The 72,089-nt window shown below is 39.2% G+C and overlaps 4 protein-coding genes across 5 annotated transcripts; 2 read left to right on the forward strand and 2 right to left on the reverse strand.

Annotated features, from left to right (window-relative positions):
- Window positions 1–22,658: 22,658 nt before the first annotated feature.
- Window positions 22,659–23,255, reverse strand: LOC138901645 (uncharacterized). The gene has a single exon (XM_070189424.1). It carries the CDS (start codon window positions 23,253–23,255, stop codon window positions 22,659–22,661), a length of 597 nt encoding a protein of 198 aa, XP_070045525.1.
- Window positions 23,256–28,857: 5,602 nt separating this feature from the next.
- On the forward strand, window positions 28,858–32,211 carry LOC104097236 (transcription factor bHLH84-like). 2 transcript variants are annotated; one of them, XM_033656417.2, is made up of 6 exons: window positions 28,862–29,315; window positions 30,164–30,378; window positions 30,451–30,636; window positions 30,960–31,025; window positions 31,113–31,178; window positions 31,833–32,211. In XM_033656417.2, the coding sequence occupies exons 2-6, from the start codon at window positions 30,223–30,225 to the stop codon at window positions 31,923–31,925; spliced, it is 567 nt and encodes a 188-aa protein (XP_033512308.1). In that variant the 5' UTR covers window positions 28,862–29,315; window positions 30,164–30,222; the 3' UTR covers window positions 31,926–32,211. The 2 variants fall into 2 exon arrangements, with proteins under 2 accessions (XP_009602075.1, XP_033512308.1); XM_009603780.3 differs by having other exon boundaries at window positions 28,858–30,378.
- Window positions 32,212–34,523: 2,312 nt separating this feature from the next.
- On the forward strand, window positions 34,524–38,574 carry LOC104097235 (transcription factor bHLH139-like). Its single transcript, XM_009603778.4, has 5 exons — window positions 34,524–36,780; window positions 36,908–37,111; window positions 37,472–37,537; window positions 37,628–37,693; window positions 38,200–38,574. Exons 1-5 carry the CDS (start codon window positions 36,214–36,216, stop codon window positions 38,290–38,292), a joined length of 996 nt encoding a protein of 331 aa, XP_009602073.1. The 5' UTR covers window positions 34,524–36,213; the 3' UTR covers window positions 38,293–38,574.
- A 15,403-nt stretch (window positions 38,575–53,977) lies between these two features.
- On the reverse strand, window positions 53,978–54,808 carry LOC138901646 (uncharacterized). Its single transcript, XM_070189425.1, has one exon. The coding sequence runs from the start codon at window positions 54,806–54,808 to the stop codon at window positions 53,978–53,980; it is 831 nt and encodes a 276-aa protein (XP_070045526.1).
- Window positions 54,809–72,089: the final 17,281 nt, after the last annotated feature.

Raw genomic sequence — 72,089 nt, forward strand, 5'->3', positions numbered from 1 at the left:
GCATCATTGACGTTGATGCGGAAATTGCTAAGGCCCGAGAGCTTGAGTTGGTTGCAAAAAATGGACTCCCGGTGCAGTCTGATGCTCCAGGTTCTTCTGATTCCGGTTCTGAGTTTTCGGAAACTGAAGAGGGATCAGAAGGTGATGATGCCGAAGACCAAACTGGGGAAAACGTTGAGCCATCGGTGGAACCACCTACCTTTACCGGGGATGCAGATACTTCTCTTCCTCCTGATTCCGGAGGCGTTGCAGTTTAGCTTTTTCTTTCTTTTCCCATTTTGTAATTTATCGTTTTGGTACGTTCTTGTAAATAAAGACATATTGTTTTCTCAAGTATCGTTTGAGTCTTACTTTCTTTTGAATATCCATGCAAATCTTTAACTTTTCCACTTGCTCAAGCATTCTGCGCATGTTGTTCTATTCGTGCTTTACTATGTGTAGTCTCGGATGCCTTTTTTTAGAAGCATTTTGGTTCTGAGTATTATCCCTTTTACGTGAGGGTTTCTATGAGTATTTGCGCAAGTTTTCTTTTTGCGTCCTTTTCATATGCGGCTTCGGGTGTATTTTTCCTCGATGGCATTTTAGATCCCGGGCATTGATTCTTCCGAAACCAACCCTCTAACGTGAGGGTTTTTATAAGAGATGGCCTCCTTATCTTTATGGTGCTCTTGAAGAGGACATATCATGTTCATTACGGCACTAACATTTGAAGTACTTGTTTAGCTTTCAAATGACAAAGTTAGCTCATCGTTCAGACAAGAAACACGATAAAAAGCAAAAGGATTTCATTTTATTCCTTCTGTTTTCAAAAAATACATAAGCATTTTGCTATGCAGAAAAGAAATTGCCAATACTTGTGGCTATCTTGTACAACTTGTTTCTATGGGGCTGGTTGTGCAGTCCCTGGTCCTGATGATGCGGTTAGTTTATGAATATTTTTTCCCTCGTTGATGTGGCATTCATTGTTGTCGTATCCTCATATCATCCCCCCCCCCAGTGTTCGAATGCGAAGAGTGCGAATTAGAACACTGAAAGTCTTGTATCTTCAAAGATTCCACTAATGAATTGCTAGGTAATCCTTCACTCGTCAACATACCTTATTTCCTATTAGGAATCCATGCTATCGAGCGAAAGAATACCTAATAGTCCTCTAGTAGTTTGTGCTCGTGAACGGTCGGGTAACCTCCATTCAATAGCAAACGTAACTCCCTAGTGGGAATTTGCTATCGAACCAAAGGTTATCTAATCGTCCCCAAGTGGAAGCTTGTTAGTTTGCCTTCCTATTAACGGTCTTATTACTGTTGTCTTCGTAGTATACTTTTTGTCGCTGCTTCATTAAAAACCCTACCAGAAAAACCCAATTGGGACAAAACCTGAACGAAGGGAAAAAGAGTGCAGCACATACTTTTCGCTCGAATAATGTTCATCAACAATGCACCGGAAAGTAAAGAAAAATTTTTGGCGAAAAAGTGCATTTTTGCGGTCCATTATGCGACCGCAGAATCACTCTGCGGACTGCATAATGACCGCAGAGTGAGGCAGTTAATTGGGTTAGTTGGAAGCAATTATGCGGTCGACTATGCGACCGCATAACTATTATGCGGTGCACTATGCGACCGCAGAACAGTTATGCAGATCGCATAGTAACCGCAGATTCAGGCAGATTTTTGGTCATTTTGGACACCAATTATGCGACCGATATGTGGTCCGCATAACCATTATGCGGTCGCATATGCGACCGCAGAACCTGTTACGGAGCTTCATTTTTGGGTTTTTAAAACCCGAACCTACTTTGTGAAATACACGTTTTGGGCTATTTTTGAGATATAATTTGACATTTTAGAGTGAGAGAGAGTGCCCTAGAGTGAGAAGGTGTTCTTCAATAATTGTTCTTCAATTCTTGCTCAAGTTTTGGAAGATTAAGAAGGCTAGCTCACTAGGTCTTCATCCTAGAGGTAAGACTCTACACCCTAATTCCAAAATCATCTGAAAATAGGTAATTAGCAAGATAATATTTGGGCATGAGAGTTGATTATTTTACATGCATGTGATATCAAAGGGTGTTGGAAGATTGTTGAACTAAGCATGGTAAAGATTGGATTGTGGGATGATGGAATCCGCCATAAAAGGACCTTGAAATCTTGTGCACACCTAGTCTGTGATAAAATGCTCAAATGTGCTAGAACCATGATCATCTTCCTAATTTTGGTTCAATTTGTTATATTTCTAACATAGATTGAAGTTGCTAAGAATTCTGGAACATTTAGAATGTAAGGAAGCTCAAGCGAGGTATGTTGGCTAAACTCTTCTTTAAGAATTGGAATTCCCAATATCCTTGTAAGTTCCGAGATGTTGATTATAAATGGAGTATTCCGATAAGTTTTGTGATGAAAATATATATTCAATTTGTGTTTCAAATGCTTTTATCATATTGCATTATAAATTGAGGATGTGTACCAAACTATGGATTATGTATCCACATGTTATAATTTCTAGTCGTGATTTATATGAAAGTTATTATGCCAAGTTGTGTAGAGATTGTAGAGTTATGGTATTGTATGTACACTTCCACCTGCATACATCGGGTGAGGCGGCAGGGCCGCTTTGTGTGAAGATGGTAATAGAGGATCTCATCTTAAATCCTATAAATGTTATTTATAGCTTTTAATAAGCTTGCTATGGTTTAAGCGGTTACCTATATTATTCTATTACTGCACTGGTTCATCATATTCATCTTGTATTTCTGAATTCTTAAATAAGTGTTTAGTTTTCATACTAGTACTATTCGAGGGTACTAACATCCCTTTTGTCGGGGGCGATGCATCTTTTAAATAGATGCAGGTGGTTCCAAAGCAGGAGATATTGATCAGTGATAGTAGTATACCTTCTTCCCAGCTGACTTGGTGAGCCCCACTTCATCCCGGGGTCATGTATCTTTTGTTCTTTGTGTATTCTGTTTGAGGTATAGTCGGGGCCTTGTTGTCGACATTATCATTGCACTCATCTTTATCTATAGAGGCTCCGTAGACATAGTGTGGGTTGTATAATGGTGCTAGGGAAGTCAAACTCGTGTGTTGTGCTTGAATTACTATTTCCACTTCAGATTATGAAAAATGTGTTTGGAATTGAGACTTTAAAATAAAGTAACTGATGGTAAGAAATTGGTATTGCAACATGATCACTTTATTGGTTTATTAACGAAAAAATATATATTCTCTTTATTCATGAATGAGTTTGGGTAGAAGAAAATCTAATAGGCTTGCTCTGCCGGGTTCACTCGGTTGAGCGCCGGTCACGCTCCTCGGTTTTGGGGCATGACAAACTTTGTATCAGAGCCTAAGGTTTTAAAGTGTCCTAGGATGTCTCAGAGCCGTGTATAGTAGAGTCCTTATTATCGGTGTGTTGTCGACCACATGTATAATTAGGATGCTACATGGGCATTTAGGAATAATACCCTTCTTTTATGTTCTTGATCATGCGGTAAAGTTGGTTATAAGATTATTCATCCTTTAACTCCTGCGTTGCTCTAATTTTCAGTACATGGCACCCAAGAAGAAGGCAAGAACTGGCCAAAGAGCCAATGTCACCCCAGGAGTGACAATTGACCCTATAATTGATGATGCAGGTGAGCACCCGAGGAGTAAGAATATTCCTCCAGTTACTACACTGCCTGACTCTACTACAACTGATCAGACTGTACCTATCCCTAAACTTACAAAAGGTGCAACAGTTCCTCCAACTGATATTCCAGTTCCACCTCCAGCTCCACCTTCCGATTCTGGTGTGTCTGATATTGATATTAGGGGAGCCATACAAATGTTGACACAGATAGTGGCTTCTCAGTCCCAGAGATCAAGTGTTGGGCCTACTTCTTCCAGTCATCCAGGGGAATCTGCTAGTTCCAGGGTGAACAAGTTTTTTCAGTTAGATCCTCCAGTGTTTACGGGTATTGATCCCGAGGAGGACCCCCAGGACTTCATTGATGAGATGCACAAAACTCGTTGGGTTATGCATGCTACAGAGACAGAGGGAGTAGAGTTGGCCTCCTACCGCCTGAAAGGGGTGGCCTATTCTTGGTTTGAGTTGTGGGAGGAATCCCGTGAGGAGGGAAGCCCTCCGGCAAGGTGGGGTGAGTTCACAGATGCCTTTATGGATCATTTCTTGCCTGCCGAAACTAAGGCAACTCGTGCCGCTGAGTTTGAAAGCTTGAAGCAGGGTAGTATGAATGTATGGGAGTACCATATGGAGTTTGCATGCCTGTCTAAGTATGCTATTCATATGTTGCCCACTATGGAGGCTAGAGTACGCCGGTTTGTACAGGGCCTTAGCCCCTTGGTCATCAATGAGGCCTCTACAACTGCCTTGAATTCTGATATAAACTATGGTAAGATGGTGGCATTTGCTCCATCCACAGAGACCCGCAAATTGAAGAATAGAATGAAGCGTTAGAGTAGTAGCAAGGCCCGGTCCACGGGCAACTTTGGTGGTTCTTCCGGTGGTAGTGGTGGTAGGTCGACATTCAGGGGAGCGTCATCAGGACCATCCCAATCATTCGCCCAGTCTTCGATGGGTGCACAATCATCTGGACCCAGTCAGGGCAACAAGGCACCCCACCAGCAGGGTCGGCCCAACAGAAGGTTTCAACAGCTGAGGCTTCCATGCCCTAAGTGTGGGAGGATGCACTTTGGGTCTTGTTTCATGGACCTACCAGTATGCTCTGGGTGTGGTTTGAGGGGTCATATTCAGAGAGATTGCCGTTCGTCCTGCCGAAATATGGGCAGAGGTTCGGCATAACCAGCTAATTCTGCAGCTACTACATCCACAGCACCTCCAGCTCGAGGCACCCCAGCACCCGCAGGGCGTGGTGCAGCTAGAGGTGGTGCACAGAATTCGGGAGGACTCAACAGATTTTATGCTATGCGGAGACGTCGGGAATCAGAGGCTTCTCCAGATGTTGTCACAGGTATATTGACTGTCCAATCTCATGATGTATATGCTCTTATTGATCCCGGTTCCACTTTGTCATATGTCACACCTTATGTTGCTATGGAATTTGGGATTGAACCAGAACAACTTTATGAGCCGTTCTCTATATCTACTCCGGTTGGTGAGTCTATTTTGGCCGCGCAGGTTTATAGGGATTGTGTTGTCACATTGAGTGGTCAATCTTATTGAATTGAGAATGGTCGATTTTGATGTGATAATGTGGATGGATTGCCTTTATTCATGTTTTGCCAAGCTTGATTGCCGAACCAGAACTGTTAGGTTCGAATTTCCAAATGAGCCAGTTATTGAATGGAAGGGTGATGATGTGGTGCCAAAGGGTAGGTTTATTTCCTACCTTAAGGCCACAAAGATGATCAACAAGGGATGTATTGACCATTTGGTCTGGGTTACGGACACCGATGTTGAGGCTCCTACACTTGAGTCCGTGCCTGTTGTGAATGAATTTCCGGGAGTATTTTCGGATGCACTCCTTGGGATCCCACCAGACAGGGAGATTGATTTTGGGATTGATGTGATGCCAGACACGCATCCTATATCGATTCCACCCCTACAGAATGGCACCGGCATAATTGAAGAAGCTAAAGGAACAATTGAGAGATTTGTTAGAAAAGGATTTTATCCGGCCAAGTGTGTCGCCTTGGGGTGCACCGGTCCTTTTTGTAAGAAAGAAAGATGGGTCACTTAGAATGTGTATTGACTATCGACAACATAATAAGGTCACAATCAAGAATAAGTACCCACTGCCAAGGATAGATGATTTGTTTGATCAATTACAAGGTGTCAGGTAATTCTCCAAGATTGATTTAAGATCCGGGTATCACCAATTGAAGATCAGGGAGCGGGATATTCTGAAAACAACTTTTAAAACCCGGTATGGGCATTTTGAATTTCTGGTGATATCTTTTGGGCTAACAAATGCCCCAGCAGCCTTCATGGATCTTATGAATCGCGTTTTCAAGCCATTTCTCGATTCTTTTGTGATAGTGTTTATTGACGATATTCTTGTATATTCACGCAATCGAGAGGACCACGTCGATCATCTCAGGGCAGCATTGCAGACTATGTATCAACACCAGTTATATGCAAAATTTTCGAAATGTAAATTTTGGCTCGAGTCTGTCACATTCTTGGATCATGTTGTCTCTAGTGAGCGGATTAAGGTTGATCCTCAGAAAATTGCGGCTGTGAAGAATTGACCGAGGCCTACAACTCTAATAGAGATTCACAGTTTCTTAGGCTTAGCTAAATATTACAGAAAGTTTGTTGAGGGGTTTTCTACTCTTGCCTCTCCATTGACTAAATTGAAGCAGAAGGCAATTAAGTTCCAATGGTCAGATGCTTGTGAAAAGAGTTTCTAGGAATTGAAAGCAAGATTGACTACGACGCCAGTGTTGACTCTACCAGAGGATTTAGATGGATTTATGGTATATTGTGATGCTTCAAGAATCGGGCTTGGGTGTGTATTAATGCAACATGGGAAGGTGATAGCTTATGCTTCTAGGCGACTAAAGAATCATGAGAAGAACTATTCAACACATGATTTAGAACTTGCGGCAGTGGTATTTGCATTGCAAATTTGGCGTCAGTATTTATATGGGGTCCATGTTGATATATTCATGGACCATAAGAGCCTTCAATATATTTTCAAGCAGAATGAATTGAATCTGAGGCAGAGAAGATGGCATGAGTTACTCAAGGACTACGATATTGATATTCTATATCATCCGGGAAAGGCCAATATTGTGGCTGATGCTCTTAGCCGGAAATTTATGGGTAGTTTGGCTCACTTGGAGGCATATTAGAGGCCATTAGCCAAGGAAGTTCATCGATTGGCTAGTTTGGGACTTCGTCTTGCGACCTCTAGTGAAGGAGGGGTAATTGTGCAAAATAGGGCTGAATCATCGCTTGTTGTGGAAGTCAAAGAGAGGCAATACAACAATCCATTGTTGGTGCAGTTGAAAGAGGGGATTCATAAACATAAGACCATGGCCTTTCCTCTTGGAATGGATGATGGTACACTAAGGTACCAAGGGAGACTCTATGTTCCAAATGCGGATGGTCTCCGAGAAAGAATTATGACTGAAGCACAAACTTCTAGGTATTCTGTGCACCCAGGTTCTATGAAAATGTATCATGATCTTAAGGAAGTCTATCGGTGGAATGATATGAAGAGGAATGTGGCGGATTTTGTGGCAAGATGTCCAAATTGTCAGCAAGTGAAGGCCGAACACCAAAGGCCCGGTGGTTTGGCACAGAACATAGAAATTCCAATGTGGAAGTGGGAAATGATTAATATGGACTTTGTGGTAGGATTACCGAGGACTCCGCGCAAGTTTGACTCAATTTGGGTGATTGTGGATCGACTCATGAAATCAGCACACTTTTTGCCAGTTAAGTCTACCGACACAGTGGAGCAGTATGCTCAGTTGTATATCAAAAAAATAGTCAGGTTGCATGGCACCCCAGTTTCCATCATTTCTGATCTGGGGGAACAATTCACTACTAATTTTTGGAAGAAATTTTAGCAAGGTTTGGGTACTCAGGTGAATCTTAGTACAGTCTTTCACCCGCAGACTGACGGGCAGGCAGAGCGGACTATTCAAATGCTTGAGGATATGTTGCGTGCTTATGTTATAAACTTCAAAGGTAGCTGGGACGATCATTTACCACTCATAGAATTTGCATATAACAATAGCTATCATTCTAGCATTCAAATGGCACCGTTCGAGGCTTTATATGGTAGGAGATGTAGATCTCTCATTGGGTGGTTCAAAATTGGGGAAGCAGATTTGATAGGGCCAGACCTTGTGCATCAGGCTATGGGAAAAGTTAAAATCATTAAAGAGCGGTTGAAGACTGCTCAGAGTCGTCAGAATTCCTATTCGGATGTTCGTCGTAGAGATTTGGATTTTCAAGAAGATGATTGTGTATTCTTGAAAGTTTTCCCCATGAAGGGTGTAATGCGATTTGGTAAGAAAGAAAAATTAAGTCTGAGGTATGTCGGACCATACAAAATCATTCAGAGGATCGGTGAGGTGGCGTGCAAGCTTGAGCTACCACCTGAGATGTCATTAGTACACCCGGTGTTTCATATGTCTATGTTAAAGAAAATAGTTGGAGACCCGACACTCATTGTTCCGGTTGAAACTATTGAGGTAAATAAGAAATTGACTTACGAAGAGATTCCAGTTTCTATTATTGATCGGCAAGTCCGAAAATTGAGAAATAAAAAAATTGCATCCGTAAAAGTGCTATGGCGAAACCAACAGGTTGAAGAGGCTACTTTGGAGGCCGAGGAAGAAATGAAGAAAAAGGAGTTTCTCCTATGCTCGTTTTGGTTGTTGTTCGGTAGGCCCATAGAACTTCGGGCAATTCTTCAGGCCATTTGCCTTTTGCTGCTTGCAACCTTTTCTTGAGGTTTTGAATAATCACTTTGGTCGTTGACTCTGCTTGACCATTTTCACTCGGGTGATAAGGAGAAGATGTGATCTTCTTTATTTTCAAGTCTTCGAGAAACTTTATAACTTTTGCACTGATAAACTGTGGCCCATTGTCTCATTCTATCTCTTTTGGTATTCCGAACCTGCAAATTATATTTCCCCATAGGAAATTGACCACTTTGTGTTCTCCGATCTTCTGATAAGGACCTGTCTCCACCTATTTATAAAAATAGTCAGTCAAAATTAAAAGAAACCTTACCTTTCCAGGAACCGGTGGCAGCGGTCCGACGATGTCCATCCCCTATTTCATGAACGGCCATAGGGACAGAATCGAATGTAAGGGATTTGACGGTTGATATACTAGTGGTGCGTAGCATTGGAACTTATCACATTTTCATACGAAATCTTTGGCGTCTTATTCCATGCAAGGCCAATAATCTCCCGCACGTACCAATTTCAGCACCAAAGACTCTGCGCCTGAGTGATTGCCGCATATCCCTTCGTGGATTTCTCTCATGACATAGTCAGCTTCTGATGCTCCTAAACACCGGGCCAGTAGGCGTTGGAAAGATTTTCTATACAATTGGCCTTTTCTGAAGCTATAACGTACAGCTTTGGCACGTAACGCATGTGATGCTTTGGGATCGTCGGGCAACTTTCTGTGCTCGGGGTAGTTGATTATTTCATTTCTCCAGTCCCAGATTAGACTAGCCGAATTCACCTCAGAGTAACCATCTGTATCCAGGACTACGCTCATCAGTTGTACCACCATTTCGGACTCCGATCCCTTTATTTCCATCGATGATCTTAAGTTTGCTAATGCATCCGCTTCTGTGTTATCCTCCCTCGGGATATGAGTAATTGACCACTCCCGGAATCGTGCCAAAATAGTTAGGACCTTTACCACGTATTGTTGCATACGTTCTTCTTTGGTATCAAAGATCCCATAGACCTGATTTACCACCAGCTGTGAGTCACATTTGATTTCGATAACCTCAGAATCAAGTCCCCGGGCCAATTCAAACCCTGCAATCAAAGCTTCATACTCTGCTTCATTGTTAGTTAAAGGGATTGTTCTGATGTCCTGCCTTAAGGTTTCCCTCGAAGGCGTGATTAAGACTATTTCGAGCCCGAACCCTTTTACGTTCGAAGCTCTATCCGTAAATAAGGTCCAAACCCCCATTGTCGATTCCAACGTCATTACTGCCTCCTTGGTTTCCAGAGGTAGTAGTCCCGGACTAATGGCCACGAAGTTAGCCAAGACTTGTGACTTAATTGTAGTTCTTGGTTTATATTCTATGTCGAATTCACTCATTTCGACGGCCCATTTGGCCAATCTACCCGAGAGATCGGGTTTGTGGAGGATGTTCCGCAAAGGGAAAGTAGTCACCACAGCTATCGGGTGGCATTGGAAGTAGGGCCTCAACTTTCAAGCGGCGACTATGAGAGCTAAGGCCAATTTTTCCAAATATGAGTAGCGAGTTTCTGCTCCCGTTAAAATTTTGCTAACGTAATAAATGAAAAATTACGTACCTTCGTCCTCCTGGACTAAAACCGCACTTACCGCAACTTCTGAAACCGCGAGGTAGACTAGCAATGTTTCACCTTCTTTTGGTTTTGGGAGTAATGAAGGGCTTGATAAGTACTTCTTCAAATCCCTCAAAGCTTGCAGGCACTCCGGTTTCCCTTAAAGCGATGACATTTTTTCGATGACCGGGAAATGAACCTACTCAAAGATGCTAATCTTCCTGTGAGTCTTTGGACTTCCTTTACGTTTGACAATTAATTCGGGATATCGTCTATGGCTTTAATTTTGTTAGGGTTTACCTCAATTCCCCTTTGTGAAACCAGAAACCCTAGGAACTTTCCAGAACTGACCCCAAAAATGCACTTCTCGGGGTTAAGTTTCATGTTATGCTTCCTCAGGGTGTCGAATGTTTCTTGTAAATGCTTAAGGTGGTCACCTGCATTCAAAGACTTAATTAGCATATCATCTATATAAACTTTCATGGTCTTTCCTATTTTCTTTTCAAATATCTTATTTACGAGCCGTTGATAAGTGGCTCCAACATTTTTCAACCAGAAGGGCATTACATTGTAATAATATGTACCGAAATTCGTTATAAATGAATTTTTTTCTTGATCTTCCGGGTTCATCTTAATTTGGTTGTACCTGGAATAAACATCAAGAAAACTCATCAACTCGTTCCCGGCTGTGACATCAATCATTTAATCGATATTTGACAGTGGGAACGAGTCTTTAGGGCATGCCTTGTTAAGATCTTTATAGTCTATGCATATGCGAAATTTATTGTTTTTCTTAGGAACTACTACTACATTGACTAGCCAGTCCTGATATCTTACCTCTCGGACCGAACCGATTTTAAGCAAGTGGGTTACCTCTTCTTTGATGAATTTATTCCTGGCCTCGGCAATAGGGCATTTCTTCTGTCGTACCGGTGGTACGTTGGGATCCAAACTCAGCTTGTGCATGGCTATTTCCATCGGGATACCTGTCATATCCTCGTGCAACCATGCAAAACAATCAGCGTTAAGTTTAAGGAATTCAATAACACCAGACCTGAGCTCGGGGTGCAGTATTGTGCCCAAATAAAATTTTCTTTCTAGGAATTCTGCGAATAAAGCCACTTGCTCTAGTTCCTCCGTCGTGGACTTCGTTGCGTCCGTCTCTTCCGAAACTTGGAAATATCTCGGCACCTGATATTTTTTTGACGACTCTGCTCCTGGGCTAACTCCTTTTAACTCGGGAAAAGGCGCTGGTTCCTGTAATTGCTATGTCGTGCGCTCCTTCCCTTTGCTACTGGAAACTGAGATTGCATTTATCTCCCTTGCTGCCGATTGATCACCTCTTATCTGCTTGATTCCTTCGGACGTTGAAAACTTCAGCAATTGGTGATATGTTGAAGGTACGACTTTCATCTCGTGTAACCATGGCCTCCCCGTGATGATGTTGTATCCCATATCACCATCTACTACTTCGAAGAGAGTTATTTTCATTACCCCTTCAACATTCGTGAGCAACAAGATCTCTCCTCGGGTCGTCACGCTCGCAAGGTTGAATCCAGCGAGAAGCTTTGTTGCCGGAATAATGATTCCGGTGAGTTTAGCTTGTTTCAATACTCTCCATTGTATAATATTAGCCGAACTTCCTGTATCCACTAGAACACGTTTAATCTTAAAATCTAACGCATTTAAAGAGATTGGCAGTGCATTGTTGTGTAGTAACAGCAATCCATCTGCGTCCTCCTCTGCGAAAGTGATATCATCTTCCCGGAGTCTTTTACTGTGAGTTATCAATACTTTCGTCTTCTTTGCTACCGAAAAGATGACCCCGTTAATCTCATTCCCCCCGAAAAGCATATTGATCGTTTGGTGTGGGGGTTCTTCTCCTGCTTTCGGAAGTTCCGCGTTGTCTCTGTTACGACCATAATTCTTCTTAGCTCGGTCACTCAAGAATTCTCTGAGGTGACCATTCTTCAATAATATTGCCACCTCCACTTGGAGGTGTCAGCAGTCCCCTGTCCGGTGATTGTTCGACCCATGGTACTCGCACCATATGTTGGGAACTCTGTGGCTGGAATCGGATCTCATAGGTCTTAGGAATAATGCATCTTTAATGTTTCTCATGGCTGACACCAACTCCATTATACTGACATTGAAGTTATATTCCGATAACTTGGGGTAAGAAGGATCACGAGACCCCGATGTCTCCTTATACTAGAGTGATCTATTATTTCGACCATGATCGATCCCTCTGTCAGCGATGAACTTTGTTGCTGCCCAGAAGTTTCTGCCACGGCTTTCGAAGTCCGTCTATCCGCGTCGTAGTCATCCTTTGATTTTTCTTTTCTTTTCTCCAGTCCTTTGGCCGATGGTGTATAACCGAACTGGTCATCTTCGATCCTTATCTTTGACTCATACCTATTGTGTACATCTACCTAAGTTGTTGCTTGAAACTCAAGAAGTCTCTCCTTCAGCTTCCGGTAAGCGTCTGAACTTCTTGGATTCAATCCTTTGGTGAATGCTTCAGCTGCCCATTCATTCTGAACTTCTTGGATTCGATCCTAAATATGTCGGCCTTCCGGACTTGCAATTTTCTGGCCCCGGCATAAGACTTAATGAAAGAATCTGCCAGTATCTCGAAGCAATCTATGGAATGCTCGGGTAATAATGAATACCATGCTAGAGCTCCCCTCGTGAGAGTTTCTCCAAATTGTTTAGCAATACAGATTCAATTTCGTGAGGAGCTAAATCATTTACTTTGACCGTCATTGGGTAGGTAGTAATATGCTCCTGTGGGTTTGAAGTTCCGTCATTCTTTGGAATTTCAAGCATTTTGAACCGCTTCACGATTAGTTCGGGTGCCGCACTCGGCTTGTACTATAATTGAACATAATTCTTTGAGTTTAGGCCTTTCAATACTACTGGCGCACCCGAGATTTGGTCCATGCGGTCGTTCGCTTCCCTCATGAACCGTAAAATTTCATTCTTGAATGGTTCGTTTTCGTTGTTGAGACCGAATCTTCTCCCGCCAGCACCGTCGGAGCCAACTTCACCCCTGGGAGTGTTGTTATCGACTCTCTGTGTTGTTTGGTCTGCGCGAACAGTGGGAGGAATTAGATCTCGTCCGTTTTCATTATTCGAAGCCACTGATAATGCCTGCTTCAGTTCCGTTATAACATGGTCCTGCCGCGTGAGATGGCCTAGAATGATTGCCTATTGTTCTCGCAGGATCCTCATCGCATCCACGACATGTTCCTCATCAGCATCATCGGGAGTTGTACCCCAAACCTGTCGAGAGTACTGCCTGTCATGCACCGGCGTAGCATAATTCTCCTCATTGCGGGTGTCACTGATTGAATCCTCGAAATGAGGCCGATCCCCTCGAATTTCAGGGTTGTGCGCGTCGTTAACAGTCTTATCTACCATTTTTATAATTTTTCTAAGACAAAATAAGCAAATCGCGTTAGTAAAAAGACAAGGATCAATTTAATTGCACGACTGTCTAGGCCCCACAGTGGGCACCAAATAATTTACCCGTAAAACCGTACAGTTGAATTTATACGTGGTTTCTAGACAAGTGAACTAATTTGATCCTAAAATAATGCAATAATTGAAGAAATATACAATACTTAGCCTTAGAATGTAGATGAAATAGCAAGGATGATGATTCCGGGACAGTGTTTCCGGGCACAACGATGATGAGAACAAAAATCAAGAAAGTAAGATTATATTAAACTTTGTATAGAATATAGTATCAGGTTTGCCAGATAATTCGTATCCTTTACAATGATAACTGAGCTCACTATTTATAGATATGTCTAGAGAAAGAAGTCATAGGATCATGTCCTCCTTTAATGTCAATTATGAGGGTCATTGATGAAGACGTAATGGTGAACATAAATGCCAAATTCTCTCTAACGGACCATCGCTCTTAGTGCTACAGAATATTCCCTAGTAAATGCTACCGGGTATAGAACATTTATTGTACCTTTATGAACGTTATCCTTTCTGATGACAAGTGGAACGGCTACGTCCGGTCTTCGGCCATCCCCATCTTGGGTTCCACGTATCCTCCTTTTAGACAAGCACGTGTCATATCATATTTTATCATATACATTCATAACAGTTTACACCTAAAATTAGCCATATGAATTGCTCCAGAACGTAATCTTGTAGAACTTCATTTTTAACACCTAGTCTCTCATTTAATTTCTATCTTTGTTCGGAGGCTAATAACTCTCAATTGTTTTTCTAATGGATTCACAAATTGCAATGAGTATATTAAAGTTTTCCCTGCTAGTGACGTCAAGTAAATTCCTACTTCTATTTATGTATGTAAAAGAAATAGTAGTAAATTCAGCTTCTTAAGTAATAACCTATACTCAAATTGGAGAAATAAAAATTATACAACAAAACGCATGGACTGCGCAATCATTCTCTTATACCAAAATCTCTGCCCAAATACTATTAAGAGGTGATTTATCCGTATCACTTTAAATTCCTCCCCTTTAGTGTTTTTCGTTTTATTGTGAATTATTAGTGAGTTGACAAGGAAAGCGTTTATCGTAAAATGGTACATTTGAATTTATACGTGATTTTTACATAATTGAATTAATTTGATCCTGAAATAATAGACGAATTATATAAATATGCAATACTTAGTCTTGAAATGGAAACGAAATAGCAGAAATAATAGTTCCGGGAGCATAGCTTTCGGGCACAACATCAACGGAATCAAAAAGCAAGAAGATAAGATTATATTAAGCTTTGAATAGAGTAGAGTATGTTTGCCAGAAAATTCGTGTTCTTTACAATAATAATAAAGCTCAATATTTATAGCTGCACCTAGGGAACAAGGTCCTAGGATCAAGCCCTTCTTTAATGTCAATTATGAGGGCCATTGAAGAATACGTAACGGTGGGCATGAATGCCATATTTTTTGTAATGGGTAGTGTACTAAATGCTGTAGAATATTATTCACTAAATGCTACCGGGTGGCAGGCATTTATTTCGTCTTTATGAGTATCATTCTTTCCGGTAACAGATGGAATAGTTGCCTTCGGTTTCATCTATCCTCTGCCTTCGGCTCCACGTGTCACTTCCTTATGTGATCATTTAATATAACATTATTTTATCCTATACAGATAGTCTCCCTGCTTTCCGGTGGCATAACTTTATGTCATCGGAAAGTTGGTAGAAACATTCTTTTTGGCGAAAAATTTACTAATCCCTCTGAAAAGTTTCTGACGGTTGATTAGATGCACGTCTCTCTGCATTTAATGCCCCGAACACGTATCATCCTACGATTCAGCATAACTTTTGCAGGCTATCGAGGTAATTATGTCCATGAGTTTAGCCACCTAAACCTTTACTTATGCGCATCAACCTCCTTCATTTTCACTTCATAATTCTTCAAACTCGCTTCATTCAACTGGTACTCTTTTCTTCAATCTTTCTTTAATTTTCTTCATAAGAGAAAAGCTTTTCCTTCTTCTCTAATATAAGAATGGCTTCTTCTTCTAAAAACCTTAATTCCTCAAAAAACAAAGGAAAAGCTGATGAGGCTGCTCCTCCTACAGCAAGTACCATCATTCCCAGAAGTCTCGTCACAACTAAAGACTTCGAAGAGAAATTTCCTTCTTATAATCCTCGTACATGGGCCGTTGGTAGATACCCTTCTTCTACCCGTGCTTCTAGTATTCGTGTTGTGAAGAACGATTGCCATTGCTAGGATTTAGACATTATCACTCCTGATCTGACGGAGCAGGTGACCTTACCCAAGAAGGGTTTTACGTATTTCTATACGTATCCCTTCACTTTGGGAGCGTTTTCTCTGAGTGGAGAGCTTGACTCCGTCATCATGGAATTTTGCCTCTGCTACTAGGTATGTTTGGCACAAGTAAGTCCTTCTGTGTGGAGGATGATTGCTTGTTTGCGGTTCTTGTGCTAAGTAACGGGAGAGGAGCTATCCCTAACGTGATGAACTTCTATTCCCCTAATATCTTCCGCGGGGGAACAATAAATTTCAGCAAATATGGCCACCATGCTCTACTATCTAGCATGGATGATGACAATGACCGTAGGTGGATGAAACGGTTCGTTTCAATTGCCACCAATGATATCATTCTGGTAACGTCTTCATCCTTTCCGGAATCATGGAACCACACTCATAAGTTCCTTGTTTAGTCTTTATTTCATTAGCGATCATCTCATATCATTATTGACTCTCCTTCTTTCGCCTATTTCAGCAACTCGATGGATATCACCTAGGGTTGAAGGCTTGGACCAGTGGATCTAGAAAATGTTGGACGTCACTACGCCTGAAACCCGCACGTAGAATGAACTGGCCCTTAAATACGGGTGGAAGACCAAAAATCATGGTAACTTAGACTCGTATCATCTTTGCTTTTTGTATGAGGAAATAAGTTAATCCTTTATCTCTTTGCTAAATTCAGGTCTACCCCAAGGCTCGGTTGTCATCCCTGAGAAGGACTTGGCTTATCCTACTGATGCGGCGAGGTTGCTTCAGGAGGTGTTTACTCGAACAGGCATCTCCGGGCCTGCTTCTGGTGTGAGGGATTCTTCTCGGATTCCCTGGCCGGAGAACAAGCAACCAAAAAGAAGGCATTTCTCCGCGGCCGAGGGAAAGAATAAGAGGGCGAAGAATTCCGCCCCCGAGTCATCTCCGAATGTTGTGGTGACGAGCCCTCCACCCGGGCCAACCATAGATAACGTGATGATTGACGATGATGCAGAAGCCAACAAGGAGGGGGCTTCTCTACACAGAAAACGATGACCTTCCTCAACTCAACAGACTGCTCAATCTATTGAGTCAGTTACACCAACCGAGGATGATGCCTCGACGCTTTAAGGGGAGTTTGAGATGGTGGAAAATTCCAACTCCCGTATTCGAATCCCAGTCGATGTGCGTATTATTGTGGGGCTGAGTAATGGGTCATTACTGTCTTCGGTTGATGAGCAACCAACACCTAGCACTGCGCTTGCCGTAACCACTTCTCATCCTTCTACGCCATCAACTTTATCCCCTTCTTCACCAACTCTTCCACCAGCAACTGCTACATCATCTCCAACGGTCGCATCCGTCCGAGAAGAGGATGTTCCTCTTCCCCAATCCCTAGTTCATTGGAATTTAAGGCAATATTATGCCGCCCCCTTAGAAGATCTGCAAAGAAGGAGGAGAGTTACTCTCTCGGTTTCTACAGGGTGCAATATGATATCCCGACCAGTAGAACTTGCTAACTATCTGAAGCCTTTAGCTTTAGAAAAAGATTGGGAAAAGATAAAAGCTCTCTCGGGAGGGTGCTTGTTGAACAATGCCATGAACAACGCCGCATCGGTATGTCTTTCATTTCCTTTATCATTCTTCTATCTTTGATTTAGTAGTATTTTGAGTTGGTCTTTCTTGTTTCGCAGGCCAATTTTCGTACTTCCGAGGGCCTCCAAAGGTTGATTGGGGACAAGGAGGAACTTATCTCTGAGCGGGACCAAATTGCTGCTCGCCTCTCAGAATTGGAAACCAAAGCTGTTGAGGCTGTTGTGTTAGAGGATCGTTTGCAGCAAAGAGAGCGAGAAATAAAGACCCTTAGCCAAGAGATCGCCCGCTGAGGGTTCAATTTGAAGAGGCTAGGGCCAAATGGGCTGAAGTCCATAGTGTCGTTCTTGCTGCATCCAATCGTGAGGCTGCCTTCACTGAAAGATTAACTAATTTGGAGGCAGACTTGAACTCCAAAACCGAAGAGCTTGCTGCTGCAGGGGCGAAACATGTCCAACTGGAGGAGAAGTATAAGAGGACCATTGAGCATAATATACTTTTCAGCTCTACTGTCCGTGATCCCGATGTTAGCCTCCGGTCCTTTAAATCCGCACAGGAAAATTTTTCTGCCGAGGTTGACCAACTTAAAAAAGAATTCAAGCGCTGAGCGGCTTCCCTCATTGTTGAAAAAATATATGTTATGTACAATATGAGGAGGAAAACCTTGGAAGAGGCTAAAACGGGTGTCATCGACTTTGATGCTGAAATCGATAAAGCACGTAAGTTGGAGTTAGTTGCTAAAAGGGGTCGTCCGGCCAGGCCTGATGCTTTCGGTTCTTTTGGTTCCAATTTTTAATCCTCGAAAACTGAAGAGGAACCGGAAGGCGAAAATGTTGAAGGACAAAATGATGAGGGCCAAGAAATCGAGCCGGCAACAGATCTACCCATTTCCCCTGGGGGCGCGGATGCTTCTCTTGCTCCGGGTTCTTGAGATACAACAACTTAGCTTTTCATTTCTTTTCCCAACTTTTGTACTTGTGCTATTTTTGGCACATTTACCATAAATAAAAATACCTTTTTCTCATGTATTGCATGAGTCTTTCTGCATTCTTTTGTTTGAACATTTATGCAAATTTAATCTTTGCGTTTTGTTTTTGCTTAAGTGTTTTGCGCAAGTTTTACTGTTTGTGTCTGATTATTCAAGGCTTTGGGTGTATTTTCCCCCGAAAGCATTTGGATTTAGGGCACAAGTTCTTCCGAAATCAACCCTTTATCGTGAGGGTTTTCATAAGAAAGGGCCCTCTTATGTTTACAGTGCTCTTGAAGAGAATGTCTCTTATTCATTACGGCACTAGCATTTGAAGTACTTGTTTAACTTTCAAATGAAAAAATCAATTCATCGTTCAGACAAGAAATAAGATAGAAATAAAAGGACTTTACTTTATTCCTTCCATTTTCAAAAAGTACATAAGCATTCGTTATGCTAAAAAGAAATTGCCATTTCTTGTGGCTACTTGTACAACTTGTTTCTACGGGGCTAGCCGCGTAGTCCCCGATCCTGATGATATAACTATGTTTCTGATTTTTGTATTCCAGTCGATGTGGCAATCATCGAATGCGAAGAATACGAATTTGAATACTATAAGTTCTGCACCTTCGAGGATTCCACTAATGAATTGCTAGATAATCTTCAGTTTGGTAACAAACTTCATTTCCCCTTAGGAATTTATGCTATCGAGCCAAAGACTATCTAACAATCCCCTAGTGGTTCGCACTTGTGAACGGTCGAGTAACCTTTGCTCGATAGCAAACTTAACTTCCCGATGGAAATTTGCTACCGAGCAAAAGATTATCTAACCGCTCCGGAGTGGTTCTTCGCTTGTGTGCCTTGCTATTAAAAGGTCTTATTGCTACTGTGGAAACCTTCTTCGTAGTATGCTTTCCGTTGTTGCCTCATTAAAAACCTTGCCAGAAAAATCCAATTGGGATAAAAACTAGACGAAGGGAAAGAGAGTGTAGTACATAGATTCAGTACAGGTGATGTTCATCAGCAATAGTATATCTTGAGGTGTGCCACGTTCCAATTGCTTGGAAAAACTTTTCCATCTTGATTCTCTAACTCGTATGAAGCTTTCCCAGTGATAGTTGAAACCCAGTAAAGTCCTTCCCATGTTGGACCTAGCTTTGTTGCATTGAGTTCCTAGGTGTTTTGAGTTACTTTCCTTAGAACCAAGTCTCCCACTTTGAAATAACGGAGGTCGTCTCTTCGATTATAATATCTTTCAATTCTATGCTTTTGAGCTTCCATCCTTATATGCGCCAAGTCCCTGCGCTCATCGAGTAGCGCCAAATTGACTAACATTGCTTCATTGTTTGCCTCTTCATTTGCCTGGAAATATCTCAAGGTAGGCTCCCCTACTTCCATCGGGATGAAGGCTTCTTCTCCGTACACAAGGTAGAAAGGAGTCTCTCCTGTGCTCGATTTGGCCGTTGTTCAGTATGCCCATAGTACTCCAGGCAGTTCCTCGGGCCATTTACCTTTAGCTGCTTCCAATTTCTTTTTGATGTTTTGTATAATCACTTTATTCGTTGATTCTGCTATGCCATTTATGCTCGGATGATAGGGCGAAGATGTGATACTTTTGATTTTCAAGTCTTCAAGAAACTTTATGACCTTTGCGTCCATAAACTGTGGCCCGTTATCGCAGGCTATCTAATTTGGTATTCCAAATTTGAAAATTATATTCTCCCACAAGAAATCCACCACTTCACGTTCGCCAATCTTCTTATAAGGACCTGCTTTAACCCACTTCAAAAAATAGTCAGTTAAAATCAAAAAAAATCTTACCTTACCAGGGGCCGGCGGCAGTGGTCCGGTGATATCCATTCCCCACTTCATGAATGGCCATGGAGACAAAACTGAGTGTAATGGTTCAGCTGGTTGATGTACCAGTGGTGCGTAGCGTTGAAACTTATCGCCTTTTTGTACGAAAGCTTTGAAGTCTTGTTCCATTCAGGGCCAATAGTATCCTGCCCTTACCAACTTTAGTACTAAGGAGTCTGCGCCCAAATGATTTCCACATATCCTTTCATGGACTTCTCGCATAATATAATTAGATTCGGAGGCTCCCAAGCATCGAGCCAGTGGGCCTTGGGAAGATTTCTTGTACAATTGGCCTCCTCTAAAGCTATATCGTGTTTCTTTAGCGCGCATCGCCCGGGATGCCTTGGGGTCTTCAGGCAACTTCCTGTGCTTGAGATAATCAATGATCTTATTCCTCTAGTCCCAGACCAAATTGGTCGTGTTTACCTCATAATAGCTATCTACATCTAGAATCGAGTGCAGGAGCTGCACTACCATACCAGAATCTAATCCCTTCATTTCCGTTGATGAGCCAAGGTTAGCTAATGCGTCTGCTTCTGAGTTTTCTTCCCTCGAGATGTGTGTAATTGACCACTCCCGTGATCGAGCAAGCAGAGCCTGAACATTCACTACGTATTATTGTATGCACTGCTCTTTGGCTTCGAAGATCCTATAGACCTGATTTACCACCAGCTGGGAGTCACATTTTATTTCTATGACCTCGGAATCTAGTCCCCGGGCCAATTCAGGCCCTTCAATCAAAGCTTCAAACTCTGATTCATTGTTAGTCAAAAGGACCGTTCTTATGGCCTCCTTAGGGTTTCTCCCGAAGGCGTGGTTAATACTATGCCAAGCCCGGACCCCTTTACGTTGGACGCTCCATCCGTAAACAGGGTCTAATCTCTCGATGTCGATTCTGACACCATCATTACTTCTTTGGTTGCCAAAGGAAGCAATCTCGGACTGAAATCAGCCACAAAATCGGCCAAAATGTGTGACTTAATCGTAGTCCTAGGTTTATATTCTATGTCAAATTTACTCATTTTGATGGCCCATTTGGCCAACCTACCCGAGAGTTCGGGCCTATGAAGGATATTCTGTAGGGGAAAGGTGGTCACCACAACTATCGGGTGACATTGGAAGTAAGGCCTTAGCTTCCCAACGACGACTACGAGAGCTAAGGCAAGCTTCTCCAAATGCGGGTAGCGAGTTTCTGCTTCAGTTAAAATTCTACTAACATAATAAATGGGAGATTGCATACCTTCATCCTCACGGACTAAAATGGCGCTTACCGCTACCTCCGAGACTGCTAGGTAGATTAATAATTTTTCACCTTCCTCCGGCTTTGATAGCAACGGAGATCTAGACAAGTACCTTTTCAAATCCCTCAAAGCCTGCTGGCATTTCGGGGTCCATTCGAAGTTGTTCTTCTTTTTGAGTAGCGCAAAGAAACTGTGGCATTTCTCTGATGACCGGGAAATGAACCTGCTCAAAGTGGCCAATCTCCCTGTGAGCCTTTGAACCTCTTTTACGCTTGATAGCTGGTCCGGAATGTCTTCAATGGCTTTGATTTTATTGGGGTTTACCTCAATTCCCCTTTGTGACACCAGAAATCCTAAGAGCTTACCGGAACTGACCCCGAATGCGCACTTCTCGAGGTTAAGCTTCATGTTATACTTCTTTAGGATGTCAAAATTTTCTTCCAAGTGCTTAAGATGATCACCTGCATTCAAATACTTAACAAGCACATCGCCTATATAAACTTCCATGGTTTTCCCTATCTATTTTTCAAACATCTTGTTTACGAGCTGCTCATAAGTGGCTCCGGCGTTCTTTAGCCCGAAGGGCATCACATTATAGCAATATGTGCCGAAATTCTTTATGAACGAAGTTTTTTCCTGATCCTCCGGGTTCATCTTAATTTGGTTGTACCCGGAATAAGCATCGAGGAAACTTATTAACTGTTGCCAGGTCGTTGCATCATTCATTTGATCATTGTTTGGCAATGGGAACGAGTCCTTTGGGCACGCCTTATTCCAGTCTTTATAGTCTATGCACATGCAAAATTTATTGTTCTTATTAGAAAATACTACTACGTTTGCTAGCCAGTACGAATACTTTACCTCTCGGATCGAACCGATATCAAGTAGGCGAGTTACCTCTTCTTTGACAATTTATTTCTGGCCTCGACAATAGGACATTTCTTTTGTCTTACCGAAGGGATGTTGGGATCCAAGCTTAGCTTGTGTATGGCCACTTCCGTCAGGGTACCTATCATATCCGCATGCGACCACGCAAAACAATCGGCAATAAATTTAAGAAATTCAATAAATCCAGACCTGAGCTCGGGGTGCAGTCCTGCCCCCAAGTGGAATTTCCTCTCAAAGAACTTTTCAAACAATGTGACTTGCTCAAGCTCTTCCATTGTGGACTTTGTTGTGTCCGTCTCTTCTGGTACCTAGAAATATCTTGGCACGTGATAAGATTCCGACGCATCTTCCCCCTGGTTGACTTCACTTGATTCGGGAGCAGGCTCCGGTTCCTATAATTGCTATTCCGCATGTTTCTTCCCTTTGCTACTGGAGACCGAAATCTCATTCATCTCCCTTGCGTCCGGTTGATCGCCTTTAATCTGTTTAATCCCCTCAAGAGTTGGAAATTTCAGCAAATGATGGTATGTCGATGGTACAGTTTTCATCTCGTGCAACCACGGTCTTCCCAGGATAATGTTGTAGCCCATATCACCATCCACAACCTTAAAAAGGGTCGTCTTCATCACCCCTTCATTATTTGTGGGTAGCAGGATCTCTCCTCGGGTTGTCACGCTTGCAAGGTTGAACGCGGTGAGGAGTTTTGTGGCTAGAATGATGCTTCCGGTAAGTTTGTCTTGTTCTAATACCCTCAATTGTATAATATTTGCCAAATTCCCTGGATTCACCAGAACATATTTGATTTTAAAATCTAATACATTTAAAGAAATTATTAATGCGTCGTTGTGCGGTAGCAACAATCCGTTTGCATCTTCCTCCGTGAAAGTGATGTCGTCTTCAGCGATTTCCCGAAGCCTCTTGCTGTGGGTTACTGATACCTTCGTCTTTTTTGTTGCCGAGAAGGTAACCCCATTAATCTCGTTCCCCCCAAAATTCATGTTGACCGTCTGACGCGGGGGATCTTCTCCTGGTTTTGAGGGCTCCGTGTTATCACGGTTGCGACCGTAATTATTTTTGGCCCGGTCACTTAACAATTCCCCGAGATGGCCATTTTTCAGTAGTGTCGCCACCTCTTCACGCAGATGTTGGCAGTCAGTCCCCAGTCCGGTAGTCGTTCGTCCCGTGGTATTCGCACCACAAATTAGGGTACCTTTGGCTGGGATTGGATCTTATCGGCTTCGGGAACCGTGCTTATTTGATGTTCCTCATAGTCGATGCCAACTCTATTACACGGACGTTGAATTTGTATTCTGATAGTTTTAGGTAGGAAAGATCTCGAGAACCAGACGTTTCCTTGTCCTGTAATGATCTGTTGTTTCAGTAGCGATCAATTCTTCTATCGCTAATGAACCTTTCTGCTGACCGGAAACCTCTGCCCCGTCGTTCGGCCCGTTCATAAGGAAACAACCGGCCCCTCGAAAACCGTCTATTTGTGTCAAAATCATCTTTTGATTTCTCTTTATTCTTCTCTCAACCCTTAGCTGACGCCGAAAAGCCGAGCTGATCCTCCTCAATCCTTATATTTGACTCGTACCGGTTATGAACATCCGCCCAAGTCGTCGCTTGGAACTCGAGAAAGCATTCCTTCAATTTTCGGAAAGCATAAGAACTTCTCTTATTCAAACCGTTCGTGAATGCTTCAGCCGCCCATTCATCCAGAACAGCCGGAGCAACATCCTTTCCTTCTGGAACCGGGTTACGAATTCGTGCAGGAACTCGGACTCTCCTTGTGCAGTTATGAATATGTCTGCTTCTAAGGCTGTACCTTTCTGGCCCTGGCATGGGCCTTAACAAAAAAATCCACGAGCATCTCAAAGGAATCTATGGAATGCTCGGGCAACATCCTCGTGAGAGTCTCTCCGAATTTTTTCAGCAAAACTGATTCGATCTCATGGGGGACTAAATTGTTCCCCTTCCCCGCCGTCGTATAGGTGGTAATATGCTCATGAGGGTCCGAAGTCCCATCACATTTCGGCACGTCGAGTATTTTAAATCGCTTCGGGATCAATTCTGGTGTCGCGCTCGGTTTGTACGACAATTAAGTGTACTTCTTTGAGTCTGATCCTTTCAACACCGGTGTTGCACCGGGGATTTGGTCCATGTGGGCATTCACTTCACTCATAAACTGTATGAGTTCATTTTTGAAAGGATCGCTCTCGTTGTTGTGGCCGGATCCGCTCCCCCTGCCCCATCTAAGCCGACCTCGCTCCTCGGGGTGTTGTTGTCGACCCTCTACATTGTTTGATTTGCGGGAGCACCGGGAGGGACTGGACCTCGTCCGTTCGCATTATTGGAAGCACCTGATAATGAGTGCTTTAGTTCTATCATAACATTATCCCGACGTGTTACATGGCCTAGAATGACCTCTTGTTGTTCTTGCAAGACCCTTACCGCCTCAACGATACGCTCCTCTTCAACATCATCAGGAGTCGCCTCCCGAACATGTCACAGGTACTGCCTATCGTGGACCGGTATGGCATCGTTCCCGTCACTGCGGGTATCACTGACTAAATCCTTGTGCTGAGGATGGTTTCCTTGGGCCTCAAGATTGTGTGTGTTGTTAACACAATTATTTGGCATTTTCTGTGATTTTTTTCTAAGAACAAATAATCAAAACACGTTAGTAAAAGAGGCAAGGACTAACTTAATTACACAACTGTCTAGGCCCCACGATGGGCGCCAAACTGTTTACCCCTAAAATGGTACAGTTGAATTTATACGTGGTTTCTAGACAAGTGAATTAATTTGATCCTGAAATAATAGACGAATTATATAAATATGCAATACTTAGCCTTGAAATGGAGACGAAATAGCAAAAAAAACATAGTTCCAAGAGCAGGGCTTTCGGGCACAACAGCAGGGCTATCGGGTGGCAGACATTTATTTTATCTTTATGAGTATCATTCTTTTCGGTAACAAACGAAATAATTTCCTTCGGTTTCACCTATCCTCTGCCTTCGACTCCACACGTCACTTTCTTATGCGATCATTTAATATATCAGAAAGAATTTATCTCGGACTCCCTTCTTAACAACTCATACAAATTTTGTAACGTACAACAGAACTTATTAAATTTCAGCTTGCTTATATATATATATATTATTATTATTATAAAAGCATGAATACAGTGTCGGTTTACAAAAATAACCTTATAATATTAAGCATAATAACTCATAATAAAAGGACATAACTGGAATTCTAGATATTAGCCTTATAATCCTATTAGTTTTAGGACATAATACTACACGTTAGGAATCCTACATGATTACCTTTAGGAATCCTATTAGTATAATTACTTTCCGCCTGTCTAATTCATATAAAATTAAACTAGTAAATATCTTTAATCATGTAATCCTATTACTTTTACGATATACTTCTTAAAAATTTCTATTACTAATATAATTTAAAAACGTATTATAATGTCCTATTACTAATTTAATTTGAGAATGTATTATATTGTACAAATCCATTTAGAAAAAAGAGAGCCTATATTATTATAAAAGCATAAATACAATGATAATATATCAAAATAGCCCTAAAATATTAAACGAAAGAACTCATAGGGAAATGGCATAACTGCAATAACATATTTTTTTGACTACAATATCTTCTATGCTAATTTTTAATATTTAAGATTTTAAAATTAATAAAATTTATCTATTAAATTCTTATTAAAAATATGTAGGAAGGTTTAATAAAATCAATTTCTTCAGAATCCTCCGTATTGGCAATACATTACCATTCCATAATGTCCAATACCAAAAAAATAAAAGTAATATTAAATAGACTGCATAAAGAGTTGACATTGAGAAAAACATACCCCCATGATAATATATTTTTATATTATATTTGAACTATTTTCCTTCTCAAATAATATTTTTTAATTAATTTTTCGTGTAATATTAAAAAATACCCAATTATTAAATGACAATTAAGAAAATATTTAAGAATATAAAAGCCTGTTTGGACATAAAATTTGATGGAAGTTTTTTCCAAAAAAAGTTCACTTTTTTTCGAAATCAGCGTTTGTTCATAAAATTTTCAATTTTCACTTGAACATGCATTTTCAAAATTTTCAAAAATTTAAAAAACTCCAAAAAGCTGTTTTTCAAAATTTTCACTCAAATCACTCACAAAACTTCAGAAACAGCCCAAACTGAAATTTATGTCCAAACACAACTCTAAATTTTAAATACCATTTTCACTTGAAATTGTTTTTCACCATTTTTCAAATTTTACAATTCTTATGTCCAAACGGCTACTAAATATGTGAGAAAGAGAAAAAAAATGGTTGGTAAGAGTCAATACCACTAATGATTCTACAGACATAAAGATCTAAAAGTGAAATATCATATCAATCTTTTACTCTTTAAAAATAAAATTTATGGTAGATAAAATTATAATTATAATTAAATATTCAAAACAAGAGATAAACTAATATTAAGATTTGAATCAACATAGAATAAATTATTTTTTTTTTATGTTAAATCAAATAATTAAATCTTTTAATTAATTATTTAGCAAGAGAATCCAATTCAATTATTTTTTAAATTCATCACATGAGTAAAATTCTTATTCAAGTTAAAAAAACATCTTAGGGTATATAAATATATTCCATAAAAAGAGTGTTAGAACACAAAGTAAAAAGGTTAATATATTATTAAGAATTAAAATGCTTTATAAGTGTCTGAGGAAGCACAGTCAAAACTAAATCCTAAACAAGAATAAGCTTTCAAGACTTTATTATAAAAAGTCGACTCTGCTATAATGGGATTATTCTTTGTAGATGCCTCTGGCGGAATCAAAATAATATTTCTATGTCATGCATTACTTGCAAATATCATATTAAGAGGCATGACACTGTTAGTAATAATAGCAAGTGGTGTACCAACAACGATTTTATTGTGAGGTCACCCACTTTAGATTTGATATACCTCTTCAAATAACTTAAATAACCGTCACAAATATATCAAAGCAGAGCAATGATGCTAAATTTATAAGGAAAATAAAATTGATAATATGGGATGAAGCACTTATGGCTAAGTGTCAAACGGAGTTCTAGATAAATATTGGATATTAATGAACCGTTTGGTGAAATATTAATGGTTTGGGAGGTAATTTATGTCAAGTACAACCAGTAGTTCTAAAATCGACAAAAGCAGAGATTGTAAAAGCTAGCCTGCCAAAGTTATACTTCTAGCCTCAAATGAAAAGGATTCAACTGACAAGAAATATAAAGTAAGAACAGATCTAGTATTCAGTGTCTTCCTGATTCGTGCCGGAAACGAATAAGAGCATCCAATAAAAGATGATTTGGTTCTTCCTGAATACTTGGTTATAAATCCTAATGGTAATAGTAGTGCATTTAATAAGAGAAATATTTTTATCATTAGATTAAAACGTAATTTGTGCAAATCGCATGATAGAATTAAAAAGACATCTTAATTAGCTAGCAGAAATGAATATGTTGATCAACTAGATAAAAGGTTGATTGCAAAATTTTATAGTAAAAATAAAATATTTTTATGTTTTTGACTCAGCAGAAAATGATACCAATAATTACTACCAAGAAGAATATTTAAATAATTTAATACCAAACGACCTTCTACCATACATGTTTGTTGTCAAGTTTATTATTTCTTCTGTATGTTAATGTCACCGTATATATAATAGACTAAGTTGATCTTCCATTGTATATAGGTTGATTTTGAAGAAAAATATGTCCATCATGCAACTGAAAAACGTAAACACACCGAATAGCTTATGTAATAACACACAAATGGTATATAGAAGTTTTGACAATAATGTCACATATGCAAAATTATGATACTGGTCAATGTGCTTCTAAGTATATTATTATCCTTGGATTCAACTTTCGTCTTCCGAAACTAAGGAATATCCTTTTAAATTTGTGTGAAAATAATTTTTAGTATGTTTATGTCTTGCAAATATAATAAATAACGCACAAGGACAAACATCCTAAATATTGGACTATATTTACCGCAATATGTTTTTTTGCACGAACAACTGTATGTTGCACTTTCAAGAGGGATATCAAGATCGACAACAAGAGTTCTGGTTAAGGCAGAGCAACCAATGCATTGAGAGGAAACATACACACAAAAATATTGTCCACAAAGAAGTGTTTGTTAAGATATTACCACATTAAATACTTTTTAACTATAATATATAATTATCTAACTAACATGACAAAATTGATCATTTGTGTTAGTTTTGGTGATGTCTTTTTATTTTAAATTCATGTATTATGCTAATGTAATAATAATTTTCGGCATTTAGATGATTGTTGTATTATTATACATAAAATTTTTCTTATTAATTAAATTTTTCTGTTCATATAAATAAATATTTAAATCATTACGTGTCATTATTTACGTGCAACGCACGTGTATAGATATATATATCATTTTGTAATGATTAATTGATATTTATTTTTAATCGATAAGATTAAATTAATTGTTAAAATTAAATTTGTTGATTTGATGTAAACAGGGTACAAGCAAGTATTTACCTTCTTTGCATCTAATTTACGCTTTCCTTCCCCCTTCTTCATTTCCTCCTTTCCTCTTCTTCCTCCATTCTATCCATTCTGATTTACAATTTAAAACCCGGGTTAATTTTTCCATGCTGATTTGCAGTTGAAAATTAGGGTTAAGGTTAGGGTTGGAGTAAAAGATAACTGCATACTATTGTATATTTAATTGTAAATCGAGGGAGTCCCTCTATCAAATCCAATCTTTTATTTAAAGTTTAGCTATGAGGGATCTGGTTCTATGCCCAGTCCCTTTTCAGCAGATTATAAGATGCCACCCTCTGAGTAACGACATTTGTTACAACTTTAACAGAGGATAAAGTTAAGCATTATTTAATACTTGAAGAGTAAATGTCAACAGACCACCATGATGTGTATGATATTTCGTTGGTTTTATTTTATATTGGTCTTTAATGTACTGAAAAAGACCCCCACGTTCTCCAAGGTATGATTCTTCGATTTCACTTCCACCTTTTCCTAATGATAAGTTTCGACAATTGATAGTAACTGAGTAATACTTAAATCATTTTCTTAATGATTGATAGATATATATACTCTAGTCATTCTCAGAGTTTCCTAATCAGATGTTGTGTTTTTATATACCCCATGAAGGGTTGCATCGTTTAGGTCATAACTGGTTGAACAAAGTCTGTCTTAGTTGTACTTGGCCCATTTTGGACAAAAAATATTAATTACTACTATTTAAAAAGAGGTACGGGGCATATTCTGCTTATTAAATATTCTTGGTTGCTGAGTCCTTGAATATTTTATATTGATATACCAACCAAAGTCAATCCATCCTATCATTCCCGTGTATTTGTATTGGTATAAATATATGTGCCTCTATCTCCCACATATTGAGCTTCTCCATTATAAAGCAGTTAAATAGCACAACTCCTTCATATAGCAGAACTCCTCCATTTCCCTCAGGCTCTAGTTGTAATAACAGTATGGAGCCTGTGGCGTCAATATCAGGGGAATGGAGCTCCTTCAGTGGAATGTGTTTAATTGAGGAGGCTGATTTTATGGCACAGTTACTTGGTAATTGTTCACTTCCAAATGAACTACCATGTAGTTCTAACTTTGGAGTCTCCTCCACTTATTGGACTGGTCATGAATCAACCATGAACATGGGAGAAGTTCCATTTTATTCTTCAAATGACACTAACAATAGTGTGTATAGTGGTTCTTGTTTTCCTCCTCGGAGTCATGAAAGTTACTACTCAAGTCATTCTCGGCCTATCTTGATGAGAAATGATAGTTCAATAACAACGGAATATGGTGTTGTAGAAGGTCAAATCAATCCAATTGAAGCGGATGATTTCCTTAACCGAGATGTGAGCAATGACAGCATGGAGTACAATGAAAACATGCCTGAAGCTGTTCTTGATATTGGAAATGGTTTGCAGCTTGGAAGAAGAGATAATTATGAACAATTTCCTGAAGATAAAATGGATAGTTCATCAGAGAGCTCCAAGAAAAGATGCCGGTTGCATGGGCCTGGGCATGTAAGTGTCGTTGAACTTTGAGACCTATCTACGTTTTTGTGGTTCCCTCATGATCTCACTTTTCTGTTGTAGGTCCCGAAGAACAAGAGAAGCGCAAAGCTTGAGAAGGGTGGGATAAACAAGGTAGTGCTTCAGAGGCAGAACTCTATGATCAGTTGCTGCTCAGAAGATGATTCTGTTAATGTTTCTCATGAATTGACCCGAAAAACCAGAGCCAGCAGGGGTTCAGCAACTGACCCCCAGAGCTTGTACGCCAGGGTATGTAACTGCCTATGACTTCCGATATTCCAGTTTATGTGGCACTCCCCGTTTAGAAAAGGATAAATTTATATATTTTGAAATATTTTAAGTTTAAAGTTTTTAATTTACCGTAAATGACATGCAATTATATCCATAAGAATGTTATGACATAATTAAGACCAAGTTCTAAGAGGGTAAGTTATAAAGTCTTTCTTTTTTCACAGACTCCATCTCTAGAGTTAAATGGAGGGAGTATTTGTATTAGATAGGTGTGCAGTCAGTTGCGTCATTTCTAGATCTGCTAGCATATCTAAGAATCTTTCTTTCCCTAATTCTTACAGAAAAGAAGAGAGAGAATTAATGAGAAATTGAAGACCTTGCAGAGTCTCATCCCTAACGGAACTAAGGTAAGTGAATGTCAGTGAAACTGTATTAGTGATCATGTTATCTGCTGAGAGAATGGGCACCTAAAAAAGCAAAATATTTGATGACAGGTTGACATTAGTACTATGCTTGAAGAGGCTGTCCTCTATGTCAAATTTTTGCAACTCCAAATCAAGGTAAGATTTATTTTCCCTTCACAAATTAATTATTACAATGCATTAGGAATTAAACAAGATGAAATACTGATCTAATGTGAACATACACTAGCTTGTTCGAGCGGAGATAGCCAAAGAAAGAGAGAAAAGCAACTATAGTGTGAAAGTCTCATCATTTTATGTGGACATGAGTGGTATTAAAGAAATAACTTAGTGAGGGTGGGAATAAATTAAACCAATGTATAGAATACTTGATTATTTAGCTTAATTATATGTATACACACACATAAGAGGCTTCAAAGAATGCTAAAAAGTCACCGTTAAGAGTCAAACAATAGACCTAAAACATTTTAGAACCCCCTTCACACGATGCTAGAAGCTTTTCATCTTTAATGAAGTTCCAACAATCAAGACATGCACACACACATATATATATATATGAAAAACTTATGGGATTCAGTTAGCCCACCCATGGGCCAACGCTGTTGAGCAACTGGTTATATGATGTTATTTACTTTATTTTTTAGATTACCAAATTAGACTTATTATAGACAGAAGTTAAACTCGCTGTTAAATAATGGCATAGCTGGCTTCTTTCATTGAGATCGATGTGCTTCTCACATTGAGATCAAGAGATAGATCTTAATGCCGTGCCTTTTGTTTGGGTATCTGCAGCTTTTGAGCTCTGATGATCTATGGATGTATGCTCCCATTGCGTACAACGGAATGGACCTTGGGCTCGATCTGAGGATTGGCATTCCAAAATGATGAAGATTGAGAGCGTTATCATATAGGGCATGAAGAAACATTGCAATTTTGTAATGGTGCCTATAATTAATACTTACTGCTTTTTAGACCGGTTATTATCTTATCCACGACAACTAACCATTCTGTTGATCAATTATTCAAATGTAATAAGTTCCTTTCTGGAACTCAACCTGCTGAAGAGTTTTACCAATTTCTCGTTATGTCGATTATTTTGTATACAACTCTGAACTCTGACAGTTTACAAGAAATCACTGTAATTAATTGATTTATAGTTTGTTATTTTTAATGATGAGCTGATCGATTCTATATATTATTTGTGAAAATTATTGTGATCTGTCTGATACTCATCAAAAAGCAAAAAAGTTGCACGCAATGAGGTCCAAGCTAAGATGAAGATTCACAAACTTATTCTTTTCATTATTATGTACACAAGCAAGAGTAAAATCAATAACAACAACAACACTACGATCCTACATTATAAGCTATTAGATGAATAAATCACCATTATACCAGACAACAAGGTCTAAAATGTTTGACTTCTAGGGTGTGTTTGGTACGACGGAAAACATTTTCCGGCGCCCCAGACTCCCGGTGCCCCCCGCAAAACAAATTATTATTTTTTTACTTTTATTTTTTTTAAAATATTTTTATTTTTGTTTTTTCCGTTTTTCCTCAACCCTTCCCGCGGCAATTTTTTTTTATATTTTCAGTTCTAGTTTTTTCATTTTTCATTTTACAGGTTCGAAATTTTACGAGTTCTCAAGTTATGAGTTCGGAGGTTTATGTGTTTGTAAGTTTGCGAGTTTAGAAATTATAGAGTTTACGGGTTCGAAAGTTTAGCGGTTCAGAAGTTTATAGAATTTGTGGGTTCAGAAGGTTATTGGTTCAAAAGTTTATGGCTTGTGTTCAGTGTTCCGATTATGTAGTGTGTTCAGTGTTCCGATTATCTCAAACCAATTTTATACACTACATTCACAAAGTAGATCAATATATCGTGACTTGCATGCTGGCAAAGAGGATCCATAAGATAAGGAAATATTGTAAAAATCATTTAGCTGTGTTCTCAAAAAAAGAATAAGAAAATATGCAATTCGTAGTTATCATTCGGACAATATGCAATTACAAAACTTCAACATTGAGCTGCAAATGTTCTGGGATCAAAACAGAAAATGGAGGTTAAAACAAAAAGGGCATATATATTCTTAATTCTATGTTCGATTCTTTCCTGATTATGAGGGGCCATAATGTGAGGGCATGTAATTAGAAAGGTTGTACTTAGGGGTAGGGGTGGCAAACTGGCGGGGATAACACAAAAATGGATAAAATATACTATTTGACCCATATTTAATATAGATAAAAAATAAATTAATGGGTGGATAAAGCGTCATTTTGCGAACAATAATGAAATGTCTAAATCCTGCAAATATAGCACTAATTACTATTTCAGAATATAATTCGTTGAAGAACTTTATTTTCGCGTGGAAGGGAGGGTGCTTTGTCTATGTCAGCACAAACACAGAACTCAAACTATCAGAGCAGAGGTCACAAATCTAGAATGGAATTTCCCCTAGCAGTCTTAGTTGATTTACTTTCGTTTCGTAGATTTAGACAACATTAGCATCTTCTGGTTAGTTTTTTTTTCTTCTTCTAGAGTTGGTCTATAAGCTCAAGTATTTTTTTTGGGGGGGGTATTGGTATTCTGGTTTTCAGCTTAATATAAATGAATTATGTCAGACTTTGAATTTTATAATCCAAGGACTTAATTATTGTTTGTGCAACGAACACACTCATTTTTCTAATATTTTATTACCTTGTTTAAGAAAGGATATACATTTTCTATTTAGAGAAAGAATAATGTCGGAATATCCGAGCGTATATACTTGATCGCCCCCCTACTTAGAGACTGTTCGTGGGAGGAACATGAATAAACTTTGTCAAGTCAAATAACACACACAAAGTTATATCCTGTTGCTTATTCTTCAAATTGATTGTGTTGATGAGTTTTCCAACGTTTGATTGGAAAGAGTAAATTCCTGTTGAACTCTAGATCACAAATGTATGATCGGATTGAAAAGTTGTGGCAAATGTAGGTGGATGTCATGTACATGTAAGTTTAGCTTGAGAAGTTACTATTATTATTATTATAAGTTAATTGGTTTTTTTCCTTCCAAGGATTAGAAGAATTTGTAAGCTCATGATGAATCAAAATCAATTGAGATATGTCAAAGCGTGAGAATCAATCATGAAAATATTAACAATTGTATAAGGGGAAATATCACAATGTCACGATCATGAAGGTCTCGACTAAAATGGAATTTATATACTTTGGTCTATACATAGATAACGAAGTTTTGGTTTAAAACGTACAAAAACTTTAATGTGTTGACAAACATGATAGAGTTAACTTTCACTATAATTTTGAGAGATATTTGAGTATGATTCACCACTAAGATTATGGTGAGATGGCTAGGATCTCTCCATCCTTAACTAGAGGCTTCAAGTAGATCTTAAGACACATCTTAATATTCAAATGTGTATTCAAATTCAAATATCTTAATCTTTTATATACATCTTGATATTTAGATGTGTATTCACAACATGTCTTAATCTTAAAAAAATAAATAAGGCTTAAAACTGGGTGTAGCGGGAATATCAACTATTATATTACTCTTGGCAAGATGAAAATGTTCAAATTTGTCCTTCAACTAATTTCTTTTTCCTTTTAATAATGGGGCTCCAAATTGCTAATTACTGTATTCACGCTGAAGCTGATAATTGCCTCCACGTATGAAACATGCTATAAAACTCATTTTACCCATTTATCCTCTCATGTTCATCCAATTTACCTGTTGTAATTTTGCATTTGAAAATTAGGGTTAAGGTAAAGGTTGGAGTAAAGGATAACGGCATACACAGAAATTACCATAGCTATTAAACTAATCAATTTCTTCGAATAATTGCCACGACACAGACCGACGGCGAAATGCTCAAAGATATAGAGAAATTATCGTAGCATCCTTTCTAATAACCTTTGAAAATTAGGGTCTTGAGCTTTGCTTTGTTCACCGGCGGCATAATGCTCAAAGATACCAACCGGACTGGCGAACTGGAGCCAGAAAAATCGCCCGATCCAGTTCCGACTGAGCTCTCTCTGCCACCCAATGACCGCTGGACACACTGGTATTCATTTCATTATTTTATCTTAAAAATCTGTCCATGTAATGGAGCTCCGGCAACGGCAAGTCCATTTTTCTCCAATCGGGTTGGTAGTGCGCCGGTGTTGAGAATTGTCTGTGTTAATGCCTAAGTAGAGGGATCCTGAACTGGCTTCTTATGGCCTTTGCAAGCTTAGGGATGATATTTTGGGTAATGGCAAGTGTAATATTTGTGACAACTTCTAATCAGGGGCGGATGTAGCATATACTCAGCGAGTTCAATTGAACACATAACTTTTGATACGGAGTAAAAATTTATATGTAAAAAATTATTAAAATTACAAAAATAGTAGACATGAACCCATAACTTTAAAAATATAATGGGTTCAATACTAAAATTTTTAAAAATTGAACCCATAGGGTTTAAATCCTGGATCTGCCCCTGCTTCAAATCTAACTGTTAATTAGTGAAGAGTAAATTTGAACACTTTTTCTTTTTAGATTGTCAAACTCACGACCATGATTGATATATTTCCCAGGTATATGCTATTTTTAATTTGTTTTATTTTACATTGCTTTTTAATGTATTGAAAAAGACCCCCACGTTCTCCAGGTAAGATGCTCAATCTCCTTTCCCATATCACTTCCACCTTTTCCTAATTATACGTTTGGACAGTTGATAGTACTGATAATACTTAATCCTTTTCCCAATGATTGGTATATAAACTCTAGTCATTGTGAGCCAGGGTTTACCTAATTAATTAGATCTAGTGTTTCTATACACCCTCTGAAGGGTTGCATCATTTTGTCCTTAACTGGTTGAAGTTTAACCAAGTCTATCTTAGTTGTACTTGGCCCATTTTCCACAAAAAAATATTACTAGTACTATTTTAAAAGGTTGGGGCATATTCTGCTTATTAAATATTCTTGGTTGCTGAGTCCTAGGATTTATATATTGATATACCAACCAAAGTCAATCCATCCTGACATTCCCTTTTATTTGTTCTGGTATAAATATGCGCCTCTATCTCCTACTTTTTCCAAGAAATTGAGCTTCCCCATTATAAAGCAGTTAAATAGCACAACTCCTTCATATAGCAGTATTTCCTTCAGGCTCTAGTTGTAATAACAGTATGGAGCCTGTGGCGTCAATATCAGGGGAATGGAGCTCCTTCAGCGGAATGTGTTTAGCTGACGAGGCTGATTTTATGGCACAGTTACTTGGTAACTGTTCACTTCCAAACGAACTACCATGTAGTTCTAACTTTGGAGTCTCCCCCGCATATTGGACTGGTCATGAATCAAACATGAACATGGGAGGAGCAAGAGAAGTTTCTGTGTATTCTTCAAATGACACTAACAATAGTATGTATACTGATGGTAGTAGCCTTCTTTTTTCCCCTCCGAGTCATGAAAATTACTATTCAAGTCATTCTCGGCCTATCTTGATGAGAAATGATAGTTCAATAACAATGGAACATGGTCTGGTGGATACTAATAATCCAAGTGAAGCTGATGACTTCCTTAACCAAGATGTGAGCAATGACAGCATGGAGTTTGATGAAAACTTGCCTGAAGCGGCTCTCAATGGAAAAGGCTTGCAGCTAGGAAGAACAGATTATGAACAATTTTCGGAAGACAAAATGGATAGTCCATCAGAAAGCTCTAAGAAAAGATCACGGCTGCATGGGCTTGGGCATGTAAGTATCATTCATGAACTTTGAAACCTTTCTATCTGATTTAATAGAACATAATTGTCAACCTATTTCAGAATGGTAGATATGGTGCTTCATCTTGTAGTTCCTGTCTCATGATTCTATGACATAGGTCCCGAAGAACAAGAGAAGCGCAAAGCTGGAGAAGGATCTAAAGAGTGGTGAGATGGATGGGAAAAATAAGGTTGTGCTTCAGAGGCAGAACTCTACGATCAGTTGCTGCTCAGAAGATGAATCTAATGTTTCTCACATGTTAACCCGGAAAACCAGAGCCAGCAGGGGTTCAGCAACTGACCCCCAGAGCTTGTATGCAAGGGTATCTATCTGCCTTTCCTCAGTTCAGTTTATATGACACTCCTTCCATTTTGAACTTCTTAAAAAGCACACCTTTATATATTTGAAACTTTTTGAACTTTCTTTTTATTTTAGTAGCTTAAATGACATGCTCCACAAGAATGGTGTGACATGTTTAAACCCATATGTTCTTACTTCTAAGGGTACTTTGGGCTTGTTATAAAGTCTTTCTTTTTCCTTAGACTCCGTGTGCAGTCAAACTCTCTTAAAATAAAATGAAAGGAGTATTGTTAGCAGAGTAGCATACGGTCAGTTACGTTGTTTGATCTCCAGATCTGCTAGTATATATATGTCTAAAGGATTCTTTCTTTTCCTTCTACAGAAAAGAAGAGAGAGAATTAATGAGAGATTGAGGACCTTGCAGACTCTCATCCCTAATGGAACGAAGGTAAGTGAACGTAGGTGAAACTGCATATATTAGTGACCATGTTATCTGCTGAGAGAATGGCACCTAAAAAAGCAAAATATTTGATGACAGGTTGATATTAGCACCATGCTTGAAGAGGCTGTCCAGTATGTCAAATTTTTGCAACTCCAAATCAAGGCAAGATTTATTTTCCCTTTGCTAAGTGTTAAAATGCATTAGGCTTAAACAAGATGAAACTATTGCATGAGCATGGCACACGGAGATAGCAAAAGAAAGAGAGAACGGCAAGTATAGCTTGAAAATCTTATCATTTTGTGTGGACAAGAGTGGTAATAAAGAAATAACTTAGTGAGGTGGTGGCAGAAAACTAACCTATAAAATATTGGTGGGATTATTTAACTTATATATGCGGACTATCTAAAGATTTTTAGCAAGTATATAGAAGGTCATTTACTTTACTTTTTATTTTACCAAATTAGATTTGCTAGAAACAGTTACTTGTATACGTCACCTTGACCTGATAGGTTTTTAAAAATTTTGCATTGTCAATGCACAAAATAAACTCGTTATATGATGGCGTAGCTAGCAAATCAACTAAAGGTACTAAGACTAATTACTTCTCACTTTGGAATCAAGTGATGGATCTTAATGTCGTGCTTTTTTGTTGGGGCATCTGCAAGCAGCTTTTGAGCTCTGATGATCTATGGATGTATTCTCCCATTGCATACAACGGAATGGACCTTGGGCTCGATCTGAGGATTGATATCCCAAAATGATAAAGTTGAAAGCTCAAGAGATGGCAGTGCTAGCTGGATTTCTGTCTTCGTAAATTGAGAGCATTATCATACAGAGAGAGAAAGAAACGTTGCAGTTTTATAACGGTTTCTATTTAAAATACTTACTGCTGAAAGATTAGTTTTTATCTTATCCACGAAGCTAATCATTCTGCTTATCAAATATTCAAATGTAATAACTTTACTTTCTGGCTGCGGCTGGCTGTCATTTGATGAAGGGTTTTATATTATATACGTCTCAGAATTATGGCAGTTTACAAGAAACCACTGTAATAATTGAGTTATAATGTGCCATCTTTTAATGATGAGTTGATTGGTCTGTATTTTTTGTTAAGAGTGTTGTGTTTTGTCATCTCTATTCATACTCATCAACAAGCCAACATGTTGCATTCAATTATGATATGATCATGGATAGTCTGAGCAAAGCGGAGAACATTGTGGATAATCTTCAATTATCTAGTGGACCATTGAGACGCTTCAAGTCCAAAAGTGTCCAACGAATGCATGATCTTCAATATTTGGCTAGAAGATGTTTGGAGAATCACTCGGAGGATTCATGCAAAGAATACCACATTTAAAGGCTTGTGATTAGGAAAAACAAGCACTGGAGAGTGCTGAGTGTTGCGCGCCAATGCAATATCTGACAAAGAGTGTAGCTTCAGAGTGCAGTGAAGGCAAACTCACCGGAGTCTCTGCGCGCCCTAGGCCCCAGGTGTGCTGCAACGCACGTCCATGACGAGTTTTATTTGGGGGAAGTATACACATACCTGATTTTGGGGCCACCATTGAAGTCATACCCACATTGCATAAATTTATGCAAAACTTTACCCACTTTGAAACACACTTCAAAATTAGCATCTGATCACTTCCGAATTCGCATTTGAAGTTATAAATTTAGGATTTCGGAATCAGATTTGAAGCTATTATATATCTCCTCAATACAACTTTATAACCAGATCTGAAGTTCGTTTATATCTTCAATGCAACTTTATAATCAGATCTGAAGTTCTTTTATATCTTCAATGCAACTTCAGAATCGGGATCTGAAGTTCTTCTATCTCTTCAATGCAACATCAGAATTGAATATGAAGTTCCTCTATCTCTCAAGAGGTTATTTTATCGGTTTCAGCGAGGTCATTATCGAGCAAGCTTTCTCTAGGTTCAACAATGGTGGCTTACAATTTCTCCACTACAGTCTACAAGTACTAACTCAAAGTTTGAATCTCAGTTCTAAGAAAAGGAAGAAAAAAAGCAATGCCAGAGAAGAAGCAGCGACAAAGAAGCAGGCAGAGAGGAAGCATCAACGGATAAGAAGCAACAATAGAGAACAAAGCAGTATCTGAAGTTAGCTAAATATTGGGTATCAGTTAAACTTTTAAAAAAAAAAGTGCGTACAAGTTAAATGGGGTGTAACGACCCGACCATTCGTTTTGAGCTCTAGCACATCGTTTGTCGGTTTGAGGCTTTGAGTAGCTTCACTTCAGGTATTATGACTTGTACGTGTGGTCGGAAATGAATTTCGGGAAGTTCGGAGTTGATTTGGAGAGAAATTTCTAATTCTGGAAGCTTTAAGTTGGAAGAATTGACTAAGGCTTGCCTTTTGAGTAAACGACCTCGGAATTGAGATTTGAAGATTCCAATAGGTTCATATGATGATTTCGGACTTGGGCATATGTTCGGATTGAGTATCGGGTGGCCCGGTAACATTTCAGCGCTTATTATGGAAAACTAACATTTTGAAAGTTTAAGAATTTCTTAAGTTTGATTTGAAGTCGACTTTGGTGTTATCAATTTTCGTTTAACGTTTCGAGCCTTCAAATAGTTTCTTATTGAGATTTGTGACTTGCACGCAAAGTTTGGCATTATTCCGGAATGTTTTGATATGGTTCAGACTTGTTCGTCTATGTTTGGAAGTTTGAAAGTTTAAAGAAGGATATCAATCGCCGATTCATAGTTTCGATGTTGTTTGGCGTGATTTTAGGCCTCGACTAAGTTCGTAATTTGTTTTGGGACGCGTTGGTATATTTGGTCAAGGTTTCGGGGGCCTCGGGTGGATTCTGGATGGTTAACGGAACGAATTTTGGACTTAAGGAAAAACTGGAAAAACAGGTTGCTTGTGCAACCGCTTCTGCGGAAGCTTTATCGCAAAAACGACCTCGCAGAAGCGAGGAAGGCTGGCTGGGTAAGGTTTCGTAGAAACCGAAAACGGAACGCTTCTGCAGCCTCGCAGAAATGACAAAGTGGTCGCATAAGCGAGCTGGAGCGCAGAGGTGACTATGGCTCCACACCTGCGGTTGCGCAGAAGCGGGAAGGAGTCCGCAGGTGCGATAGGGCTGCTGACCAGTGGACTTCGTAGACGCGCATTTTTGGTCGCAGAAGCGACGTCGCAGATGTGAAGATTCTGTTCGCAGAAGCGAAGCTGAACAGAACATAAGGTATCGAACTTGGTCATTTTGTTATTTTCGATTGGGATTTTGGAGCTCGGTTTTTGGGCAACTTTTTAGGGGTTTTCATCATGCAACACAAGATAAGTAATTTCCCACTTGTTGTGAGCTAAATGTATGGTTTATATGTGGATTTAAGGAGGAAACTTTAGGAAAAATTATGGGATTTTAGTAGGAATTCTAAAATTGATAATTTTTTATTTTGACCATGATTTTGGAAATGGAATTAAGAATAAATTAGATATTTGAGTTGGTAATGTTATGGGTAAAGTTTATCTTCAAACATTTTCAGAATCCGGGCACATGGGCTTGAGGGTTGACTTTGTTGTCTTTTTTAGCGGAGTTGGGGATCATTATAAATTGTTAAATTATACGTATTGGGGTATATTTTGATTAGTTTGCATATTGTTTGACTAGTTTTGGAATGATGGCCATCGGTTTGAGGTGTTAAAGAGATGTTGGAGCCAGTTATGGAACTTCGGAGAGAGGTAAGCCTCCTATCTAACCTTGTGAGGGGGAAGCTACCCCTAGGTGATGTATTTGTTATGTGCTACTTGTTGCTGAGGCTACGTACGCACGAGGTGACGAGAGTCCGTACGTAGCTAGATTCATGTTATGTTCGGGTAGGCTTAAGTTCATGCCATGCTATAATTGTACTATTGGAGTTATATTTGCTCGTTTAATTCCCTTATTTTACGTTACGACTTGAGACTAGACTTGCGTAGGGTGTTAGACTTGCTATTGTAGAGATTTGATGCGCTACTTGATTTAGCCGCGGAATAATTGTGCTCCCCTTACGAATTTCTTTCGCATTGTGCGTTTTCATCGAAAAGCTTCCTTAAAGTTCGTAACTCACACGTTTATTCGTGAATGGGGTCAAGGACCCGTTAAAGCTTCTTATTCTAATGGGATCAGGTCATTCGCCTCAGCAGTATAATAGATGCATCTACGGTTCGGGTCGTTCGACCCTCGGTAGTGTGCACATTATGATGGGATCAGATAGTTTGCCTCGAAAGGATTATGTATCACACTCTCATGGGAGCGGGTTATTCGCCTCGGCAGTATAATAGATGCATCTATGGTTCGTGATGTTAGACCCTCGGCAGTGCGCACATTATGATAGGATCGGGCCATTGGCCTCGGCAAGATTATCTATCACACTCTCATGGGAGCGGGCCGTTCATCTCGGCAGGATTATGTATCACTCTCTCATGGGAGCGGGCCGTTCGCCTCGGCAATGTAACAGATGTATCTATGGTTCGTGTCATTCGACCCTCGGCAGTGCGCACATTATGATAAGATCGGGTCGTACGCCTCGACATTTCTATAAAATACTCTTATGGAATTGTGTGTAATATTTGACAAGAAGCCAGTGTATCTATGAGTTTTCCTGATTTGAACTGTGATGGCATGTCTGGTGAGGTCCCTTTTATACATATACTCCGGTTGAGGAGGTAACTGCTAACTGAGATCTTGAGTTTATTGTTGAGAGGAGGATTTGTACCACGTATTTATGCTTGTTTATTTCGTTTATTTACTCTGCCTCACATTTGTTTACTTCCTACTGTATTTGATTTATTGGACCACTAGTAAGTATCGATGTCGACCCCTCGTCACTACTTCTCCGAGGTTAGGCAAGATACTTACTAGGTACGCATTGATTTACGTACTCATGTTGCACTTACTGCACTTATTGTGCAGGTACATATATGTCTAGTGGTCTTTTGGGTGCAAAGGCACAACTATTGCGGGGAATTTACCGTGAGTTACATTCCATGTTATGATCCGCAGCATACAGAGTCTCCATCAGAGTTATTTATTTTCTCCTATCTAACTTGTATTCCAAACAAATGTTGTATTTTTATTATATTTTTCTAGTTGATGCTCATGCACTTGTGACACCGGGTTTTGGGAGTACCTACTGGGTGTTCATTATTGTAGTTTGCGTAGTTATCATCATTTTACCTTGTAATTTATACCTTATACATAAATTGGAAAATAAAATCACGGGTTTTCTATGAGTGCTAGATTTTACACTACTTTTTAATGGGAATTATGATTTTAAAGTAATCAAAATGAGTAATTAAGTTGATCGATCACCGTTGGATTTCCTGACGGCGGCGTTAGGCACCATCACGACCTATAGTGGATTTTGGGTCGTGACAGCTTGGTATCAGAGCGTTAGGTTCACTTAGGTCTCACGAGTCATGAGCAAGTCTAGTAGAGTCTTGCGGATCGGTACAGAGACGTCTGTACTTATCTTCGAGAGGCTACAGGGTTGTTAAGAGAATTTCTTTCTTGATTCCTCATCGTGCGATTTGATTTTTTGAGTCTTATGCCTTCATTTTCTTCCTACTTAATCGTACGCGACATAGAGCGCTTGTTATCACTTGGGCATCGAGGAGTTGTAGTGGTACTGCACACATGGTGTCGGATGATTTTCCCTGCGTATTCGAACAGGCTATTATCGTCTCTTTATGGAAGGATGTTCTGTTGTTTCAGCTTAGTATCTATATTTCCGATGGTTTTGAGGCTATGCTTAGATTGTTATGATGTTCATGCGTTGTTATCGCACGGTGTTGGTGTAATGGTAGGGTGATTGTTTATGTGTCGAGGTAGTGAATGACTTGAAATGAGGATTTCTCAGTGCATGATTTGGAGGTTCAACATTTAATTCCAATAGAGGAAAGGCAACCGGACTATGGATGTTCATGCTTTGGTTGATGGAGTAACGAGACTTGATATTTTCGAGCGTGGTGGAATTTTCATTTGTGATGCGGTGTCGTCATCCTTGTTTGAATGCATTAAGGTTCATCGGTGTTATGGTCTTCTTTGATTTGCCTTCGGGGCAGGGTGTGGTGAAATAGTGTCTAAGAAGCGGTTGTCAGAGATGGCGGTGTGTAACAGTTTCAGAATCGAATCGGTGTTTTGAATGCTCATTGCTCGAGAGAGATGATCTTCGAGGAAGCTTATAGTTGGTAGCAATTTATTAGTTCAGGTGCTACGGAGATGGATTTTGATTTGATGCAACATTTGGGTAGCGAAGGATGAGGAAGGACATGGTGGGAGGTGTCTCGCGGTGGTTGAATTGCTAGCAGGTCAAGTATGAAAAGCAGAGGTCGGTATGGAATTCCACACGTGGGCTATCTCCTGTGGGCAGGTTAGCGGTTGCGTGACTTTTGATAAAGTTTCTACGAGGAGTTCTACTTACTACCCGACGGAAGGTCAAATATGCGATCGTGGCTGATAATTTGGAATATTCATGAGAAGTTTAACAAGAGATTACGAGAAATGTGGCGGGTTAACGGTGCGAGATCATGGTAATTGAGAAAGAGGAATATTTGTGTGCTCTAGGTTTATGTGATTGTAGCTTAAAGCTAAGTGGGGGAGCCCTCTGCCTACGATTGGATCGCGTGGTTGTCTGCTTGTGCGGTTTCTGGTTATCGATGTATTGGTGGATTAATTATGACTAAGAAAAGAAAACATCAGGGGTAATTCGAGTAAAGAACTTGATGAATGTGTACTATATTTCACCTTATCGATTCATGTGCAAGTTTTGGGAAGACTCAGAGTTTATGTTTCTTGTGGATGTGATGTGCAAGGAAAAGAATACATCTGGTTGCTTCTTTAGGTGTTTATGTGCTAACAGAGCGTTGGAGTTTGATTATACTTGAGACCATGTCAAAGTGTATGACTCCCAATAGTGGTTCTAATGGGTTCAAGGATGTAAGCGCAGTGTATAAGGATTTTGGGTCCTTTAGTGGTTTTAAAGTGTATGATCGAGTTTTTGCAATGGGTATTGAGATAATGTGAACTCGTGATTTGGGTCACTCGGGATGAGTGTTGATCGAATTTCGTTATGTTTTTGAATGGAGCTATTATTATTTCTAAGGTAGGTCAAGAGTAAATTAGAGGAAGTTGGGTCGATTGGTAGTGGTTTGAATCAGCATGATTGTGACAATGATCAGTTCCTTCGTCGCATTATGTTATACAGGTGGTTGGTGGTTGTACGTGTGGGCTTGACAGACACCATAATTTGATTGATTTGGGAGGTATTTGATTCTAATGGCCTTGTTATGTGTAAATGGATCCTGGAAGAGTTATGACGGCTTAGACCATGACTCGAGGTTTGTATTTTCTGCGATTATGGGAATTCAGTTGCGTGTTGCAATGTTTCTTCTGAAATGAGTTGAGTGAAAGGAATTCTAGCCAGTGAAGTATTTATTCTACTAGTAGTTCAGGGGTTATGATGAATTCTTGTACTCTCGCATAGCGGCGCGATAGATGTAGTGAGCGGCATGGGAATTGGAAGTTGAGGATCAAGGTTGCGGTTCGGTGTTGACAAGAATGTCACGAGCTCGGATGAGCAGGGAAGAATTCAGATGTTTAGAGTAAGATAGCATTTTCTTTAGTCTCACCTGAGAACGATGTCCTGTGGAAGAGGCTTTGTGTATTGATTTGCAGACTCTTAGTTTGCTTTACAGAATTAGTACGGTTGGTGGTGCGGAGGTGCAGACTTTTCTACCTCATGTGGAAGGTTGTGGGAGCGTATCCCACGGGAAACATTGTATAAGTGTGACATATTAGTAACTTGATTATTAAAGATGGAAACCAAGCATGGAGATTATGGTACTATCATTAATGTGAGAGTTTATGCCTGGAAGATGCTCTATTCCTTTTGTTGTAGACTGTGGGAGTTTGTTCCAGATTGGGATGGCTTCTCATGTGTGTCATGAATAGAGCCATTGTGGATCCTTGAAAGGTTTTTGGCCCAGTATGGGATGATCGGAATTGGCTTGGGGTCCGTTGGCGGGTCTAATGTGAATGTGTACTCTACATCAGTTCAGATATATTCGTTCGACATAACATTGCTTGTGGAGGAGTCTTCGGGCATTAGATGTATTCCCATCGTCAGCTATACCATGTAATACTCTATTGTGCCATGTGGGTTATGAGACGTCTTGATTATTCGCACATGTGTTGTGATCCCGTGTAGCTTGTGGTGTTATATGAGCAGGATGACTCTCGAGATGCAGGTCATTTATTGCACCATAGTCGTGCTTGGGTTTTGTAGCATATGGCACTATCCATCTCCCCAGGGTTATATTTATGCACTTGGCGTGCTTGTGGTCGTTATTCGGGCATTTCGTAGGTATAAGCATTTTGGGTTGATGAATATTTCCTTATTTATTGTTATGTGTTGATCGGGTGGCATGCCGCCACAGGTATGTTGTTTGGATCGGGTTGTATGCCGCAAGGGTACCATGTGTGGATCGGGTTGCACGTCACAACAGTGACATGTTGAGTACGGTGCCCTATATCTATTCTTGTGTGTTTTGTTTCTCATTCTCTGAGAAAGGCTCATAGCGTCTGTTCGACCATTTTATTCGTTACGTGGGCTGGGTAGTTCTTTTTCCAGAGTTCGTTCCTCTATATATGTCATATTCAAGTTGTGGCTTGTCGGCGCATTGATGGCGTCATATGAGATCTTGGTCAGTATTTAAGGTGGCTTATTGCTTGAGCAGCTTGTACTGGGTGAGACGAGATTATTGGACCTGAAATCAGTGCTATCAGATCTATATAAAGTATATTAAAGAGCAAATATCGTTATTCAGCTCAGAATGAGGTAATGGTCCTTGTCAGGAGGAGAGACTCCATGATTTGTTGATTCGACAGGTGGTAATGAGTTTATACGCATCCTTTTTGTCGTGGCAGCATTGCGAAAGTTGGAACATGGCTTATATATATCATGAGGTGTATTGCGGGCATTGGATTTGTGAAATTTCAGCTATTGTGATCGGAGGATGTTATTATGGGAAGGCGACTTATGTGATGCATTGTGTGATTTCAGCATAGGTACATGATCAGGTTCTGGTACAATGTGTAGTGATTGATACAGTGTTCGTATGTTAGAATCGGGTTTTGTAGAGAAATTCAGAGGTTGGAATTTGGTTCTAAGGCTTATTGACTAAATAAAAGAGAGGATCTTCAGTCAAGCTTGAGTTAATATGCTCAACTGGGTTGTGGTGGCACGAGTAGGTGCACAATGTGTTGAACATTGATTTTGGGGCAACTCTAGAGCAGTTCTTAGCACGTTCGAGGACGAACATATGTTTAAGTGGGGGAGAATATAACAACCCCACCGGTCGTTTTAAGCTCTCGTGCGTCTTCCGGTGGTTTGAGGCCTTGAGTAGATTTACTTCAGGTATTATTGCTTGTACGTGTGGTCGGAATTGAATTTCGGGAAGTTCGGAGTTGATTTGGAGAGAAAATTCTAATTTCGGAAGCTTTAAGTTGGGAAGATTTGACTAAGGTTTGACTTTTGAGTAAATGACCTCGGAATCAAAATTTGAAGGTTCCAATAGGTTCGTATGATGATTTCGGACTTGGGCGTATGCTCGGGTTGAGTATCGGGTGGCCCGGGAGCATTTCTGCGCTTATAATGGAAAGCTAACATTTTAAAAGTTTAAGAATTTTTTAAGTTTGATTTGAAGTGGACTTTGGTGTTATCGATTTTCGTTTGAGGTTTTGAGCCTTCAAATAGTTTCTTATTGAGATTTGTGACTTGCACGCAAAGTTTGGCGTCATTCCGGAATGTTTTGATATGGTTCAATCCTGTTCACCGATGTTTGGAAGTTTGAAAGTTTAAAGAAGGATTTCAATCACCGATTCGTAGTTTCGATGTTGTCTGGCATGATTTGAGGCCTCGACTAAGTTCGTAATTTGTTTTGGAATGCGTTGGTATATTTGGTCAAGGTTCCAGGGGCCTCGGGTGGATTCCGGATGGTTAACGGAACAGAATTTGGACTTAAGAAAAAGCTGGAAAATTCTGGTTGCTGGTGCAACCGCTTCTACGAAAGTTTCATCGCAGAAGCGACCTCGCAGAAACGACCTCGCAGAAGCGAAGCAGTGAATTGCAGAAGCGAGGAAGGCTGGCTGGGGAAGGCTTCGCAAAAGAGGAAAATGGAACGCTTTTTTGGCCTCGCAGAAGCAACAGAGTGGTCACATAAGCGAGCTGGAGCGTAGAGGAGACTATGGCTCCGCACCTGCGGTTGCGCAGAAGCGAGAAGGAGTTCGCAGGTGCTATGGGGCTGCTGACCAGTGGACTTCACAGATGCGCATTTTTGGTCGAAGAAGCGACGTCGCAGATGCAAGAATTCTGTCCACAGAAGCGAAACTGGACAGAACATAAGGGATCAAACTTGGTCATTTCGTCATTTTTGTTTGGGATTTTGGAGCTCAATTTTTGGGCGAATATTTAGGGGTTTTCATCATGCAACACAAGGTAAGTAATTTCCTACTTGTTGTGAGATAAATGTATGGTTTATATGTGGATTTAAGGAGGAAAATTTAGGGAAAATTGTGGGATTTTGGTAGGAAACCTAAAATTGATAATTTTTTATTTTGACAACGATTTTGGAAATGGAATTAGGAATAAATTAGATATTTGAGTTGGTAATGTTATGGGTAAAGTTTATCTTCAAACATTTTCGGAATTCGGACACATGGGCCTGAGGCTACGTACGCACGAGGTGACGAGAGTCCGTACGTAGCTAGATTCATGTTATGTTTGGGTAGGCTTAGGTTCACACCATGCTATAATTGTACTATTGGAATTATCTTTTCTCGTTTATTTCCTTTATTTTACGTTACGACTTGAGACTAGACTTGTGTAGGGTGTTAGACTTGCTATTGTAGAGATTTGATGCACTACTTGATTTAGCCGCGGAATAACTATGCTCCCCTTACGAATTTCTCCCGCGTTGTGCGTTTTCATTGAAAAGCTTCCTTACAATTCATAATTCACAAGTTTATTCGTGAATGGGGTCAAGGACCCGTTAAAGCTTCTTACTCTACTGGGATCGGGCCGTTCGCCTCGGCAGTATAATAGATGCATCTATGGTTCATGCCGTTTGACCCTCGGTAGTGCGCACATTATGATGGGATCGGGCCGTTCACCTCGGAAGGATTATGTATCACACTCTCATGGGAGCGGGTTGTTCGCCTCGGCAGTAAAATAGATGTATTTATGGTTCGAATCGTTCGACCCTCGGCAGTGTGCATATTATGGTGGGATTGGGTCGTACGCCTTGGCATTTTTATAAAATACTCTTATAGAATCGTGCGTAATATTTGACAAAGAGCCAGTGTATCTGTGAGTTTTCCTGAGTTGAAATGCGACGACCTATTTGGTGAGGTTCCTTTTATACATATACTCTGGTTGAGGAGGTAACTACTAACTGAGAACTTGAGTTTATTATTGAGAGGAGGATTTATACCACGTATTTATACTTGTTTATTTTGTTTATTTACTCTGCATCACATCTGTTTATTTCCTACTGTATTTGATTTATTGGACCACTAGTAAGTGTCGATGTCGACCCCTCGTCACTACTTCTCCGAGGTTAGGCGAGATACTTACTGGGTACGCATTGATTTACGTACTCATGCTGCACTTGCTGCACTTATTGTGAAGGTACATATATGTCTAGTGGTCTTTTGGGCGCAAAGGCGCAGCTATTTCGGTGACTTTACCGTGAGATGCATTCCATGTTATGATTCGCAGCTTACAGAGTCTCCATCAGAGTTATTTATTTTCTCCTGTCTAACTTGTATTCCACATAGATGTTGTATTTTTATTATATTTTGCTAGTTGATGCTCATGCACTTGTGACATCAGATTTTGGAGGTACCTACTGGGTGTTCATTATTGTAGTTTGCGTAGTTATTATCATTTTACCTTGTAATTTATACCTTATACGGAAATTGGAAAATAAAATCACGAATTTTCTATGAGTGCTAGAGTTTACACTACTTTTTAATGGGAATTATGATTTTAAAGTAATCAAAATGAGTAATTAAGTTGATCGATCACCGTTGGATTTCACAACGGCGGCGTTAGGCACCATCACGACCTATAGTGGATTTTGGATCGTGACAGCTTGATATCAAAACGTTAGGTTAACTTAGGTCTCACGAGTCATGAGCAAGTCTAGTCGAGTCTTGCGGATCGGTACAAAGAGGTATGTACTTATCTTCGAGAGGCTACAGGGTTGTTAGGAGCACTTCCCTTCTTGATTCCTCATTGTGCGATTTGATTCTTTGAGGCTTATGCCTTCATTTCCTTCTGTCACGACCCAAACTCTTACCTGTCATGATGGCGCCTATCTCAATGCTAGGCAAGTCGAAAATTTCAATAAACCACCATCTCTTTTAAATTTGAAAACATAATTAAATTCAGCAGAAGAAACTCACAATTTCAAATATAACACTCCTAAAACCCGGTGTCATTGAGTATATGAGCATCTAATATGAATACAAATTCTTACTAATAAAATCTCTATCTGAAAATATAGAAAAGTAAAATAATTAAACAGGAAGGGAATAAAGTCTGCGGACGTCAAGCAGCTACCTTGATAGTCCCCAACAGAATTAACTTCGAAATCTAGCAGCCGCCACATCCGGGAGCACCTGGATCTGCATACGGGGTGCAGAGTGTAATATGAGTACAAGTAACTCAATAAGTAACAAGACTAACCTCTGGGCTGAAAGCAATGACGAACTCCCAGGTACAGTTCAGTATAAATAATGGTACAAAAATGTAGGCATGCTTTCAAGTTTAACAGTTAACTCAGTACAAGTGAAATAGATCAATACTGCATGATATGAGGTATATGACATCTCAGTAGAAAGACCTCATGTAAATACTTGTCACAAATTATTCGATCACTCGGTACTTTTTATGGCCAATCCAGCATAGGAGTGTTCCAACCCGTATATAAATACACATCGACTGACAGTCCGTCACTTAGTACAGTATAAGGCCAATCTATCCGTGGGGTAATTTATCCCCAAATGTAAATGATATGGACAAGATCCATATCCAGGTAAATTCAGTATAATATAAATCAGTAAGGCAAGTCCATGCCCTGGGAAATCCATCCCGAACGCGATCGCATCCCGCTTCACGCGATCACGAAACACAAAACTCAGCATCCCTCAATTAACCTTACGCGATCGCAGATATCACCACGCAATCGTGAAGCACAAAACCTCTACTGACCAACTAAGCCTACGCGATTGCAGACGCTTTCACGCGATCGCGTATAAGGAAATCAGATACAGATGTTAGAAAATTCCAGCCGGTGTTTAAGTTTAAATTTTGATCCGTTAACCATCCGAAACTCACCCGAGTTCCTCGGGACCTTAACCAAATATACCAACAAGTCCTAAAACATCATACAAACCTAGTCAAACCCTCGAATCATCTCAAACAACACTAAAACCACGAATCATACCCCCAATTCCAGCCTAATGAACTTTGAAACTTTCAATTTCTACAAACAACGCTGAAACCTATCAAATCACGTCCGATTGACCTCAAATTTTGCACACAAGTCATAAATTACATAACGGGCCTATTAAAATTTTTAGAATTAGATTTTGACCCTGATATCAAAAAGTCAACCCCCCGGTCAAGCTTTCCAAAAATTTAACTTTCGGCATTTCAAGCCCAATTCCTCTACGGACCTCCAAATAATTTTTCGGACAAGCTCCTAAGTCCAAAATCACCATACGGAACTATTGGAATCATCAGAATTAAATTCTGAGGTCGTTTACACATAAGTCAATATTCGGTCAAATGTTTCAATTTAAGCTTCCAACATGAAAATTCATTCTTCCAAGCTAACTCCAAAATACCTTAAAACCAAAACCGACAATTCACACAAGTCATAATACCTCGTAGGAAGTTATTCAAGACTTCAAATAGTTGAAAGGAGCGTAAATGCTCAAAGCGATCGGTCGGATTATTACAATCTCCCCCACTTAAACATACGTTCGTCCTCGAACGTGCCAAGAGTTGTTTCCAAGCCATCACATCACTATTCCATCTACCACGCACATACGTGAGGGTGATCCCACGTCACCCTATTATGTGTAAATTGTATGGGCCTGAAAACACAACATAATTGAAAAACGTTACTTCAATCTTAGCCCATAAACTTTGAAAGTTAATTTCCAACATTCAGAATTTCTTATTAAGACCTGAATCTCACATCTACATGCTGTATGAGTTTGAACAAGCTGTATCAAGCCATAACCATAACCCCAGATATAATCACTTAACGTACTACAAAACCCGCATGCTCGCAACACCAGTTTCGATCACATTGACTACTCCAAAGTAACCCGGTAATAGTATTAAACCCCATATTAAACAAAACCTCGTTCTAAAACCTTCATACACTGCTGATAATGAAAGAAACACGCAAAGTCTCATAACACCTTATCAGATCGACAAGTCATGGAGATCTCCCGCCCCAACCAGAACCATAACCACTTTCTAAGATGACCTTCAATATTATCCTCCAATATACCGTAATCAAACATGATAGTATCCATTCTAGGTCCAATAACCTTATATTATTAAACACAACTATCCCATTAACATGCCACACCAATACAACTAAATCCACAACTACGCAACCTTGTACCCAAAATGGAAGATGGCTCAAAGTAGAGAACCGTATTGTAAGTTCAACAAGCACCACCACAACTGTAATGCTATTAGCTTATTATATATAGTAGAACAAAGATACACAAATTTAATAGCAGTAACCAGCTCTTCTAGAGCTCACATTTACATCACTCGCACGGACAACTCACGTGTTATAGTATCAATATTTGAGCCCGCACGGACAACTCATGTGCCAATAATATCAATAATTTGAATATCAACAGCCTATCAACCAGGAGAGTACCGTAATACCAATGAACATCCGTAAATCAAAACACAATGCCCCTTTCAACCGCACACCCTTCCCAGGGATTACCGAGCAACTATAACATTAATCTAAATATATAACACTGACCATTCCGTCTAGAATTCATGATCTTCCTTTCATGAATGAACTGCCACCTCATACATATACATCTAAATTCCGCACAACACACCACATCTATCACGTGAAAAGCACGAGAATCTTATTATAAACTCTGAGTCACCAGCAAATTACATACCCTATTAGTTGGAAACTTTTCTCTTGCTTCTTTCTAGGAGGAAATCACAATGCACAACATGTTCCCCACACCGGTAGAAAATATCCGGTTCAAACCATGGTAGAAACTATTAAGAACACTTTGAAATTCATTTTCACTTAATCAAGCTAACAGAACTAATTTCCTCTATCTCGCCTAAGCCACGATGGTCACCAAAACCCAAAAATATTGTCACTAAAACATCTGTAAAGCCTTCACATCACTATTACCCAAAAGAATTGAGCATGCCATTACCATACGGGTCTAGCCTACTACCCAATGGTCCTATTTTCTCCGAGGTTCTCCTGAATTACCCTCAAGTTGACGTTTTCCTTATCAGAACACTACTACCCTTACCCAAAGCTCACTATAATACATCCCAACATAAAACCACACCGTCCTAAGGTCCATAAGCCATTGTATTCATCTTAAGCACCACAAAAGTACCACAACCGTAACACTCACTCTAAAAATACCTTATGTGAATTTAAAATTGTTCTTTTTCCCTTCTTATACTGGAATGTGGAATCCATAGTCATACAGAATTAACGCAAGTCCCGCACTATCCAGTGCAATAACCGATTCTGGCGATAACAAATTCTGAAAAATTTTCAATTGACACATATACATTTTGAATCCATTATAACCCTTTTGAAAGTCACCCACTATGCTCAAATCTAAATTGCACCGCCCGAACGGGCCAAAATACACAAGCCCCCATTAGCACAACAGCCCCCAAGGAAGTAACCCTGCCTTAACACTACCCATCAAATTCATACTCTGTGCGCACTATATTCTTCAAAATAAAAATTTAATCATCTCATGATTTTTCATAAAGTTCAATATAACCCGTATTTAAGAAATATTCTTACTCAAGCCATCCCGTATCTCAACCTCTGCAAGTCATAACTAATCCACAAGTGTACCTTGGAACGGAACCAATACCGCACATAATCGCGCACTCAAATCGTAGATAGCAGACTCCTCCACTTGGCCCAAAGCCATATAACAAAACATCTGATATCTCACCCATACCCATATAAGATCTAAATTGACCATACTAAGAAATAAGAGATCAACTCTTGTTTCGTCCCCTAATAATATCCACACACGACCGATACGCCTGGTACACAGTTATAGTATCGCCCACCTGCGTAGATACATGAACAGGTAAAAGTAAGGACTCACGAGGCATATCCAGAAAATGAACAAAAATATGATGAAACATACGAATATGTCGAACTAGGGACAAATAATATAGATGCCTCTCTGTGGCACACTGAGACAATACCTGTGATCACTACATCTGAAGCAACAACATCTGGTCTAGTAGGAAAAGCATAGAATTGGCCCTGACCGCCACCGGATCGACCTTCCCCTCTTGGGCGACCCCTAGCTGACTGAGCCCCAACCCGAGCTGGCTGAGCGGGTCGTGGAGCAACTGGTGCAGAAGTAGTAGCCTGACTCCTCTGCTGAACAAGACCTTGTGTATGGCGGGGACAATATTTCCTCACATGGCCCAGCTCTCCACACTCATAGCACTTCATCTCGAAGAATGGTGGCAAGTTCTGAGGTGAACCTCGGGAACCAGAATAACTACTAGAAAGACCTGGTATATATGATCCCTGAACTGATGGTGCACGGAGCGTACTCGGGGTTGGAAGTGTACTGAGAGCTGAAAGACTCTGATGAGAACTGTATGAACTATGGCTGGATGATGCACCACAGTGAACTGGACGACCCCTGTTGTGGTAGAACTTCCCTCCACAAGGTACCCCACCAAAACTGCCCGAACCTCGAGGCCTCTTAGCCTCCCTGTCACCACGCTCCTGGCTACGGACCACCTCTATCTGTCGAGCAATGTCAACCACCTCATCAAAAGTGGCACCAGATACCCTCTCCTTAGTCATATGCAACCGCAGCTGATACGTGAGGCCATCAATAAACCTCATAATCCTCTCCCTATCAGTGGGAACCAACCAAACTACGTGACGAGCCAACTCAGAAAATCTCATCTCGTACTGTGTCACGGACATGCCATACTGACGTAACTGCTCAAACTGTCTGCGCAGCTCCTCTCTACTAGACTGCGGCACAAACTTCTCCAAAAAGAGAATGGAGAACTCATGCCATGTAAGTGGTACTGCACCAACCGTCCTGCGCCTCTCATAAGCCTCCCACCATCTGAAGGCAGCCCCAGAAAACTGAAAAGTAGTGAACGAGACCCCACTGGTCTCCAGAATACCTGTTGTCTGAAGCATCCGCTAGCACTTATCTAGAAAACCTTGAGCATCCTCTGACTCAGCACCGCTAAATGATGGAGGTCGAAGCCTCCCAAATCTCACAAGTCTTCTCTGCTCATCATCTGCCATAACAGGGACTACCGGGGCCTGAGCAGTTGTAACTGGCTGGGCTGGTAGTGACCCCGGTATCTGAAGTCCCTGTACTACCTGGTCTGGAGTACGGGAAATGGGCGTATGAGTACCTCCCCCGGCCTGAGAAGTGGCAGGTGCGGCCTGAGTCAAAACAACCTGAGCAAGGCCAGTGCAAACTGTCAATATCTGGGCCAAAGTCTCCTGAAGGCCTGGAAACTCAATGGGTACAGTTGGTGCCTGAGCTGGTGCAACTGGTGGCACTACAGGTGTTGGTCCTACTGCGATACGAGCTACACCTCGACCTCTACCTTGGCCCCGGCCTCTACCATGGCCCCGGCCTCTCGCGGCCCTAACTGGTGGCTGACCGTCCGATCCGGTAGTACGTGTCCTCACCATCTGTGAGAGAATAGAATAACAAGACTTTTAGTTTCCGAAATCAACAAGTTCACATGACTGAATACAATAAAGTGAAATTTCCTAAGGGTTTGGTAGCCTCTCGAAGATAAGTACAAACGTCTCCGTACCTATCCGCAAGACTCTACTTAACCTGCTCATGATTCGTAAGACCTATGTAACCTAGGCTCTAATACCAACTTGTCACGACCCAAAATCTCACCTGTCGTGATAGCGCCTATCTCAATACTAAGCAAGCCGAAAATCTCAATTAACCACAATATCTATTAAATTTGAAAACATAATAATTAAAATCAGTGGAAGAAACTCACAATTTCAAATATAAAACTCCTAAAACTCGGTGTCACTGAGTACATGAACATCTAATATGAATACAAAGTCTGACTAATAAAAGCACTGTTTGAAAATATAGAACAGTACAATAATTAAACAGGAAGGGAATAAAGTCTGCGGACGTCAAGTAGCTACCTTGATAGTCCCCAACAGAATTAACTTTGAAATCTAGCAGCTGCTGTATCCGGGAGCACCTGGATCTGCACACGAGGTGCAAAGTATAGTATAAGTACAACTAACTCAATAAGTAACAAGACTAACCTCTAGGATGAAAGCAATGACGAACTTCACAGGTACAGTCTGGTATAAATAATGGTAACAAAATGTAGGCATGCTTTCAAGTTTAACAGTTAACTCAGTACAAGTGAAATAGATCAATACTGCATGATATGAGGTATATGACATCTCAGTAGAAAGACCTCATGTAAATACTGGTCACAAATTATTCGATCACTTAGTACTTTTTATGGCCAATCCAGCATAGGGGTGTTCCAACCCGTATATAAATACACATCGACTGACAGTCAATCACTTAGTACCGTATAAGGCCAATACAGTCCTGGGGTAATTTATCCCCAAATGTAAATGATACGGACAAGATCCATGTCCAGGTAAATTCAGTACAATATAAATCAGTAAGGAAAGTCCATGCCCTGGGAAAACCATCCTGAATATATATGTAATCATCTACGCTCACTGGGGGTGTGTACAGACTCCGGAGGGCTCCTTCATCCCAAGTGCTATATAAAGTCGATATGGCCTACTGCAGGCATGCAGTCTGAATGTGTATAATAATAAAGCTTATAAGGCCTGCTGCAGGCGGGCAGCCCCGATCCATAAAATAGTAAAGCCTATAAGACCTTCTGCAGGCGGGCAGCCCCGATCCATAGAATAGTAATGTATAAAGCCATTATGGCCTGCTGCAGCGCGCAGCTCGATCACATAAATGTCCTCACACTGGACGAATATGACTAAGTGTGTAACGTATATTTTTGAAACAATTTAATTCAATAGAAACACGACCCTATGGGTCCCAAAATATTGGCACGTAGCCTAAACATGATATTTAATAAGAGTCTCAACTCAATTTCTCTAACACGTGGAACATGTTCAGATAATAACATGATTCATTAATTTTACAACTGTACAAGATTTATTCAAAACACAATTTCTATGGTGCACGTCCACATGCTCGTCACCTATCGTGTGTGTCACCTCCAAACAATTTATATCATACCGAATTCGGGGATTCATACCCTCAGAACCAAGTTTAGAAGTGTTACTTATATCAAACCATGTAATTCTTTACTCTGATATGCCTTTGCCTTGTGAATTGGCCTCCAAACACCTTGAATCTAGCCACAATTGATTCGATTCAGTCAATAAAAGTTATTGGAACTAATTCCATAAGTAAATACTAATTTTCCATAAAAATCTCAAATTTAGCTAAAAAATCGTGGGACCTACGTCTTGGAATCCGGCGAAAGTTACAAAATATGAACGCCCATTCAACCACGAGTCCAACCATACAAATTTTACTCAAATCCGATATCAACTTGACCCTCAAATCTCCAAATTAAACCAAGAGGGGTTTCACAATTTTCCAACTTAATTCACCTATTAAATGTTAAAAACAACCATGGATTCATGTAATTTAACCAATATTGAGTTAAGAACACTTATCCCGTTGTTTCCTCTGAAAATCTCCCAAAAATCGCATCTTCCCGAGCTCCAATCCGTCAAAAATGGAAAATGGGACGAAGTACAATTTTCAGAACTTAAACTCTCTGCCCAGTCATTTGCTCTACGCGATCGCGAACGTTCCCACCCGATCGCGAAAAACTGTTTTCCACTGCCCAGATTTAACCTTACGCGATCGCGGACTTTCCCACGCGATCGCGATGCACAACATCACAGACCTACGCGATCGCGAACTCGTCCACTCGATCGCAAAGCACAAAACGTGTGACTTCTATCTCTGCTCCACTTACTCTACGCGAACGCGACCTTCTTCACGCGTTCGCGAGTAACAAAATCTCAAAGCTACGCGATCGCATCTCGCTTCACGTGATCGCGGAGCACAAAACTCAGCAGCCCTCAATTAACCTTACGCGATCGCGGATATCACCACGCGATCGTGAAGTACAAAACCTCTACTGACCAACTAAGCCTACGCGATCGCAGACGCATTCACGCGATTGCGTATAAGGAAATCAGATACAGATATCAGAAAATTCCAGTAGCTGTTTAAGTCCAAATTTTGATCCGTTAACCATCCGAAACTGACCCGAGCCCCTCGGGACCTTAACCAAATATACCAACAAGTCCAAAAACATCATACGAACCTAGTCGAATCCTCAAATCACCTCAAACAACACTAAAACCACGAATCATACCCCAATTCAAGCCTAATGAACTTCGAAACTTTCAATTTCTACAAACAATGCAGAAACCTATCAAATCACGTCCGATTGACCGCAAATTTTGCACACAAGTCATAAATGACATAACGAACCTATTAAAACTTTCAAAATTGGATTTTGACCCTGATATCAAAAAGTCAACCACCCGGTCAAACTTCCCAAAAATTTAATTTTCGGCATTTCAAGCCCAATTCCTCTACGGACCTCCAAGTAATTTTCCGAACATGCTCCTAAGTTCAAAATCACCATACGAAGCTATTGGAATCATCAGAATTAAATTTCGAGGTCGTTTACACATAAGTCAATATCCAGTCAACTATTTCAACTTAAGCTTCCAACATGAAAATTTATTCTTCCAAGCTAACTCCGAAATAACTTAAAACCAAAACCGACAAATCACACAAGTCATAATACCTCATAGGAAGTTATTCAAGACTTCAAATAGTTGAAAGGAGCGTAAATGCTCAAAACGACCTGTCGGGTCGTTACACCTTCCTATTTAATCTTACGCGAAGTGGAGCACTTGTTATTACTTGGGCATCGAGGAGTTGTAGTGGTACTGCAGACATGGTGTCAGATGTTTTTGCCTACGTATTCAGGCAGGCTATTATCGTCTCCTTGTGGAAGGATGTTTTGTTGTTTCAGCTCAGTAGCTATATTTTCGATGGTTTTGAGGCTATGCATAGATTGTTATGATGTTCATACATTGTTATCGCATGGTGTTGATGTAATGGTAGGGTGCTTGTTTATGTGTCGAGGTAGTGAATGACTTGAAATGAGGATTTCTCAGAAACGACCTCGTAGAAGCGAAGCAATGAATTGCAGAAGCGAGGAAGTCTGGCTGGGGACGGCTTCGCAAAAGCGGAAAATGGAATGCTTTTGTGGCCTCGCAGAAGCGACAGAGTGGTCGCATAAGCGAGTTGGAGCATAGAGGCGACTATGGCTCCACACCTGCGGTTGCGCAGAAGCAGGAAAGAGTCCGCAGGTGCGCTGGGGCTGCTGACCAGCGGACTTCGCAGATGCACATTTTTGGTCGCAGATGCAAGGGTTCTGTCCACAGAAGTGAAATTGGACAGAACATAAGGGATCGAACTTGGTCATTCCATCATTTTCATTTGGGATTTTGGAGCTCGGGTTTTGGGTGAATTTTTAGGGGTTTTCATCATGCAACACAAGGTAAGTAATTTCCCACTTGTTGTGAGCTAAATGTATGGTTTATATGTGGATTTAAGGAGGAATATTTAGGAAAAATTGTGGGATTTGGGTAGGAAACCTAAAATTAATAATTTTGGATTTTGACCACGATTTTGGAAATGGAATTAGGAATAAATTAGATATTTGAGTTGGTAATATTATGGGTAAAGTTTATCTTCAAACATTTTCGGAATCCGGACACATGGGCCTGAGGGTTGACTTTGTTGGCTTTTTGAGCGGAGTTGAGGATCATTATAAATTGTTAAATTATACGTATTGGGTATATTTTGATTGGTTTGCATGTTGTTTGAATAGTTTTGGAATGATGTCCATCGGTTTGAGGTGTTAAAGAGACGTTGGAGCCAGTTATGGAACTTCGGAGAGAGGTAAGTCTCATGTCTAACCCTCTGAGGGGGAAGCTACCCCTAGGTGGTGTATTTGTTGTATGCTACTTGTTACGGGAGCTACGTACGCACGAGGTAACGAGAGTCTGTACGTAGCTAGATTCATGTTATGTTCGGGTAGACTTAGGTTCACGCCATGCTATAATTGTACTATTGGAGTTATCTTTGCTCGCTTAATTCCTTTATTTTATGATACAACTTGAGACTAGACTCGCTTAGGGTGTTAGACTTGCTATTGTAGTGTTATACCCCATGTTTTCGTACGCGAAAGTACGCCATAAGTAAATTGATGGAAGCTCGAAAATGAGATGTTACATCCTGCATTTTCGTATGTTAAAGTTTTGTCGTAAGTTAATCGACATAAGTTCGGGAATGAGATTATATTGAGATTATAAGCATTATGCTATTGCAAACAAGTGATGAGTAAATTCGTGAAGGTGAAAGGGTAAGCAAATCGAAGAAAATGAATTTCATCAAAATTTGACAATTTGGGATAAAATATGGTCTGAGCTATAATACCCGGTATTTATGGACTAGTACCATACAAGGTACCACATGATCATGATAGTAAGGTGTATAAAGTGTGTTAAAAGTGAGTAGCATTTTAAGTAAGTGGAGATATTCTTAATTACGTGGATTATTGGTTAATGGAGGAATTAACAAGTTAATTAATATTAGTGGGTAATTAATTAACAATTTGTGGATAAGCCTAAAAGGCCCCCAACGTGGCAACAAGTTTTGGCCAGATTAATGACTCTTAAGTCATGCAATTTGGTGGCACAATTAGAGGACTTGTGGCCAAAGTCATCAAAGTGTGGGGCCCACACCCACTAATACAAAAGACTTCTTGAATTCACAAAATATACTTACATCCTCTAAAGTGACAGATGAACTTCAGCAAAGAAAAGTTACATAAGGTTAGGATCAAATTCAAAAGAGAGATATATCTATCTTCAAAAAGCAACAGATGAGTTCTTAAAAATAGGAATTCATATAAATCCTTACTATTATGATATTAGGGCAGCGTTTGGAATGACTACAAGGATGTAAGGATTTCACTGGTTTGCAACGAAAGACGGTAAGTGTTATGGCCTCGTCGTCTAAGAGAGCACGGTATAATCTTTTTCAAGAATATCATATGGATATTTCCCTACTTCAACCCGCCGTTACGTGTTATTCGCAAAGGACGTGGGTTAGAGGGATTGTTAAAAGAACCGGTTCAGGTATGTTAAGGCTATCCCTTCTTTTCTTTTGGTATGGTCCAAATGATACAAATCAAACGAGCAAAATACGCAACTTTCATAAATGACTCTATTCATAGAAATACTACGGATATCTATATTCTTGATTCCCCATGTGAATTATTATTATATCTTCTGTTCATGGGTCTCAGAAAAATACGTAAGTTGATAAAGTTTATCCGAAAGGCATATTTATTTTATGATATCTTGAGAAATATTATTAACGTAATTCTTATGCATTTCATGCATTTATACATGCACATTGACCCATGACCAGATGGCGTTATATACGTGTGTATATATATATATATATATATATATATATATATATATATATATTTATATATGTATATGGGAAATGGGAAATGTTACGGCGTTATATACGCACCACCACATGATCAGCTGATATACGTTGAATATTTGCCCACAGTGGCCGAAATGATATGATGGGATGCCCTCAGAGGCTTGATGATGATATGAACGCATATACCCATGCATGGTATGACATTTATACGCATATGCATGACATTATAATATTAAATGATTCACAGAGCTATTCAGATATACATGTTGAGTCTTTTACTCCGTATGTTCTCTCATGTCTATTGTTTACTGATTTTTATTTCTTACACTCTCGGTACATTATTTGTACTAATGTCCCCTTTGCCTGGGGACGCTGCGTTTCATGCCCGCAGGTCCCGATAGATAGGTCGAGAGTCCTCCAAGTAGGCTATCAGCTCAGCAGAAGGTGTTGGTGCGCTTCATTTGCTCCGGAGTTGCTTGTTTCACCAGTATGAGTTAGACGTGTATTGTTTGGTATGGCAGGGCTCTGTCCCGACCTTTATGACAATTATGTATTCTTAGAGGCTTGTAGACAGATGTCATGTACGTAAAAGACTATATGGCCTTGTCGGCTTATGTTCAGTGTACGAGTGGTTATTTTGGCCTTATAGGCCCGTATGTCTTAAGTATAAGTTGGTATTTCATGTTGTATCCTACTTATCTCACGGCAGCCTCTCCGGCTCAGTTATCTATGATAGTATGATACAAAAAGATACGTTATGTTGGTACTCGGTTGAGTAAGGTACCGGGTGCCCATCGCGGCCCATCGCTTTGGGTCGTGACAAAAGTGGTATTAGAGTAGTTATGTCCTAGGGAGTCTACAAGTCGTTTCTAGTAGAGTCTTATTTATGGGTGTGTTGTGCACCACACTTATAAGCAGGAGGTTACAAGGCATTTAGAACTGTCACTCTTTCTTCTTACTCTAGATCGTGTGATAGAGATCAGTTGTAAGAGTTGAGTCAGAGGAACTCGATTTTGCATGAGTCTTATGATGAGTAAATGTGAGGTCTTCAGCAGATCATGCGTGTACTAAAATGTGTAAGGTTCTTGATAAGGATCTTTAAGGCAAGAATATTTATCCACTCTTACGGTAAAAAAGGAATAAGAGAATCGAAAGGTAGACACAAGTTTCAGCAAGTAAAAGAAGCAAGGTGAAGAAGGGTACGAGGTACCCAATTAATGAAGATTAACAGTATTTACAATTCAGGTCGAGAAATATAAGGATTCTGAGTTACCTTCAATAGTAACAGAGGTATGTGCAATCGGCCATACCTATCTCAGTTATGCCCTATTGGGGACTAACATGTGTAGTTTAAGAAAAGGACGGGATATCAGGATCCAACTGGGGTGAGAGTAACCCAAAATGGTAAATGGATTGTTTGTGTTAGTTGACATTTCTGAAGGATATTACAAAGGTGCTAATAGATCTTCTTGTGAGACACCCAAATGGTGCACTCTAGAATATTACAATTAGATGTGAATACTGAAAGCCTGGAGGGGATAAATATTACCTTAGTTTGACTCGCATCCCTAGTAGAGTGAGAACGTTAAGCAACCCGAAGAGCCAGTGGATGGAGCAAAGGCGAGCTAAAAGCAAAAGAATGTCTTGTTCGACTTTTCAGAATAAAGTGATCGGCATAAATGTTAGCGGGAAATAAGAAAAGAGTTATTGAAGCATTATGAGTAAGATGTAATACATGGATGACAATGGTAGATCAAAAATGTGACAGTATTACAGAGTCTATAGTCAATTGAAGGAAAAGACGAGAGGTGACATGCCTTGAGACAAGAAAAGAGTATAGGCCTTAAAGTCATATCCTCATTTCAAGAAATAAGTTCGTGACTCCAACGCGACTACCGGAAGGAAAAGTTAGACCCCAGAAAAATAGAAATCAGTATGGGCTGGTGAACAAGATAAACTAAACATGAATTAGGGATTGAATGATTGAATAATAGTCGGCATCATGAGAATTTCAAATTTCATTCCGGCAATAATAGAATGGACGACAGAAGAATAACTTTTAAAGGTCATTCGGGAAGACTCTTTACTAAAGCAAGCAATGTGAGAAAATTTAAGCTTAAGGGATTGTATGTGCCAGTTATACCAAGTGTCATCCTCGTGAGTAAGGAATTTCGTTATCCTTGGTACATAAGGATTACCGTGAGGCGAGTAAGGATTATCAATGTTGGGAAAAGACGCCAAAGAGGAAGAGGTAAAACATCTATAGGTAGATAGTCGAAGCACTAAATCTTAGTACTCCCCTAAAGGGGGGAATATGGAGTGATGTGGCATTAAGTCAGAATTAAGTGGTTCTAGTAATTATGGAATGGTAAAGGAAGAATGCAATAAAAATGAGAAAGGGATGAGATTGCACTTATTCAAATCCTATAGATATGCTATGATTCCAGAACATTATGCAAACACGACGTCAAGGAAAGGAAGTAAGGGTTCCTGCCCGGGATGTTATTGATAAATAAAGAGCCAGTGCGAAAGGTAAGTTAAGACAAAGGAAATAAACCAAGAAAGATTACACTGAACATTGATATGAGAATGGGCCAATGAGTAGTTGGTAGTTGATTCAGGAAGGGCCTAGTTATGGCTAGACAGGAGGTTACACACAAGTCAGCAGATCCTGCAAGATAAACATAGTAAAACCCAATATAGTGAATTCAGCCTCGCAGTAATGTCATTGTAATACTTGAGAAATATTCAGATAAGAGTTGGGATAGTTAAAGGTACTGTATGAGTATTACGGGAATAAAAGAGAGTGTCACTGGGAAGACAGTCAAAATATCAGTTCAGAAGCAACCCTACAAGCATAAGGGCATGGAGGTAAGTAACTACGGATAATTATAGGCGAGGAAGGACATCAAAAAATTCCGTCGAGTATTCGATGTAATAAGCTCGCAGCTTTACAAGAGTCAGAGGGTCCTTAAGTACTACAATGAAAGACTAGCTGAGGAAATAAGGAAGAAGGCTTCAACCTAAGCACAATAACCAAAAGAGGATATGGTCTTGTAACAACAGTCTCACAACAACATTGTAAGCACTCTATAAGAAAGTGGGGGGAGTAAAACCAAAAGTAATATTCGAGATCATATGAGTTGCAAGAAAACTCCGGCACACAACAAGGAGGCAGAAAGACCAGGAAAAGTAATGGCTTACATTTAAAGAAAGCTGAGAAGGAACGAAAAGAATTATTCGATCAGTGATCCAGAGTAAGTTACATTATGAATGCACTTTAGATTTGGAGTATTATCCATGCAGCATATATGTTGACAATCATACAGTCGTAGAAGACTCCGGTATAAGTAAAAGAAAGAATTGAATCCAGGTCATAGACAAATGATTGAATTGTTAGATTATGGTATCACGGATATTCCATAGCGCCCATGAAAGGTTAAAGTAATAACTAATACCATGAGCTGCAGATCAAAAGATAGCTTAAGCCTACATAAAGGCTGATCATAAGGAAGAGGAAACTAAAGAGTTACATCAACGAAGTAAATCAGGAGTCTGATTATTTGACCCAGAAAGTTATAGACATCATGATTGAGAACATTGCAGAATTTCTTTTAATATCAGAAGTAAAAAAAAGATTGTACAACAACCATATTCTATAACAGCTCTACGAGAAAGTCAGTTAGAAGAGTACCAGCCTTATAAGAAGTTAGTATGAAGCTCCCACCGGATTGTGTATGCACCAGAGGTGCAAGTATTATAATAGAGCTTCAAGTCGTGGATGTGAATTATACCTATATGGAAGGGAGGTCATGAAAGAGATAGAAGATGTGATGCGAGATTTTAAGGTAAGTAAGGTAAAGGTGAACAACTTAGGAAATTCTCAAATGCAGAAGGTTACAAATAATCCATATTGTAGATAGAAGGTCAGAAGCGTTGGGATTCAGTATCCAGGAATTGTAGCGGCGTCGTCAGTGGCATATCTTCCAGCCCATGGTTTCTAGGTACTGAGAGGTCTAGTTAAGAGAGCAAAGAAAAGTTAGAGACGATGTGATATCTCACTTGATGTTCCAGAATAACACAAGGAAATCTATGGTGCAAGCAAGTTGAAGGAAGATTGCGAATAATATAAATAGATATGTGTAGGTTTCAAGCTAAAGTATGGTAAAGCGACAAGGTTTTAGGAAGACAGAAGTAAGGATAAGAAAGGGCGAGTGAGAAGGTGACAAGAATGGATCACTCCTCAGGATTAAGCCCATGAAAACAAGAGAGCTGATCATTTCTCTAAGTTATAGAAAGCTCAGTATAGGCTGAATGAACTAAAAGGAGTCTAAGACTGATAGCATTTAGAAGAGATGGAATGATGCCATGGTAGTCGCCCCTAAGTGGATCAGGAAAATCACTTTAAATATTCCTCGATGCAACGTAACCCCTAGTGGCAATGTATTACGTAAGAAGTTTCAAGTTATCAGTGGTAGATTATAGATCAACATTGAGGTGAATCAACAATGGATGGATAAAAGTTACAAAAGTATGAGATGAGATTAGACCATCATTCTTAAGATGAACAGTAATGAGGAAGCATTAAAGGACTTATACTTATACATATATGATAAGCAGCGAAAGAGTAACCTGGAGTTTGGTAGCAGACCTCAGTAACAATAAATCGAAGTAAGAGTTATGGTACAGTATGACCTACCTAGTTGCAGTAAAGTCATACGGATAGATAACCAGGTCTATGAAATAAGATATAGCAATATTAGTAAGTTCAACAAAGTACCGAGCATATAACTTCAGTGTACTTATAGATTCCCAAAGGGACATCTTATCAAGCTCTGTATATGCTTACAAAGTGAAGCCTAGAGATTGGTTAAAAATCGGAGGAAAAAGGAGAGAAGAGTCGCATAGGCGCACTTACAAGGTCAGAGTCGTACATGCTGCAAGACAGAAGGTAGCAACAGTTACGAGATTAGAAAGATTCCGACCACAAGTCATGGTGTGAGGAAGAGGCCTAAAGGGGAGAATGCCCTGACCTTTAGATTTATTCAAACAACAGTTGCCTAAATGGCAAGAGAGTACTAAAGTATTTGCAAGAGCTATAGTTTATGATAATGATAAGTGCATTAGTCAACATTCGAGGACGAATGTTCCAAAGGGGGGAATGATGTTACGCCTTTTCGTACGCGAAAGTACGCCATAAGTAAATTGATGGAAGCTCGGAAATGAGATGTTACATCCCGCATTTTCGTATGTTAAAGTTTTGTCGTAAGTTAATCGACGTAAGTTCGGGAATGAGATTATTTTGATATTATAAGCATTATGCTATTTCAAACAAGTGATGAGTAAATTCGTGAAGGTGAGAGGGTAAGCAAATCGAAGAAAATAAATTTCATCGAAATTTGACAATATGGGATAAAATATGGTCCGAGCTATAATACCCGAAATTTATGGACTAGTACCATACAAGGTACCACATGACCATGATAGTAAGGTGTATAAAGTGTGTTAAAAGTGAGTAACATTTTAAGTAAGTTGAGATAATTCTTAATTATGTGAATTATTGGTTAATGGAGGAATTAGCAAGTTAATTAATATTAGTGGGTAATTAATTAACAATTTGTGGATAAGCCTAAAAGGTCCCCCAACGTGGCAACAAGTTTTGGCCAAATTAATGACTCTTAAGTCATGTAATTTGGTGGCACAATTAGAGGACTTGTGGCCAAAGTCATCAAAGTGTGGGGCCCACACCTACTAATACAAAAGACTTCTTGAATTCACAAAATAAGATACTTACATCCTCTAAAGTGACGGATGAACTTCTGCAAAGAAAAGTTACATAAGGTTAGGATCAAATTCAAAACAGAGATATATCTATCTTCAAAAAGCAATGGATGAGTTCTTAAAAATAGGAATTCATATGAATCCTTACTATCATGATATTAGGGTAGCATTTGGAATGACTACAAGGATGTAAGTATTTCACTGGTTTGCAACGAAAGACGGTAAGTGTTATGGCCTTATCGTCTAAGAGAGCACGGTATAATCATTCTCAAGAATATCATACGGAATTTTTCCTACTTCAACCCGCCGTTACATGTTATTCGCAAAAGACGTGGGTTAGAGGGATTGCTAAGAGAATCGGTTCAGGTATGTTAAGGCTATCCCTTCTTTCCTTTTGGCATGGTCCAAATGATACAAATGAAATGAGCAAAATATGCAACTTTCATAAATGACTCTATTCATAGAAATACTAGGGGTGCCTATATTCTTTATTCCCCATGTGAATTATTATTATATCTTCTGTTCATGGGTCTCAGAAAAATACATAAGTTGATAAAGTTTATCTAAAAGGCATATTGATTTTATGTCATCCCGAGAAATCTTATTAACGTAATTCTTATGCATTTCATGTATTTATACATGCACATTGACCTATGACCAGATGGTGTTATATATATATATATATATATATATATATATATATATATATATATATATATGGATATGGGTAATGTTACGGCGTTATATACGCACTACCACCTGATTAGCTGATATACGTTGAATATTTGCCCACAGCGGCCAAAATGATATGATGGGATGCCCTCAGAGGCTTGATGATGATATGTGTGAGCACCTAATTTTTGATTATATTTGAATTTTTATCACCTTCTGCTATGAAAATATTTTCAGAAACTTAATATATATTGTTTTAGCTTTGTTACATTTGTTTTAGGGTAAAAATTAATAATAATTTAAAAGGTCAATTATTACTATTAGTATTATTTTTATTTTTATTTTTAAATAAAATGAATTAAAAAACCGAAAAAAAAATTAATTAATTATAATTTTTAAAACAATTTCGGATGTGAATTAAAAATAGCAAAAGTAGAAATATAAAATTTAAAAGTAAAAGTAGGTAAAAATTGTTTAATAAGAAAAGTAAAAGAATGTGGAAATTTAAAAAATAAAAAGTAAAATAAAGTTAGAATTAAAAAATAAAAGTAAGGGTATCTGATTTTGTTTTTTAAAAAAAAGTAAAAGTAAGTGGGAAATAAAAAAAAAGTAAAATAAGTGGGAAATAAAAAAAGAAAAATAAAAAAAGTGGGATTTTAAATATATTAAAAGTAAAAAAAGTGAGAAATTAAAAAATAAAATTAAAGGATAGTGGTGAATGTTTTTTTTAAAAAAAAATAAGAAAAATGGGAAGGGAAAATTCTTTTTAATAAAAAATACAAAAATAAATAAAAAATAAAAAATAAAAATCTGAAAATTCCGAAATTTTTTTCTATAAATAGAAGAGAAATGCGATGAAAAAAAAAAGAGAGGGAGAAAGAAAAAAGAGGGAGGAGGGAATTGAGAGAAATTTATTTTTTTTCTTTTAGGATAAGAGAATTTCTACTTGTGTCATTCTTTCTTCGTCTTTCTTTCGAAAAAATCAGTAGCTTCACCACCCAAAAACAACCTTTAAACCTCCATAGAACAGCCCTTTTAATACCATAAACTACCATCCAAACCCAGTTGAAATAATGAGGTTTTTAGTTAAGGGCGTCAGCGAGTTTTGATGCTCCGTTTGAGGTCTTGCGTGCGGTCTGAATGAGTTTAAGATTCAAAGTTGTAAAACCGTAAAGTTTCATATTCAACTTTTGAGGCCCACTTCTTATATTGTTTTGATTAATGATATGAGTTCATTCTTTTTCTTTTGGTGTTATGTGGTGTTCATTTATATCTTGAATGAATAAAATTATTCTCTGTTAAAAATGCCAATTTTTGAGCTTCCTCTTTGTATATTTATTTTAGTTCATTAGCATGTTCTTTTAAAAAAGGGTTCATCCATGAATGGTTTAATGAAATTTGCTAATTGATAAGTGAGTTGTGATTGTTTATAAAAAAAAAATCTTATTGAAATGGAAGCTCAAGCAATGTTATGTCTCTATTTGGTTATTTAGTCATTCATGTGTTAATAAATGAGCTTTAGTAGTTCCATCTTTGTTTTAAATTAAGCTGTCAATTGTCTAAAGTATAGAGTTAAGTTGTTAATCAAGTTTAACTAGAATTATGTCACTGGTGAAGATTCAATGTTTGGGCCTAGACACATGGGTTGTTGAAGGAAGTGGAGTTGTGAGGTTACTATAAGCTAATGAAGAAAGTTATTTTATTTTTGGGCCAAAACTTGAAATCTGCTAGGCCCATTAATCTCATACAATGGCCCCCTTTTGTAGTTCTTGAATAATTAATTTAATCTATTTTATGCTTTTCTACAATGACATACTCTTATGGCTTTACAAATCTCAAATTAGTTTAAGACAAATAATTCATAAACTTCGTAGCTTTCTTTAGGCACGATTAATAAATTATCGTGGCCATGGGTACGGTTCCCGTGGCATGGTTACGATACATAAATCCCAATTCGAGTGCGCGTTTCACGCGACTTGACCATAACTTCAAATAATAATAATAAATATATTGTAAATTGCGGGTGTGTTTCACGTGGCGCGGTTTGCAATGTGTACCAAACGACAAGTGTACGACATCGTAACTTGTTCAAGAAATAACTCCATAAATACTAAAAATCGATTTAAATACATAATTAAAAGCGGTCAAAGGTAAAATGCACAATAGGTTTAAAACAGTAATAAATCAGATAATTAAAAAGTAAAAAAAATAATTTAAAAAAATCAGATAATTAGGCCAAGTATTAATTGTTAAGCGACCGTGCTAAAACCACGGAACTCGGGAGTGCCTCACACCTTTTTCCGGGTTAACAGAATTACTTACCCGGTCTTCTGTGTTCGCGGACCATAAATAGAGTCAATTTCCTTGATTTGGAATTTTAAAATAAATCAGTGACTTGGGACACCATAAATTATTTCAAGTGGCGACTCTGAATAAATAAATAATCCCATTTCGAATAATGACACTTAAATTGGAAAAACTTCCTATCCCCTATCCCCTCGGGAAAAAGGAGGTGTGACAGCTCTGGCGACTCTGCTGGGGAAACGAACCTAGAATCTCTGGTTCAGGGTTCAAAATTCGAGCTTAGAATAACTGTTATGCTTGGCTTTCTTGTGATTCTCTGATATTACATGTTTGGGCCTAATGTGCTAAATGTCGCTTTTTACCTCTTTGATATTGATTGAACTGTATATAAACTGTTACGAAACCCTCTTCTCTCTGAGTCTTCTGAATCTTCTAGGAAGCGTGCGCTTCGCGTGGCTTCTTTTCTATTAGAGTTATATCCTAATTTTAGAATGAGGTACGGAGAAGTTGCAAAGTCGGTGAAGCTTCTGTATTCCCGGTACGCTCCCCCCCTCCCCCCTCCTCCCGGCTCGAGTTGTCTGCTCGGGTAAGCCAGGTCTAGAACAATACACCCAGAATTTAAACTTAGAATGACATAATCTCATGCCGGATCCCTATTAGGTACGCTTGTTTGCATCACGTGCATATGACTTTGGGGGCTCAACACAGGGGTTGGGTCCGTCTAGGACAGGAGTACCCAAATCAAAAGACAATCCTGATGCATTGTTACGTGCTACTTGTACATTTATTTGTTTCGGCTTGCATGTTGACCGTCTTCTATAATACGGAAAGGAAATCAAGAAAAACCAAGAGTGAGGCAAGAGAGAGAAATTTACCCGATTTCTAAAAATTCAGGTATTTGAAAATCCCCAAACTCTACCAACATTTTGAAAAAAAAAATCATTTCAAAATACGCCAAATATTTTCAAAAAAAAAAGGTCATGCTTTTCTGACCGAACTACGCGGGTCTGATTCTCACCGGACGTGAGATACGTAGGCAAACCTCATCGGTTTCGGCCCCAATTTTCAAAAATTCAAAAATATTTTCCTTTAATTCCTTCTTTATAAGTTTTTCTTTGACACATAAAATCCAAAATTTTTCCTTCTTTTGTAGAAGTTTTTCTTTTGGAAATTATAAAAAAAAAAGGTCAAAATTCAAAAATATTTTTCTTTAATTCATTCTTTAGAAGTATTTCCTTTGAAAATTCCAAAACCAAAAAAAATATACATTTCTTTAATAAAATATATATTTCTTTATTAAAAAATATATATTTCTTTTTTTGGAAGTCTTTCTCCCAAAATATTAAAAAATTAAATCCAAAATAATATTTTCTTTCTTTTCAAAAATTCTAAAAAAAAAAACAAAGAAATCGAAATCAAAAAAAAAATTCTTTCTTCTTTATAAGTCTTTCGAAAATTAAAAAAAGAAAAGAAAAAAAATTTCAAAATCCAGAAAAAAAGAGTTAGTTTGTTTACCTTATTCCTTATCTTTTCCCGAATTACGCAAGATCTGATTTATACGGCGTCATGATACATAGGCAATCCCCATCGGATTCGATCATTGACATCAAATAAAGTGAGTGAAAAAAAAGAGAAGAAAGAAAAAGAAAAAAAGAGTGACAAAAAATAACAAAAAAAAAGAGCGAAAAAAAAAACAAAGAGCAAAAAGAAAAAACAAAAAAAGAAAGAAAGAGAAAAGGCAAGAGTGAAAAATCCAAAAAGAGAACTCTATGTCCAGATTGACAAAGAAAACCGCGGAATATTTTTGTGAATATGTTGTCATATGGCGCGAGCAAGCCGCCAGGGGAAAGC

Source organism: Nicotiana tomentosiformis, chromosome 11 (genome assembly GCF_000390325.3).
Source record: "Nicotiana tomentosiformis chromosome 11, ASM39032v3, whole genome shotgun sequence".
NCBI classification, from domain to species: domain Eukaryota; kingdom Viridiplantae; phylum Streptophyta; class Magnoliopsida; order Solanales; family Solanaceae; genus Nicotiana; species Nicotiana tomentosiformis.

Excerpts from the sequence above, each read along its gene's own strand:
- LOC104097235 (XM_009603778.4), top strand. The coding sequence starts at position 36,214 with ATGGAGCCTGTGGCGTCAATATCAGGGGAATGGAGCTCCTTCAGCGGA. Across the intron at positions 36,781-36,907 it reads GGCTGCATGGGCTTGGGCAT|GTCCCGAAGAACAAGAGAAG; the intron begins GTAAGTATCATT and ends TCTATGACATAG. Across the intron at positions 37,694-38,199 it reads TTTTGCAACTCCAAATCAAG|CTTTTGAGCTCTGATGATCT; the intron begins GCAAGATTTATT and ends ATCTGCAAGCAG.
- LOC138901645 (XM_070189424.1), bottom strand. The coding sequence starts at position 23,255 with ATGAATTTTGGGGGGAACGAGATTAATGGGGTTACCTTCTCGGCAACA.
- LOC138901646 (XM_070189425.1), bottom strand. The coding sequence starts at position 54,808 with ATGAGATTTTCTGAGTTGGCTCGTCACGTAGTTTGGTTGGTTCCCACT.
- LOC104097236 (XM_009603780.3), top strand. The coding sequence starts at position 29,821 with ATGGAGCCTGTGGCGTCAATATCAGGGGAATGGAGCTCCTTCAGTGGA. Across the intron at positions 30,637-30,959 it reads CCCAGAGCTTGTACGCCAGG|AAAAGAAGAGAGAGAATTAA; the intron begins GTATGTAACTGC and ends TAATTCTTACAG. Across the intron at positions 31,179-31,832 it reads TTTTGCAACTCCAAATCAAG|CTTTTGAGCTCTGATGATCT; the intron begins GTAAGATTTATT and ends GGGTATCTGCAG.